The 61,034-nt window shown below is 41.8% G+C and overlaps 1 protein-coding gene across 9 annotated transcripts; it reads right to left on the bottom strand.

Annotated features, from left to right (window-relative positions):
- Window positions 1-364: 364 nt before the first annotated feature.
- Window positions 365-30,729, bottom strand: LOC148031747 (uncharacterized). 9 transcript variants are annotated; one of them, XM_087685384.1, is made up of 10 exons: window positions 30,488-30,728; window positions 30,176-30,411; window positions 9,860-9,965; window positions 9,574-9,654; window positions 3,303-3,455; window positions 2,915-3,019; window positions 2,556-2,666; window positions 2,173-2,361; window positions 1,858-1,971; window positions 366-1,617 (listed from the first exon to the last, which is right to left on the bottom strand). In XM_087685384.1, exons 2-10 carry the CDS (start codon window positions 30,283-30,285, stop codon window positions 1,033-1,035), a joined length of 1,554 nt encoding a protein of 517 aa, XP_087541510.1. In that variant the 5' UTR covers window positions 30,286-30,411; window positions 30,488-30,728; the 3' UTR covers window positions 366-1,032. The 9 variants fall into 9 exon arrangements, with proteins under 9 accessions (XP_087541511.1, XP_087541517.1, XP_087541510.1 ...); XM_087685385.1 differs by having other exon boundaries at window positions 365-1,617; window positions 1,858-1,965; window positions 30,176-30,729; XM_087685389.1 differs by having other exon boundaries at window positions 366-1,485; window positions 30,176-30,729.
- Window positions 30,730-61,034: the final 30,305 nt, after the last annotated feature.

The following is a 61,034-nucleotide window of genomic DNA, read 5'->3' as shown; positions in this document are numbered from 1 at the left end:
GGGCTTATTCATAAGCTGCAAGGACACAACACTAGACTACAATTTCATTTAGTACAAGTTGGATAGAGTATTATGACTATGATTGCTTAAAGTCACATTAGTTTTATAACTAATATAGACTATCCACCATTTCAACCATATACTAAACACTACGAAATGTAACGTCCAGGCAACGTAGAGTTCAAACCACAAAAATGGCCTCATTGTTTGTGTCACTCATTCCATGTTACATGCATATTAAGATTCATTAAGAGTATTGACAATTTTCCCATACATGTCAATCACTAATCGATCATTTCTGACTACTACCTTGAAGCATTCAAGAATCAACTCTAAAATTCCCATTGGTAACCTACAAACATTATTTACTTGTTATAGGGATTACGTGAACATCATAAATCTCCAAGTGCCACTTGCATCAAGTTGAAAAGTCTAAAGATACATCATTTTTAACTACCACGACTAGAGTGCAAAAGTCGCAATGTTGAAACAATTATCCACCCAAAGAGAAACAGCAATCTTCTCTAGAACTCTGACAAATGTCCTGGTCTTTGCAGATGCACACATTATGCTTTTTACTCCGGAAAAATATGTTTGCACTCGAAGGTGTACTCTTATCCCTTCCCTATTTCATGACTTGCTGTCTTGAGAACGTGCAATAGAATGGATTATAGGGATTGACACTTACAATCAATGGTGTAATTTCACACACCACCGAAATCCCAAATCCATGAAGAAACGACTGTCAAAACATCCTAGTTTGAGCATCTACAAAAGAGCGCCCATATAGATCTCGAAGACGTGTGCCAAGGAAACAGCCAATCGATTCCTTCAACTATAAGATCATAGCAGACCCTTTGTGGCGTCTACAACGTTGAAAGCCACGCTCCTACTCTGCTCCAAGGAATAGCATTGACAGTTTCGCGCCCTTCTTTAACCTTCTTTTGGGCTTATGTACATGTGCAAACGACCCATTGACAAAGAGCATTACAACATCACACTTCATCAACTAGTCCGAAGCAAAGCACAAAGCTAAGCCCTGCCATCGTCCCCATCAGACCCAAATAGCAATTCATAACCATGTTGATGAAAAGGTGCAGCATCAGATATCTGATGAGCAGTGTGGATCTTTTGGAACAAGTACCTAAGCACTTTCTCCCTCTCTTCCCAGGTTAGCTCAGAGATATCAACTTTTGGAGTCATTTTTACTGGTACATCCTCTAGACTTTGGAGTATGGGGAGATGCCTCTCGGCAGCAGCTAGCTCAAAACTCCGCCTTAGTCCTTGTGGTGCACATTTGAGAAGAGTTGGTATTGTCTTAGGCTTGACAGCTGAGCCAGAAGAGGAGGTCCAGACCGAAGGAAGGTGAGGGACTGAAGTATGTGATGTTCGTCCTCCTTCGGTAAGTGAAGACTTCAAATTCCGGGCATGAGTTGGATTGAGGTTGGCATATAACTTCTTTGGTGACTTTCTTGAGTTCCGCATCTGATCCATGACAAGGTGCAGGGATTCTATCAAAAAACCTTCCACCTCTCCGCGCTCTCGAAACATTTGTTGTGCAAGTTGCCGAACCCTCTTCAACTCATTTATCTTTGTCTGAGCCAGACGTTTCAGTGTCTACCACAAAGCAACTTGTTTTGAATTAACAGTCAAAACAATTAACATTATGCCAGGATATACAGTAAGGGGTATGCAAATTTGGAGTGAAGATTTCTTGTATGCTAGACATGCCTACTTGTACGACAATTTTAAATGATTCTACCTGCACATGGAAACACAGTTTACAAGATTACTCATTCACCTAGTAAGTCTACTAAATGTAAGGAAAAAGGTTCTCATCTTAGTCTAGAAGTAAACCTGTCTTTCAGCCTGCAACATTGCTACACTCTTTTTATGGTCCTCTTCAAGGCTTCTTCTTTCAGCACTGTATTGACGAATGACTTGTCCCAGGCTCTTCTCTAGTTGCTGCAGCTGTTCAACGTTTGAGGAAACACCTTAAAATAATATTGCTATGTTTGCAGTACATTAGATCTGAGAAACAAGTCAACAGAGAGCACAAGACAAATGCAGTACAAGTCGGCCAACTGCAATCTGTGAGACCAATCACAATTCAGCCAAGCATCCATGCCAAGAACCAAAAACAAGTGTCCTGTGTTACTGCAGAATGATTACCCTGCTGTTATTCTCTGCAATACAACGTGCTTGGCTAGAGCTCCGTTGCAAATGTAGGGCCTCAGCCTGTCGTAGCAAATCCAAATCACGCGCTAACTTTGCAGTTTCCAACTGCAGTGCACATTTCTCTTTTTGAAGTCCATTCGTGACTTCCACGTGCATCCTTAACTCCTCTTGAAGTCTTTCATTCTGTCACAGCACCAATTTCACTCATTTCATGGTGCTGGAAGCTTTACTGTATTGAAAAAAGCCCATCCAAGGGCCAAAACAACTTCTGAATTTGTTTTGATGCTCTAGAGCTAGTTTAAGGTTTGATAAAACTGATGTGAAAACTCGTTAAGCCCTGGGAAATTAGTGGATCCAGTTTCAAACACAAAACCAACATCATCAAGTATGTGCATAATCTTGGTTCCAACTCTCTCCTCGATCTCTTTTTCCAGCTGGATCCGTATTTCTTCTAAGCTCTTTTCATACTCCTGTTTCAGATGATTGCTCTGCGAAAGGACAAGCTTATATGTTTCTAGTGACAAAACAGCTTGCAATATGACTTGAATGACAGCAGCTAAAACACCACAACAAAGAGCTTTGTGCATAATTACAATTTACATGCACGACCAAATTCTGAAACTTTGCATCAGCCTATAAGAATCTCTCTGCAACATTTGTGTAACAGATGCCACACCAAACATGGAGAACATCTTTTAAGAGCCAATCAAGATTAAGAATGCCGAAATATCCTAACCTGCTCAATGTATTTTCTCTCCAATTCAACTAGATGATGCTGTTCTTTCCCTTGCTGCTCAATCAGCTGTTTCTTGGTCTTTTCCAGCTCTCCCTCAATTTCTATCTGAAACATGCAGCTAAGGGAAACATTCCAGTGACAAACTGTCCGAATTTCAAACAACTAAAATGTGCCTCCATGGTGTTCAAAAAATTTATTCTTTCAGGAAAATGAGAACAAAAGTAGGACTGGGAGTGCATCTTCAAGAAGCAAGATACAGGGGTGAAAGGAACAAGGAAAAATAAAGTGCATCACACCAACTCTGTTTAACAAGCTAGCCCATCAATTGCTTTTAAGGCCCTCTTTATAGCCACATACTACACAAACTGCAAGAACTACCAAATTGTACCTGATGATTACGAAAGTTATGCACTGATGAGAGCTCTTCTTGAGCAGTGTGCAGATGATTTATTATTTCTGCTTTTTCCTTCTCCATTGCTCGTGCCATTTCTTGTGATTTCTCTTGCCATTCTTTTTGTAGTGATAGTAGCTGCTCTTCTTTCTGCCTTGCAAAATACAGCCAAAGGAAGGAATGTTACATCTTTAATAGAAACCATGTGACCAAGATAAGTATACAACAGTATGCCATCAACAACAAGAATTAACTCAAGAAAATCTTGCAGCTAACTTGCCAAGTGAGTGTGCTGCGGGTTTGCCTGCAGCAGTCAATCCATGCAGAGCACTCAAATGGTTCTGATGATGATGATAGTGATGCCTCATCATAGATTCATCATTCATATGACATAGGTCTCTCTTTTTTTTTGTATCAGATATACTAGACTGTAGTTGTATCGCATGTTTTGCGTAGCCCATGTGACCGCGATGATCACCCTCATATATTCATCTTATTCTGTAATGGAATGGCTATTTCCACTTTAAACATATATTCTATGATCTATCATTTAATGATTTATGGTTTTTGTTATTTAAAAAATCATCTTAATTTTTTTTGTACTAATATCGTACCGTACCTTATAAAATCATAAGGTACCAATTAGTACCGTATTTTATTGTACCGTACCGTATTGTACCTTTCGTACCTGACAACTATGGCCCACACTATAAGAAGGGCACTCATCTTGAGGAAAAGTGTTCGCAGAAGTATCCCCATTCGAAGCCAAAGGATGGTTTGAAGGACTCGAAGGCTATCCCTACTATTACAGAGTCTGTTTTTGTGCATTTGTTTGAGGTGGAGGATACCGCTTTTGCTTCCTCCCCTAAGGAGAAGCCATGGCTCGTTGACAATAGGGCCACTTCCCATATGACTTACCATCAAGATTGGCTTCAAGTTCTTCATTCTAGAGAGGATTCAGTCCCCATTGGTGACAATTCTTCCATGCCAGTGTGTAGAGTAGGGACCATTCCCCTTTTGCCCGAGGCCAAAGTCTTTTATGTCCCAAATTTAGGCTTTAACCTTCCTTTTGTTCATGGTTTGATGCAGCTAGGTACTCATGTGGTCTTTACCCAAAATGATGGGATTGTTAAGGACTCTTCCATAGGATCTATTCTTTGGACAGGTATTCAAGAGGCTGGGCTTTGTAAGCTCATAGCCTTTGCTACATGGACTTCTAATGAGCTTGGGCTCCTTTGGCATTCCTGTTATGGGCACCTCAACTTCAATGCCATACAAAAGGCTTCTTGAAAGAAGATAGTGGAGGGACTCTCCGATTTCCTTCCCGTTCACACTCTTTGCCCTAGTTGCTTTGAGGGGTAAGCAACATAGGCAACCTCATTCACAGGTTGCCTCTTGGCACGCTTCCACACCACTTGAGTTGGTCCACACTAACCTATGCAGTCCTATGGGCATAACCTATTCAACTAAAAATTCATTCCATACTAATTAGCTCTTTAAAACACCCCTAAAACATGTAAATTACTAAAAGTGTCATTAGACAGGAAGCGATTCTAGAGAGTTTCTGTGTCCCGCATGCAAAATCCTAATTTGGGAGGATCCTTCTATATCTATAAATAGACAGGCTACCCACCATTCAGCCCAATCCTTGTCTTGCAAGTTTTGCCCATCAAGCCTCTTTTGCTAGCTGTCTAGTCCCTAGCAACTACTGCTACATGGTCTACACTGTCACCCAACCTCCCACTATTACCACTGATCAGATACCATCATCTCCAATAGGCTGTTTTTGTGTTTTCAGCACTCTCTTCATCAACTTCTGCTCCAATTGGTGGTTACTGCACTTGAGATCCGTCTCCAGTGGACGACACATTGGCACCTCCCTTAGCTTGCTCCCACAAGAACCACCAACTCTTGGACAGCTTTGCCCTTGAGCATCTTGTACATTCTTTCCATCATTTATAGTGTTGATTCATTCACTTTAGAGTTCTCTTTCTTCTCTGTTTGTGCTTGTGTTTTTGTGTTCTACGTTTTGCATTTTGCATTTGCATTTATTGCATTACTATCTAAGTTATTGTGTTTTAGTCATGTTCGTACATTCTATGTTTTTCCTGTGCAAACCCTATCCTACCATGTCTTATCATGCCTCTCCATAACTAAAGGCCCTGAGGAGGCATTATGGACTCCACAAGGAAGATGATGCTTCACCTTCACCTTCACTTTCTTCTCCTTTTCCTACCATCATGACAAATGAGGAGTTTGAAGAATTCATGCACAACAAGTATGGTACAACCTATATCCCTTCTACTAGCTTTCCTACGACATCCGGACCGGTTGGTGAGGCTGACCACCTCTCTAATCAAGGAGGGCATACGGCATTTGGGATGACTAGTGAACCATCTTCTTCACCTCAGCTAGGCCCACGTCAAGTTTATATAATCCCTTTGAATCATATGAATCAAAACCCTCCCATATTTCTCCTTTTGGTGTGCATGATCTGGATAATTATCAATATGTCAATTTTAATTGGGGCTCTGGACGCAAATATACATCCATAGCTATACCTAGAACTGTATCTTCTTTTTCTTCTAGCATATGGAGTTGGCTTTTTCCTTTTACACTTCCTCCCATTCCGCCCACATCTCCCAAATCTCTTTCTTTTGCATTCACTAATCTAGAATTGCACTCTACTTCTGCACCCAACATACTAGGAGTTGGGCCTTCCATCTCTGTTCCTAGTTCCTTCTCTTTCTCTACACCCCATGTCACTATCCTTAGGTGAATGTCACTTTGCACCCTCGTACATCTTTAAGGGGAATGCCACCCTTTAACATTGAGTCTTATCCATACCCACAAGTCAGTATATCTGTTTACTCTAGGACGACGGGTATCCCCCTCACTTTCCTCGGACACTCATCTCCCCATCTATCAACCTTTCAAACGCAGGGATTTCCATCCTTTGTTTATGATGCGTCGTCACACACTCCATGGGTCACTTCCATGCAGGGATTTCCATCCTTTTTCCCACGTGTCCCAATTCCTCCATGAGCTACTCATGTGGTCACCATGCCCATGCCTAGTCAGTCTGTTTCCACTTTTGGATCCATTGTGCACACTTCGTGCATACATGTAAACACTCTGGAACTAATTCCCAAGTGTACTCCACTGCCCCACCTACCTATCTTTCCCATTCTATAGCACTTCCACTCCTATTGTTCTAACCAAGAATACCTTTATGAATAAAACCACTTGGTCAAGCTTCGTGCAACAAGTTCTTGAATCTCAGGGTCTTTGGGACTTAATCATTGGGTCTAGAGCTTAGCTCACCCTAATCACATCCATCAATGGAGAAGCCACAATGCCAAAGTCAATGTTGAGTTATTGCAAGGGTTGCTTCCTAAGTTTCACTCTCAGTTACAACATTTTTCCCTCACATCCGAGTGTTGGAGTCATCTCATTGATCGTTATTACTTGACGTATCAATCTTGACTTTGAGCTTCAAGAGTTTTTCATTAAGGGGATGATTTGAAAGTCAAGGTGGTTGAATATCAATGGTTGTTCACTAAGTTTGCCATTACTGACTCATTGAAGTCAAATGACGATTAACTTTCATTCTTTTTTGACAAGCTTCTTGAAAAGTATTTCCACTTCATCCAGCACATCATCTTCTTGCCCCGATTGCCAACCTTCTATGACCTTGAATGTTGATTTTTGCATTATACCAGACTGCATAATCAGATCCACAAGAATTTCTCCCCACATTCTTATTAAAAGAGGGATCCGGTTGCCTCTTCTTTGCAAGGGAAAAGCAACGGTGGCAAGAATTCCCAAGATGCAAAGGCAACTCAAAACAAGGGTAACACACCTTCCTCAAACAGAACTGAAGATACTAAACCCATATGGTAGCAACTCCCTAAAAAGAATAGGATTTGCACACACTGCCAGAGATCGAACCATGTGGACGAGGAGTGTCATACCAAGGCCTAGGGGCTTCCACCTAAGAAACCACAGCAAACCACTACGACTGCCTCCACTCCTTTTGGACAGTCCAGTGGGGCTATGCCTGTCACTGCTACTCCATGTGCTCCTTCTAGTACAATTGTTGTTGGACATGTGGCACACGAATAGCCTCAATAGCCCATATCTATCACTACCCCTAAAGGATTAACAGATTGGTCTACCGGTTCCTCTCCCATTGTGCTATTTGCATCCATTCTAAAGTCTCCTCTTGCACCCCAACCTAGGCACACTTCCCCACCTCGTCATGTGTTTCATTGGCAAGACCTGTTGATGGAAGAACACGATGATGGCCACATCCTTAGTTTTTCCTTCTTTAGTGTTCCATACCATTCACTCATTCATTCATATACACACACATTGCACATCTTTCATTTGGCTTTCCTTTTCTGTTTTGTTTTGCTTTGAAGCATCTCACTACTAACCTCTATTTTGCAAATTCCAATGTCTCTTGCAAGGTTTTGTATTTCAATGTAGGGCTCACATGCAAGTTTGCCTCAAGCCTTCCTCGGCTGAAGACATGAGACGCGCACCACTCTTTTGTGGTTTCATCTTCCTAAGAGATTGCTTTCCTATCACCATGGAGGCTTCCCCTCCAAGGTGGATCATGCAGCATCTCTCTTGATACTATCATGGTGGTGAATTCTACCTTGCTCTTCCAATCATGGTACTTCATCCTCATCTTCATCTATCATCATGGTTTTCAACACCACACAAAGGCCAACATCAAGCTCCTCTTCCTCCTTCGGCCTCAAGATCTAGGGTTGAGAGAAGGTTCCTACCCTTTCTTGGTATTATACAAGATTCGGCATTTGACTTCTACATCAACCTCTCTTCCCTATTGTATATTCCCTTTGCATTGCATGATCCTCATCATCTTTGTACAAGGGCGCTTGGGCAATTGAACAATTTTCCTACAAGAGAACTATCGAAGTAGCACCTGCTGCATGCGTATTCTCACCATGTAGCATACTCCTTTGCATCTCATTGTGCAAAGCACCCCTAAGCAAATCTTGAGTTGTCTCCACGGGTGGTTCCTAACCACCACATCACTATACTTCTTCACCACTTTCTCTCGTCATCGACACCTTGGAGTGGTTGGATTAGCTTGTTTGTTTTGTGATGTGTTGAATCTAACCACCCCTCTTTATTCTCCCCATGGTGCACAATTACATGAAAGGCCGCAAACCATATCTATTCTGAAGCCCCCTCTCCCCCTGCCCCCTCCCCCAAAGAAAAGGGTTCAATGTGGTTCCATCCACCTTTGCAAGTCCTAGTAGGCTACTAGGCAACCAACCATCATCCTTTATCCGATACCTTGGCCTCTCTAGGGTGATCACTTGGACTCCCTTGGTAAGATAATGATTGCCTTTGTAGTCTTGGTAGGCCACCAAGTAGCCGATATGCACCCTTTGAGGAATCAATAGATGACAAAGAAATCCAAAATTGCCCGTGAGAATGTCAAGATTGGAAAAATTTGGGAAAATAAAGATTGCCCCCGGGGGGGGGGGGAGGGGAGGGGGAAGCACTCGACAATAAGCCACATGGCCACAAACCGTGTCTTCAATGGCTTCTTCACCTCCAAGCCACAATAGGAGCAAGAAATCGCAAGCACTCAGATCTTGGCACTAATGAAGCCAGCAATTGCACAAGCATCATCAGAAAATGATCTTTACCCACTCTAATTTGCCTATATCTTGCATGAGAAGATCTAGGCAATAAGTGGTGCATGGTATCAATACTATGAACGGAAACTTTGCCTTGAGTTTCCACCATATAGATGCGTAGTATATGAAGGCCCAAAGTGACCAGCCCAAAGAGTATCCTAAATATTAAAAGTGAACAAAGCTACCAATATCCACCATTGACTCAGTCATACAGCTCACTAACAGGAAATGATCACAGAGAATATGCATGCTAACACCCTCTCTCAAATCCATGATGTAGCACAAAATGCATAAATTTAGAGGAATTGTACATCATCTCCAAAAGAAGAAGTCCTATAGGCTTAAGAAGATTCAAATATAGGTAGTAGCATTGCTTTCTCCAGCAAGTAACACTGAGATAGGATCTAGAAATATGGAGGGTTGAAGTGGCATCATTGATTAAATGATTTCAAGGGTGTCTCATATACAAAGAGAGTCGTAATTGATGACCTCAATTTCCTGGCAGTTCCATGGCATCCAGAAGGACTTTCAGTGACATTCTACAGTACTCTTATTCTGAATCTGATTACCATTGACAGAACCTTTACCTGTTCAACTTTTATCTCAAGCTCAACGATGTAGTCTTTTCTCATCCGAAGCTCTTCCTCGTAAAATTCTGTGGAAGCAAACTGTTGGAAAGCAGACAGCTGATAGTTACACTGCTACAAATTTCAATAGGGTGAGTACTCTTTTTGAATTCTAAAACACTTTGAAAATAGACCAGTTTCAAGTGAACCCGATGCTCACCAAAACTTACTAGCAATCTGTCAAATTTTGCAAGAATACTTAACAAATGAGATGCCTCAAACCAAACAATAAAACAAAATAACTTACTGCCTCTTGTTGTACTATATCTCGATCAGCCTGAACTTGGTTGTACTCTGTCAAAAGCCGTTCTATGCAGCTTCTTGCATCCTCCAATGCTATCTTCTGCTCTTCACTGCAAGGAAAATCAGATGACCAACCTTGTTAGGAATCCTATCTCCATTTCACAGCCCTATATGAAATCCCCCTTCCCCATTCTCTCGTTCCTTTAAAAGTCTAACTGGAAGGAAAACCTAGATGAATAAGAGACTATCTGGCCAGTAAACAAAAGCCATTTGCACTGCTAAGAAAACAGCCTTAAATGCAACCGGAACACAATGGTACATGATCCTGAACCACAAGAGCACGCAAGTCTATAGAAACCATGTAGCCATGAGTGAAGTGGAATGGATGAGCTCACAGAAGAGCCACCTCTCAAATGACAGCACCTGCAGATGTCATAGAATCCACTTGCGACAACAATAATCCCCAAACCATTACGACCGTTACTTGAAGCCAAACCAAATATAAAAGCATTTCTTGTTGTCCAACCATGACAAAGTCTAGTCCATTTCATAAAATGAAACATGGTGCAGCTCTATCCCAAGAAGCAAGCATATCCATCCTCTGCTTATGATGTACCTATTTCCTCTCCTTGGGCTGCTCAAATGATGACCATGCCTATGTCTAGTCAGCATATTTACACCAGTGGATCCACTATGCATACTTCACACATGCATGGTAGAAACTTCAGGGCAAATCCCCGTACTCCACATGCTACCCGTCCCTCCCTATCCTACACTCAGCATTCACGCTCCAATTGCTACTGCCAAAAATGCATTTAGTGATAAAAGACTCATTTTAAGAGACAAACTTTATGACTTGGCCAAATTGCATACAACAAATGCTGGAATCCTAGGGTCCCTAGGAACCAATCATTGGTCTAAACTATGCCCAACCCTCGACTTGCCCATCTTGATCTTGTTTATCAATGGAAGGCTCATATTGCTATGGCTAAATACACTCTTAAGTACCGCATTTCCCTTAGCATCTAATCATTGGAGGCACCTCCTCAGCTGCTATTCGGCAAGAGACCATACCTAAAGCATCAATCACAATCAGCTCCAATTGTTCTCTATCAAGGAAGAGCATTATTTCAAAGTTACGTCAGTTATATATAGGCAAGTACTCACTGAATTCACTGTCGTTGGCTTACCCAAGCCAGACAACAATCGAATCAGCTAAGTTTTAACTTAATACTCTTTGGACACTTCAGTTGGGACACTAAAGTTGTACACATGTGAGATTGAGTTGAATATGTGTCACGGTAACAAACAATCCTAGCTTGGGCAATGGGGGACATTGGCAAAATTTATTGTGGGTAGGTGCTAGTGGGGTACATAGGTCAAATCTCAATCAAGGACATTGAATCTTTTTTTTGTCCTCAAGGTTAGAGATTTAATTGATTTAATACCCAAGACTAAGTTTGTGAAAAGTTTCAACACTTTCAAGTTCAAAGAGGAAATGAATTTAAAATTGAAGTTGGATAGAATTTGAAGTTATTTTAATGAGGGACAAAGAGCTATGCAACTCAAATTTGCATGTGGAAGCCCCAATGAAAATGGAAATTTGCCAAATGTCAAGTTTGGGTCAAGTTTGGGCTGCATACAAGTGTATCTTCCATATTGGGCACTCTCTCCCATCTAGGGTGGTTTCTGGGCCAAGGCTAGAGAAGGTTAAGATGACCAATTTGGGGGTGATCAATAGTAGCTAATACACAATCTAAAGCAAAAAGAAGCAATTGAACCCTAATCTAGATAGTTTAACAGTTGCAAAACCCTAATTTGCAGCACCCATTTGCTGTTAAAGCATTTTTTGCACGAGAAAATGCTTTCATTTGTTGGAACAGCAAAAAGGGAGACAACATTGTGGACTATGTAATAGGCTCGCCAATGTTAATTCCAAAAATTAAGCATTTTGAGATATTTGACAAGCCAACATTTCCGCACTATGAGTTTCTACAACAAACTTCACATATCTATAGTGATGCAATACAAGATGGCTTAAGCCAACTAGACCAACATGAACTGTTGGAGGATGTCACTAAATCTCTAGCGAAGGTTTTACATACAGTAGCTACAGATGCATTCCCATGTAAGATGGGCTCTACTACACCACGCAGATGCACTGCCCCTCAAAATGCTTGGTATGATGATGAGTGCAAATAGACTAGGACCTGCCTACAAAGGGATGTTATACTAGGGACATGCACACACAAGCATGCAAGGAATGTCTTCCGTCGTCTTGTGCGGATAAAGACAAGGGATTATCTAGCCAAACTAGAGTCTAAGATGTATCAACTCTTTTTGAGCAAGGACAACAAGAAGGCACGAAGGAAATTTCATGGTAGACAATCCTCAATTCAGTTGACATCACCTACTCTATGGAGCAGCCATTTGGGGCCCAAGCCTTTATCATACTAGACCGGTGCCTCTCATGGACTGTAACGAACCTGAAGCGCAACATTATGATGGCTGGGAACATATGGAGAGACCGCTGGTCATGATGATAGCACGTATGATAAGGGCGAAAGCCTCAGTACCACAAGAGATCATCCGAGCAGAGTTGGTGCTGCACCCATGGTAGTGGAGGCACTATTCCAATCAATTACCTTCCTCCAAAGGATATGGCAGCTCCCTAAAGACCGATACCTAGGCTAGCTTTGGAGTCTTCAAGATAGCTTGCAACAGAGGGAGATAGACAGTTGTTGGTATGCACATATGAGCACGTGGCTGAACTTGCATGGCATGAATATAGACAGATTGCCATTGTTTGATTACAACCTCGATTGTCCCACTTTGAGTCTCAGTTATTCAGAGTTGAATAGAGTGATTAGAGCAAACATCACTAAAGTGCAAACAAAGAGGACTTGGTCCAAGCCCCCTTTCCTATTAGGCACGAAGATGGCACAATACCAATGTCACTTTCTTGCAACTTTCCCATGATGGTTTCATAGTGAGGTGGCCGAGCTATATGGATGCTCAAATTTCTCATGGGCTTCGAGTTGCTATTGAATAGATCTGCACCTCATCACACATCAACTAATGATTGAGATAGGTCGATGGAGCCATGTTGCAGCAAAAGAGAGGATGTGCCAGCTTTGTGGATGGGCGCCAGAGACGGAAGAACACTACATTTATAGATGCACTGTATACTATGATATTCAAGGCCACTATAATTGCCTCCCAGCCACTACCACCTTCGACACTACATCTCCTACTGACAAGCGCCATGGAGAGGCATCATCAGGTGGCATCACAATAGATAGAGCTACAGCGCTATGTAGAGCACGACGCCCTGGAGTACCTACTCAGTAACGTAGGCATGCTCATATGCGACACATTCGCATCATGATTGTTCGTTAAAGACGGAGATTACCACGATGACTTTGTCGGAGGTAGCTTGCAAAGTCTTGGTGGATTCCATACACTAAGAGGGAGACACTCTATACTCTTTTCAAGTTTTCAATTTTCCATTTCAATTTATCATGTAGACCTAGACATAATTTTGTTTTCCTCTCTGATGAGAGATGATGATACCAATTGTATTACTTATGGTCTCATAGGCCATTCCGGCCTTCTAGAGACATTAATATCTCTCTCTCTCTCTCTCTCTCTCTCTCTCTCTATATATATATATATATATATATATATATATCTATATATATATATATATATATATATATATATATGCGCAATATATGCAACGAATTTGTTGGTAGTCTCGGGAGGTGTGCCTTCAAATCTCAGCCATGTAACTTAAGGATTAGCTGGAAATTTGAGAGAGAACATCAGATTTGAAGAAGGTTGTGTCAGAGTGCAGCGATGCGAAAGCGTAGGACAAAGACTGAGAGAGAGTGAACACAGCGAGAAGAGAGAGAGAAAAGGAGCCAGTGAAATGCAGGAAATCTGCAGTGTAGTATGTTGTATAGGAGTGCAGAAATATACACGGATGCAGAGAAAATATCTGCATGTGTCTCTGCCTTGAGGACCTCAATCTCCATTAGCCCGAGCACAATCAGTCTCAGCAGACCAACCCTGGCAAATCTCAAGATCAGAATGAGAACTGAGAGTGTGCCACCAACTGGCTATATATAGCCAAGAAATAAAAAATAGCCAGCACCAGGTCAGCTGCATTAAATGCAACCGACTGCAGAAAAAAAAAACTGTCCGACTGCAGACTGAAAACTATCCGACTGCTGACATGTCCTCTGCGCTGATGTGGCACTGCCTGCTGATGTGTCACCCTGCCATACTCTGCTGATGTGGCAATGTGGCCAAATGACTGTCCAGGAAATGACTATCTAACACCCCCTCTCAGATCTTGGACACGCCAAAAGACTGAGGGATCTGGAATGTTGCCAAAGAGGAGCCTAGGGAAGCGCCTTTGTGAACAAATTTGCAAGATTGTCCTCCGTCTTGCAATACTCCACATCAATGGTCCCATCTAGAAGCTTCTCCCGAATGAAGTGATATTGGATCTCAATATGCTTCGTCCGGGCATGGAATATAGGATTCCGTACCAAGGCAATGCAACTCTCATTGTTGCACCGCAGAAGAGTAGGACGAGTCTGGGGGTAGCCAAGCTCCTCCAACAATCTCCGAAGCCAAACAACCTCACGTGTGTTAGAAGACGCAGCCCGATACTCCGCCTCAGTAGAACAAAGGGCTACTGTGGGCTGCTTCTTGCTACTCCAAGAAATAACACCTATACCCAAGGTAAAGCAATAGCCTGTAGTAGACCGCCGATGGTTCACATCGCCAGCCCAATCTGAGTCGCTCCAACTTGCAAGAACAAGATCTAAAACATCTGTACATGCTAGATAAGAAATCCTTAAGTCAGAGGTCCCCCTCAAATACCAAAGAATCCTCAGGGCAACTTGCCAATGCACCTGTTTGGGTTCACTCATGAACCCTGCCAAAAGACCCACAGCAAAACAAAGATCAACACGAGTGTTGAGAAGCCAAATCAGCGCATCAGCAGGCCTTCTTCAACCTGTAAACCCTCCCATCCGAGGATCCAAAGCCAAGAGGCTGCTCAACATAGATTTCCTCCTGCAAGTCACCATTGAGAAAAGCCAACTTCACATCCAACTGATAGACAGGCTATCTCCTATGACCAGCAAGCTCGAATAGTCACCATACGAGCAGTGAGGGCAAAAGTATCATGGAAGTCAATGCCTGGGCGCTAAGCAAAACCTTTAGCAACAAGGTGAGCCTTGTGCTTGTCCAAAGAACCATCGCTGAGGTACTTGGTCTTGAAGAACCACTTGACACCAATCACCTTCTTGTGAGAGGAACGAGGCACAAGAAACCAAGTGTCATTCCTCTCAATAGCCTCCAACTTAGCTTCCATAGCCTTCTGCCAATGATCAGACTGCAAAGCCTTCTTCACTGAAGTGGGCTCTCGATCCTGCATAACACGGGTCATCAAACAATAGTTAGAGCAAACAAGCTCCGAAGAATGTGCATGATTCCTCCGTGACCTCCACGGTCCATCCTGCGGTTCCCACTCCTCAGGGACCCCCTCGATCCCTAAATCTTGAAGGGTGTCACGGGCCCAACGAGGAGAAAGACGGACCTCTCCCGGTCGCTCTCCATCTATTGAAGACTCGGGTACATCCACCGGCAGAAGCTCCACTGGGGTAGCCAATGGAAGAGAAAACTCTAAATCAAAAGAAGAATCTCCATCAGAAGGCTCTGGCTCCAAAGGAACTATCTTGGGAGCCCAACTTTCCCCTAGATCTCCAAGGATGGGGTGCTCCTCATCCCCCTCTGTGGCCAAAACTTCCATGAACCGCACATCTTGGCTCGTGTAGACATCCCGCTTAACGGGATCAAATAGACGGTAACTTTGGGACTGGGAGCTATAGCCAACAAAAACCTATCGTCGGTGTAGTGACGGGTTTGTCACAGAGATCGAGGCAGACAGTTGTTACGTGCAGTGAAAGCCAGAGAGAGTGAGAGAGAGTAGAGTAGAGAGTAAACACGTTTTTAGGTACAATGACGAGAGTGTACCTTTAGGTTTTTAGATAGATATATATGTGTAAGTACAAGTGCTAAGGGTGTGTTGACACTCCAACACATTTAAAAGGCACGAGGCCTTTATTCCCAACAACCTCCCACCTAAAGGCAATGTGCCTTAAGAGGAGAAAAGAATCAGCTAAGTCTAGGTATATACAAAGCTGAAATACATATATCTATCCAACTCCATCTATCGGCAATGAGCAAACCGCTCTGTTGAAAGACCCTTCGTAAGAAGGTCTGCAGGGTTATCATTTGTATGCACTTTGACAAGCTCAATGCTCTTGTTGTCAAGTACATCTCTAATGAAGTGGTACTTCACCTATATGTGCTTTGTCTTTGCATGAAAGACAGGATTCCGTGCTAGCATGATAGCACTTTGACTATCACAATGGAGAACAGGTAACTCTGAGATGCCAAGCTCTCCCACCAGACGTGAAAGCCATAAAGCCTCATTGCATGCCTCAATGGCAGCCACATACTCTACCTCTGTAGTAGACAATGCAACACACTTTTGTAGCCTGAAGATCCAAGAGACTGCTCCTCCTATTAAAGTAAACACATACCCAGAAGTGGACTTCCTACAGTCCACATAACCAACATAGTCTGCATCCGTAAAGCCAACAACAAATGCCTTCTGCTTTCCAAAGCAGATGCACAACTCCTTTGTGCCTTTGAGGTATCTCATAATACCTTTCACTGCATTCCAATGCTTCTTGCAAGGGGTTGCCATGTATCTACTAACCACTCCCACTGCAAAGGCAGTGTCAGGATGTGTAGCAACCATAGCATACATTAAATTGCCAACAACTAAAGCATACGGTATCTTGGCCATTTCAGCCTTCTCATTATCAGATGTAGGGCTGTCCTCTGCACTAAGTTTCACATATGGAGGTAATGGAACCCCAATTGTTTTCCCCCCCTCCATATTGAAACGCTGCAAAACTTTAAAGACATACTCCTGCTAAGATAGATAGAGTAAGCCTTTCGATCTATCTCTAAGTATTCGCATGTCAAGAATGTGATTTACATCACCAAGAGCCTTCATATCAAAGCTGCTATGACGACTTTGCTTCAATGAATCCAAGGCATGAGTATCCCTGCCAACAATCAGCATGTCATCAACATACCAAACCAAGATAATCAAGCTGCCATCTACTGCCTTGTTGGTGTACAAGCAGTGATCCACTTGACTTCTATGAAAGCCTTGGGACTGCATGAATGTATCAAACTTATGATACCATTCTCTTGGTGCTTGTTTCAGCCCATACAAACTCCTTTTGAGTTTACATACCATTTTTTCTTTCCCTTGTTCAACAAACCCTTCAAGTTGCTGCATATATATGTCCTCATGCAGATCACCATGTAAAAATGCAGTCTTTACATCCATCTGTATGAGCTCCATATCCTCAATTGCAACCAAGCCCAAAATGGTTCTCAATGTAGTCATCTTGACTACAGGAGAGAAAATCTCATCAAAGTCAATTCCATGCTCCTGCTTGTACCCCTTTGCAACCAATCTTGCTTTGTACTTTGGTGAGGAACCAGAAGTGACCATCTTGTAAACCCATTTGCATGGAAGAGTTTTCTGCCCTTTAGGCAACTGCACCAAGTCCCAAGTGTCATTTTTTTCAAGAGATTACATCTCTGATAGCATGGGTTTATACCATTTCTTGTTGTCATGTCTATCGTCTTGCTTCCTTGAAGCAAGACGGTTCACCACAGTCTGCCAACATGACATAATCAGCCACATTAATTGCACCAGGAACAAACCTGTTAGGTTGTCTAGTAGCCCTAGACGGTCTCCTAACCCAATGGTCATTGTTTGATGGCTGTTCCTGCAAATTTCCATTTTCAACATGTTGTCCTGGCATTTCAGCCTGCAAATCAACATTAACAGCTTGTTGTCTTGGCTGTTCCTGCACATGCAATGGCTCATTTTTCATGGGCAATAGCTGGCTGATCATTTCCAACATCATTTCCTACATTTGCAGGTTCATTTACAGCAAGTATTTGCTGCTGTACAGTGGGCACATTTTGCTGTCCAAAAGGTATTTATTCCCAAAATACAACCCTACGGACCTCCTCAGTCTTTTCGGGATGTTTGTGTATGCGATCTTCCCGGAAGATAACGTCATTGTTGTATACTACTTATCCTTTCCTCGGGATTTCACAATCTATACACCCCATTTCACCCTCGTCACCATATCCTAGGAAAATGCATTTACAGGACTTTGGCTCAAGTTTACTGTGTTTTTCTTTACGAATGTGCACAAAAGCCTCGTAGCCAAACACTTTCAGATGAGCATATGAAGGTGGCTTGCCCGACCACGCTTCTTGGGGAACTCCCCCCCCCCCCCCCCTAAAAGGCCTATTTGGTGACCGATTAATCAAGTGAACGGCTGTCATAACAGCCTCTGCCCAAAAACCATGGGGTAACGCAGCATGAGATAGCATCGTACCGACCTTATCCTGTATGGTCCAATTCATACGCTCTGCAACTCAATTTTGGAAAGGATTATGAGGGGCAGTGAGCTCCCTCTTTATCCCTTTGCTGTCACAAAATGCCTAAAAGGCCTTGGACACATATTCCCCACCATTGTCAGAGGGAAGACACTTAAGTGTCTTATCTGTGTGATTTTCAGCCAATGCCAAGAATTTTTTAAACTTATCAAGCACTTCATCTTTGCTACGAATGGGATAAACCCATACCTTCCGTGTAGCATCATCGACAAAGGCAACAAAATATTTGTTTCCCCCTAAAAATAATCCTGGCATTTGGCATACATCCGAATGTACTAGCTCTAGAGGAGAAGATTTCAAAGAAAGAAACTTTTCGTGAGACGTCTGTCCATGTTTGCCATAAATATAATGATCATAATGCTCAAAATCAGCATAACGAAAACAAGGCAAGTAACCGAAACGAGAAAGCACTTTCATTCATGTTTGACTCATGTGTCCCAACCAGCCATGCCACAAAGAAACGCTTGGCTGCTCGGTCACGGCAACAACATGGCCACGCACACTAGATACATGAAGTGGATACAAAGTATCACTCTTGCAACCTCTAGCAATAACCCTAGATCCCTTACAGATCTTCAATTTTCCATCACCAAAGGTGGTATGAAAACCATCATCATCTAGCTGCCCTGTGCTAATCAAGCTCTTCTTGAGCTTAGGTACATGCCATACATACTGAAGTGTAAAGATAGAGCCATGTTGAAACTGTAACTGTACACTGCTGCCAATACCTGCAATCTCACATACATAGTTGTCCCCAAGATGAACAACACCATGTCAACCCCTTGTATAGGCGAAAAACCACTCACGATGAGGGGTGACATGAAAGGAAGCACCTGAATCAAGAATCCAGGTATGCATGTCATCATGTATATTTGCAAGTAAAGCATGTGCACCAAAGTGTGAAGAGACAAAGAGTACATCACTCCCACAATCACTGTCATGAGTGACTACATTCACCTCTTCAATTTTTACACTACTCTTCTTAGGCTGACTGTCCTTCTTCTCTTCCTTGCTATCATCTGTCTTCTTACCTTTTCCTTTCTCTTTCTTCCATTTGTAGCAGTCACGTTTAAAGTGGCCGTTATTTCCACAATGATGGCATTCAACATCTTTGCCACGTGATTTACTACGTCCCTTGCCATCATATTTGCCCTTTTGCTGTAATCTGCCCCTAGTATGCAAAGCACTGGAAGACTTACTAGATGCATTGTTCTGCCGATTCATCTCTTCCATAAGTAGAGCACTCTCTACATCACCATACAAAAGGATCACATTAGAATTGCTCATAGCAGTCTTGAATGTATCCAAACTCTCTGGTAGAGTGCAAAGCAAAAAAATAGCCTTAAATTCCTCATCAATCATGAACTTCAAGGCAACCAACTGGCTGAAAATGGAGTTAAACTCACTCAAGTAAGTAGACATTGCTGTACCCTCTTTCATATGCAAATCCATAAGCTTTTTCAGCCAATACACTTTGCTTGCAGCACTCTTTTGTGCATACAGTTCTTCCACTCTAGTTCATATAGCATATGCAGAATCCAAACCTTCAATGTTGAAGAGCAAGGCATCAGAAATCGATAGCTCTATGATTCAGTGTGCAAGCTCATTTAACTCATCCCAATCATCCTAATCCATGTCCGCGGGCTTTGCCCCTTTGGTTTTGATCGGCTTTGCCTGCTTCTTTTGTAACAAGATATTGTAGCACTGCTTTTGCCAAACTGCAAAATTATGTGCGCCTTCAAGCTTCTTTATATGCATCAGATTACTGCTGTCATTGCTGCCAGCCATGATTTTCAGCCCAAATGTGACCAAAAAACCAGCAAATGCAGGCCCAAACTGTCACCCAAGTGACCAAGGTACAAACAAGTACCAATCAGTAATAAATGACCACGCAGAAAATTTTCAGAAGCACCAAACCATGTGCTACAGCATTATCCAACTGACTACAACTGTTCCAAGGGCATGTGCATCACATTACATGAGGAATCCCAAAATTTCAGCTGCAATTTCTGTTGTACATGTGCCCATGGGCATAAAATTTGACACGAACGGTCAAAAGCCCCAAAATTTTGTGCTCAAAGCATCAATCGCACATCTGCATTTTCTTTGCCATGCATAGACCAGTCCAATTTTGCCAAAGTAAAGCAATTTCAACAAAACCCCCAAATTTTACCAAGTGTTGATGTGCAAATTGCGTGGAATTCAACTTGCATGTACATAAAATGACCAAATGCTGCACAATATTTGCCCAAACTGCAAAAGCCCCAAATTGCACGGGGTCCAATGTGCCTCAATGTCGAGAAATTGGGTTAATTTCAGCCCAATTTGTGCATGTACATTAAAAGCCCCAAATGTCAGGGACAAAATGTCACAAATTCCTGCAATTTCTGAGACAGATATCACTGTTGCATCTTGCTCGCACCAAATCTGGACAAATCCCCAAATTTTCCAAGTCCTACGTGCACTAATTTCAGTGAAATTGAAAGAATTTCACTAAAATGTGAAAAGCCCCAAAATTCCCGAGCAAATGTGCACCGACTTTGCAATTTCTGAGTCAGATTGTCCAATTCTGTGTTGAGATCCCCAAATTCGGAAAAAGCCCCAAATTTCTAGGCAAATTTTGCACAAATCTGACATTTTGTGCTTGCATGCCAAAACCCCATCAAGAAAGAAGTAGAAGTTGAATTTTTTCCTTTTTTTCTTTTTTTTTTTTTAACGATTTTGAAAGAAAAAACGTGACCGTTGACCCCGTGCAGGTCGCCGACGGGACATCGCCTGCGCCTACCTGGCACGGACCACCGTCACACAACTGCTGCCCCATTACATTCTATCCTTGTCAAATTTCACTGGTCCTCGCCAACTGCTGCCCGTCACACCTGTGCTGCCCTCTGGTCCATGCTGGACTAGTCGCCCGGCCCTGCCCGTGTCGCTGGTCACCTGCAATTGTTTCCTCTCTCCTATCTCGCGACAGACGCACACTCAACTGTTGTACGTGAGCTGCCTCAGCTGTTGTACGTGAGCTGCCTTTGACCTCGAGGAGCGTGCACTCTACGCTCTGATACCAATTTGTAGTGACGGGTTTGTCATGGAGATCGAGGCAGACAGTCGTTACACGCAGTGAGAGCCAAAGAGAGTGAGAGAGAGCAGAGTAGAGAGTGAATACGTTTTTAGGTACTATGACGAGAGTGTACCTTTAGGTTTTTAGATAGATATATATGTGTAAGTACAAGTGCTAAGGGTGTGTTCACACCCGAGCACATTTAAAAGGCACAAGGCCTTTATTCCAAACAAAACCGCCTCAAACTTGTCACACAGCGTCAAAGATCCTAAAATACAAGACATCAGACTTAGTCCCAAAGTTAGCCTCAAAAGGAGTCATCCTGTCAACGGTTGAAGTGGGAGATCGATTGAGGATATGAACTGCGGTAGCCACTGCCTCGGCCCACAGAAACTGAGGTGTCTATTGGTGGTTCATCATGGTGCGCGCCATCTTGATCACACCAATTCTTCCGCTCCAAAATGCCATTCTCTTTAGGAGTGTTGGTATTAGCAAACTCCTGGTGAATGCCCCTATCTGCACAAAAACAAGCAAACTCATTAGACATAAATTCACCGCCATTGTCTGAACGCAAGGTCTTCAGTCGTTGGCCAGATCCGTTCTCCTCAAAGAGAAGCCAATCCTCGAAGTGAGAGAAAGCCTCTGACTTCAATGTTAAGAAATAGGCCCATGTCATGCGGCTATAGTCATCTGCGATTAACATGAAGTACAAGCTCCCCTTCAGAGATCCGTAGATACAAGCTCCATAGGTGAAGTAGACCGCCTCTCGAAACTTTGGTGGGAATCCCATCCCGAGGCAGTTTCCCACGAATGCAAGAGACACATGGCTGATGGCTCACCACTATGTCCGGCAACCCTCGGACGAACGACCCTCACGACACCTTTTGAAGGTACTCATAGTTCAGGTGGCCAAACCGAGCATGCCAGAGCTCGGACTGTGTCTAAGAAGTAAGAAGAAGAGAGGTAAGAGCTGTAGAAGACTTCAATTTGTAGATGCCATTCTCCTCATACCCTACAAAGAGAACCTTCCTCAATCCACGATCAAGGACTCGAACAATATCATTGTCAAACTCCACCAAGAGGCCAAGAGCACAAATCTTATGGATCGAAAGTAAGTGATACCCCAAGCCTGGCAGATGCAACACCTCGGAAGTGTGCGTACCACCATGTCCATCTAAAATCAGTTGCATCTCACCCCGCACAGCAATAGACACAGAAGAGCTGTCTCCAATGAGAATCTGCCCACTCGACGATTGCAAATGGGCAACACCAACGAGAGAAGGAGTCATCTGTCGTGAGGCACCACTATCCACGATCCACTCTTGAGTCTCGGGAGCTATCATCGCAACATCAGAAGTCTTTGGTGTAGAGTCCTCAATGACTACTGAGTGTAGAAAAGCAGCTGATGAGGGTGTAGCCAGCACTCCAGAATCCTTCGTGTCCTTCTTCTTGGTGTCCTTCTTGTCTTTGTAGGGGCGATCCTTCTTTCAATGACCGGTCTTACCACAAATATGGCAAGTCGATTCCTTCTCCTTGTCCTTCTTGGATTTGTTGTCCTCCTTCTTCTTTTGGTCCTTCCCCTTCTTCTGAGAGGCTTGACCAACCAAAGCCTCTGATTTGGAAGCATTTTGTCCTTTCAACTGTTTCTCTTAATCCAAGACCATAGGAACCAACTCTTCCCACCGAAGAGTGGACTCTCACCCTGATGCAATAAGAGCGGCATAAAAAGTACCGAATCGTGGGGCAACTGGGACAATAGAGTGATCGCCATGTCTTCGGAGGAAATAGGCTTCCCCGCATTTTGAACCTGCATCTGAAGCTGCCGAAGCTTGTTGATGTATTTCCGAAGCGAATAAGACTTATTCACGGACAAGGTCCACATCTACACCTCCAAAGAAACCCTCTTCATTAGGATCATCCCGTTGTACATCTGGTCGAGCTCCAACCATATCTCTTGAGCCACCGTCAAGTGCTCGATGTGAGCTATCACAGCTGTGGTACAAGACAGAAAAGAAAAGATCGAATCCTAGTATTCAGTTTGTCCCAATGAGACTAGACCTTGATCAACTCCACACGAGCATTGGAAGAGTTTGGACTCATCTCTTATTGAGGGCCTGTTAATCTCCTCCATCACAAGCTCCGCCAAATCATAAGACTCTAGAATGGCCAACATCATCACCGCCAGATGCGGTAATTGTCACCATCAAGCTTCTGATCCAATGGAAGAGCTGGTAGGACAGGCACCTTCTTGTCCATGATCGCCTGGAACTCCAAATCAGTCTTTGTAGACATGTTCACCTGCAATGCCTACACAAACACAAAATCAGTCCCCTCTGATTGTGTAAACGTAGCCTATTAGGCCTTGTTCCTCCGCTTCCCGAACCTTCTTCAACCGCCGGAGGTGATGAAAAGGTAAAATCTGCAGTCGAAGGCCTAAAATGCAGCCTTCCTCCCCTTCAAACAGCAACAACCTGCAGCAAGATCACCAACTGGACTCCTTTCCCGCACGCCCACACTCGCTTCAGTCTTGATCTGATGCGCAGCCCTCCCGCTCGCCCTCGGATGCTGGAAATGCAGCCTTGTGTTGCGCTGAAAACTCCTCTTCAGGTAGGTTCAGCACTCAGTCAGTCCGTCTTCACCGCTGTGATACCATGTCAGAGTGCAGCGATGCGGAAGCGTAGGACAAAGACTAAGAGAGAGTGAACACAGAGAGGAGAGGGAGAAAAGGAGATAGTGAAATGCAGGAAATCTGCAGTGTAGTATGCTGTATAGAAGTGCAGAAATATACACGGATGTAGAGAAAATATATGTGCCTATCTCTGCCTTGAGGACCTCAATCTCTGTCAGCCCGAGCACAGTTAGTCTCAGCAGACCAACCCTAACAGATCTCAAGATCAAAATGATAACTGAGAGTGCGCCACCAACTGGCTATATATAGCCAAGAAATAAAAAATACCCAGCACCAGGTCGGCTGCATTAAATGCAGCCGATTGCAAAAAAAGAAACTGTCCGACTGTAGACTGAAATTTGTCCGATGACATGTCCTCTGTGCTGACATGGCACTGCCTGCTAATGTGTCACCCTGCCGTACTCTACTGACGTGGCACTGTGGCCGTACGACTGTCCAGGAAATGACTGTCTAACAGATTGCTTATCTATTGTCAAAGCGGCTTGCATGCAAGAGGAGGAAACCCAGTTTGTGCCCAAATTTGCTTATAATTAAGTGGCAATTTGGGAATAATTGCTGCTGGTCATTATCGTAGGGGCCGGAAATCAGAATTTTCTCTTTGTTGTTCATTCTCCCTCATCTATGTCAAATGCATGCTAAACTTGCAAATGAAAATTGAAGATTCAAGCCTCAAATTCGAATTTGATGTGTTGTGGATTGTTGATTTGTTGTTCTTTGTGTGTTTATGGTTTGCATGGCAGCATTGGAATGCATGCATGCGTGCCTCTATGTCTTGGGGAAGGTTGTTGATGCAAATTTGATCACTAGATAGCAAAATGTGTGAGAATCTCGGTCTACAAGTGCTAGCTACAAAGGACAGCAACGTGTTCCAAACAACACCTGAACGCATGGGTGATTGGACTTGTGAACCTCCTCAATTGGACTTCAGTCCTCAAGGCCATTTGGTCACACTTATAAGGACTCATAATGCATCCACAATCCGTGTGGCTTCTCCTGCTTGGCCGATTTCCCTTGGTGGAGAGCTAATGAAGGAAGTGAGTGTTGATGGCTTAGAATAGCTCTCTCTAGGTCCTCTAAGGTAAAGTTAGATTAGTCCCAACTTGTCTGATATTGGAGCCCGATAGTGATAGCCTGTACCTATGGAGGATGTAGCTCCATAGATGAGAGAGAGAGAGAGAGAGAGAGAGAGAGAGAGAGAGTTTGAAGTATGAGGCAAAACTAAATAGAATAGATTGATCTGATAGATGACATGAAAGTACAAGACTAGAGCCTCAATATATAGGCCTAGGTATTCACCAAAACCTTTGACCCTTATAAAATGATGTGTGCAGAAAGTGTTCACACCTAAACACACACACAAACATACTAAAGTGTGTTCACAAATAGAGATCACACACACGTGTTAAATAACTAACAAATTTGTTGGGGTATTAGAGTTGGAGAGCGATAGCCAGAAGCTATGGAGGATGTAGCCATGAGAGAGTGAGAGAGAGAGATGGAAGTACAAGGCAATACTGTATAGAATAGATTGATGTGATTGATGATATGGAAGTACAAGCTTAGAGTCTCAATAATAGGCCTAGGTTTTCACTGAACTTTTGACCCTTATTAAATGTTGTGTGTAGAAGTTGTCCACCCTAGACACACATTAAAGTGTGTTCACACATGGAGGTCACATACAAAGGTGTTAAATAACTAACAAGCCCCCTCATGGGCAACTAAACTTATGACATGAAACATAAAAAGGGAACAGAAAGGTCTTACCCAAAAGAGGTAGTGTGTAATCTCATACAAAGATTCTAGACAGGTTATTTATAATTGAAGCATGAACATGGCATTGTCCACCAATAAACTCGGGGACATAAAGTTGGGTATGACTCAAAGTTACATGTGGCATGGCTCAATGATCAAAGGCCAGCATGGCTCAAAAGCACTATGCACATGAGCAAGGGCCCAAACACAGTTGCATGGAAATGCATTCCCAAGGTAGGAAACGTACCAAATGGGTAAGAAACGTTTCTTACCTTTCTAAGGCATTTCTTATACATTTTAAAAAAAGGTCAATGGCTGGAAAGTGACTTTTCAGCCCAAAAAAGTATGCTCTATCATGAAAGCACCTTTTCCCCTTCTGAAAGCGGCTGAAAGTGGCATTTTCCCCCTTGTAATCATGCCTTCTACCTGAAACCTTGGGATTCATGAATCACAATAGCCTACAGCCCTTCCAATCGCAGTCCATGACTATTTGCACTCTACGAACTTATGAGGAGCTTATGATGCCTCTTCGAGCTACAAGATACAACAATTCGTACTTGTAATGTAGCCAGCACAAGTACCATTGTGGCTACTAATGAGGATCTACTTGAGAGCTCCAACTCTAGCAATGAGGTGATGAGGAGGAGGAGATTGAGGACAATGAGGAGGACATTCAACATAAGTCCATAAGTCCATAATCCATTTAGTACTTGTTTGATGAAGAGAACTTAGGATTGACTTTTAGTAGTTTCCATAATCCATTTATGTATTAAAATTTTGACAAGGTTCATAAGGCTTGGGACTTGTTTGACACTTTGTTGCTTCTATGATTCTATTCATGTTTGCTATTTTTATCCTTGCTTTAAAATGGTTTAATGTCTACTTTTAAAATATAATGTTGAAAATCATTGATAAAGATATTAATAGTTATAAATTGAAATGTGATTTAGAAATGGTTAGAAACACATATTTTCTTGAAGATTTGACATTGTTTGCATGCTTTTAGTGTACAATTTGATCAATGGTCATGTAGATAATGGATAGATAAGATTATTTCTTTGAGTATTTCATGTATATGGATTCTATAACCCATAATTTTCACTAGATAGGTAAGAAACGTTCTTCAAACGTTTCCTAAAAATTAACACTATAGGAAACTAGTTTGAAACCTATTTCTTACCTTGCCGTTTTCGAAACTCTTGGCTACTATGGGCCAAAACCCAAGGAAGGCTCTGATATTGACCACCATCATACCCATGCAATAGGTTACAACTAAAGCCTTGTCAACACTTCGCCTTGATTGTCATATGAACACTTTGATATGGGTAGTCCCCAAGTTCATTACATTCTTGTTTACCTCTAGCAACCTCTAGTGTCCTCAACCTTAAAACCTCCAAACACTCAAAGTTACAAACCACAATCTCAACATCATCCAAACTAGTGGGTGGTATGAATGACCACTACGAAAGTCAATATTTATCTTGTTGATTGGGGGAGGGAGTGACCTATCTCAGCCTTGTCAATCCTCTAGGAGTGCCCAAGGTCGCACCCATGTGAGGTGGTAGATCTAATGTTTTGTGGATACTTTTCAAGAACTATGAAAGTGTCCATTGCCTCATGCCCTACCCCACCTAGAATTTCATTGGTGGGTCTCGCTACTTGGAGAACTTATTTCCCTTCTCATTCTCATTTTCATTTTTGCTGCTATTTCCTCCTTAGCTTCTCTATCTCTCAATTCTGCTCCTTGTGCATTATTACTGAATAAGATTCTTATTATGGTGTGCCATAATAAGTTTAATAAGATTTTTGAACATATCACTTGGTAAAAAGTATTTTCACAATTTACGTTGGTAGGTAAATTGGGTAGTCGACCTCTAACAATCCCCAAGACAACACCACAGGATAAAGACCGAGGATCTCCCCTCAACAAAACCCACGAGACAGCACCACTGAACACATGATCAAATATTCCTGATCACTCACTCCTCATCACTAAGACTTCAACTCAACACTTAAGCAATTTAGACCTTTAAGCTTAGAATTTACCATTTTCAAAGAGAATCTAATGCGGAAACAACCATGGCTGAGACTCTGACAACACAAGCTTTCAGATTCACACAACTATTTTTTAGGGATGGCAACCCCATGCGGAAACTGCCCCACAAAGCGTGGTTGCCTCAAGCAGTGCAAAATCAGTTGTAGATCCTTTTTGTTCTTTTTTTCTCAGAGCACACATAAATACAAACCAAAAACGCAAGTAACCAAAATTTTATACGACGAATTGTCGTACCAATTCAGCTGCTACAAGTATTTCACTGTTGTCGATATTCCATTACTACAACAAAACAGAGTTTACACTGATATAGCAATGGATAATCATGATGACTTTCATGGAAAACCAAGTTGTTGGTGTAGATGTTGCTGAATTCACCTATTGCCTCATAGAGCACTGCAGAAATACATTGCTGCTCTATACAGCAAACACATAACTTCTTTGCTCCAAGAAGCACAAACTTGCAAATGGGAGGACACTTTCTTTAATTTCAGATTACCATTTCAGCATAACAACAGATACATCTCAACATATCTTGCATTGATGAAGAGTCACGAAGCTTGGAACGTTATGAGCTCTAATTCGTCACTTTCCTGGCTGCAAATCCTTTTGAATTTCCACTAACTCGAGTCCGTGCATTCAACACCTACCCATAATACATATTCTCTACCACATATCCAGTTTTAGATGTGGACATCCTTTACTTCCATTCTTCTCTTCTGACAGAAAACCTCACGCAAACAACTAACATACATCACTCTCAACACGACGAAGAACAACCCTCTATTATCTCTCAATCATATCCATACATTAGAATAAATCTGCATGCTCTGTGCCCCACACAGCAATAGAAGAAAACAAGACAAAAGGAAGACTCTTATTACCATCATCTAAAAATTGAAAACTCACATCAGCCAATTAGCTTCAACAGCCCTACCATCATGCTCCATGACTCCCATAACTTCAGCTGCATGGCCTCTTTCTTCTAAAAACTTATTCTTCTTCTGAGCATCAAATTTCTCCCTTCTCTTCTCTCTCTCTCTCTCTCTCTCTCTCTCTCTCTCATACGCTAATTGTCTTGTGTAGCACTCTTCTCCCCCTCTCTTTTTTTTTTTTTTATAACTCCTCACGTTTTTACTTTTTCCCCTATTCTACCAAGCTGCCCCCTACTTTCCCTCGGTTACTAGATGGCAAACATGCCTCCTACTACGTAAAATTTAACTCGGGGACTCAAAATCGGAAACGAGAATACATTTTTTATATGAGGATCTCTCTTTCTGCATAAGATGCGTGTCTCAAAACTGAAATATCATAACCACATGTCGAACATGCATGGTACCACTTGGGATTTCCACCTATCAACCCTACTTCCGCTACGGGTAAGTGTTAGAAAGACAAAAAAAATGATATTTGTATGTGTTACCCCACTTGACCCCACACAACATCATGTCTCCGGTTGCTCATTTTCACCCTCCAATGTAAGACTTGATTTTCCAACAATACTTTGAACCCAGCTCAATTATACCCAAGTGCTTTGGCTACTGACTATTGATGTTACTACAAATGTATTCATCATGCTTGGCTCTCTCCGCCAATAAATGATCTACATAAAACCAACCTTATTGGATAGGATATCTTAGTTCTATCATGTCTATGAATGTGTTTTCGTAGCATGTGCAAAATAGCACTCTAGAACTTCAAAAATCAAGAGTCCTATAGAGAAAATGGCTTATAGAGAGCAAATACAATGAGAGAATTACTTTTTGTGAGTCTGTTGCACTGATGAGCACATACTTTGCAGATTACGATACAGCAGGCATAGAAAACAAGATAAATAAAGGCAATGGAAAGTATCAAACCACTTGTTCTAGAGCAGTTTCTACTATTTGAGCAACTATAACCATTTTTTGAGCCAGTATCCTGCATTGCTCGAGTCTATTTGATGAATGCAGCCCCCCCCCCCAAAAAAAAATTAAAATGAATCACATTAGTTGCGTACACATTACATCATGTAATAAGAAGTTCTAATAATTGCTTCCTGTTGTGACCATTTTCTCTCAAACTCGATATAATAAGCAAATCGTGTACCATTTTTGCATCTCTCTCTCTCTCTCTCTCTCTCTCTCTCTCTCTCTCTCTCTCTCTCTCTCGCGCGCGCAAAATCCATCAATGAAAGCAAAAAACATACGTGTAGATTGTGCTTCCTCGATTTTCCTCGGACTCCTCCGTCACGTCGGCTATCTTTTGTATGACGGAGGCGACATCTTGCGCAACGTTCGTCTTCTGAGGGGCGGCCATTGCCCGTCTTCAGCACTTGCAAATCCCGCTCCGTCTCTAATAGCTTGTGCTAGAGCATAAAAAGAGGCGACGGTACGGACAAGACGAAGCCATGTTTCGCGTCTGCTGCACGCCAAGACATTGTCTCTGCGACACACGATGACGATGGTGATGGTGATGGTGAGGATGACGACAATGATAATGATGCCGTCGTCGTCCACACCATTCAAGAATCAGCAGCCAGCCTTTTCGCCGCGATGTTTCGATGGGTAGATTCCTCTGGCACTTCGAGTTGTCCGACGCGCCTCCAGCACCCTTTCGGAGGCTCAACCTCAAATAGTGCCTGCCGAGTTCGTGAGAGTGGCCATCGCGAGGCCAATTGGAAACACGGGTGTGTGAGAATTCTAGCGCTAAGGGCCCGTGGCTTTCAGGTTGGCTTTGGGTGATGCGAGGTACGCCTACCGATTCTCTTTCAACAATGTGCTTCTTGACAAAGTGGTTACCCGTCCAATTTACCCAACCTAGAACGGGTCTAAAAATATTTGTCTAATCTATATCTTTATTTGTACTATATAATTATTATTTTTGTTATAGGTTTCTAAAAGGCTTCTCAGATCTAAAACATGTTCCAAACTTTCAAAACTTGAATTTTGAACATCTATACTATGTTATCTTACTATTATACTATGTTAGTTGTAGGTTTGAAAAGCCTCTAACTTTCAGATGGCTTCCCCAACCTACCTTTTTTTTCTAAACCTCTCATTTTTAAACTAAAACCCCCTTCTCTTTCCTTTTTTCCATGTGTAATTTCTCATTTTTTCTTCTCCCTCCCCTTTTTAATTAAAGCCTCTCTCTTCTCTCTCTCATTGTAACGCCTAGGCTCTCTCTCTCTCTCTCTCTCTCTCTCTCTCTCTCTCTCTCTCACATAAAACTTTCTTTTTAGTTAAACATTTTTAAAAGTTCTTTTAACACATTTTGAGAGGAAGATAGTAGAAGAAGGGGAGAGAGAGAGAGAGAAGAAGAAGAAGAAAGAGAAAAAGATGGAGAAAGAGGAAAGAGAATAATTTTTTTATTAAATATTTTTTGATATAGTTTTTGACTTAGAGAGAGAGATAGAGGGAAAATATATAATTTAAAAGAGAGAGAAAATATAGGGAGAGAAATGAGAAGAGAGGAAAGAGAAAAATAGAGAGAGATGAAAAAATATATAGAGAGAAAAAAGAGCGAGAAAAAAAACCTTGAAAGAGAGAGAGAGGAAATGTAACGTGCCCGCCCCTCAAATTGCGGGACACGTCTTAGCAGCCCATCGAGGGATCAATCTAGAAGACGCCGCCCGGCACTCCCAATGAATGACACAGGGTTTACCAACTGGGGTCTCTCGAGTCTGCCCCGAAACGGAACTTATACGACCGTTCCCACTAGGAACGACCTGAAGACCGAGTTCCTAGTCAACATTGTCTAAGGTCATAAACCAACTTTTTCCTAACATTTCTTGTTATCATTTCCTTTGAGGAAAGCTCTCGGCTAACTGAGACCACCCTTCCGTAGGATAGACCCCTCAGTCCACCCACCACGCTTCCCTCGGAGGTTGTTTTAGTTATCTAATTACCTACCACGTTATGTTTGACACATAAAAGCAGCTTTCTTAATTAACCCGTTAGTCACAAGTTCATTTACTTAATTTAGGGCACAGACACGAAGACAAGATAAAACACTTCCTTAACTTATCTTCAGATTAATGTTTGTCTCCCGCCCATACAGAAGAATTAAGTGTTCCTTTCTGCCTCCATAGAAAAATCCTTCCGTTTTTCGGCAACAAAACCCGAAGGTTTATCCTACCAAGATTCTGCCTTGTAACTAGTATCAAGGCCTCAAGATCCTATCTCGAGTAATGTAGAACACTTGTGTAGGGCCCGGAGGCATTGGGATTTACGGCCAGAGCCCCCACTGGCACCCAAGCGACCTCCTACGCCAAGTAATTTTCCACGAAGAGACCTCTCACGATGGGTTCGGTCCACATTCCCGGCGCGAATTCACAACCCCCTTGGTTAGGGTTTAGCGGTTTGCGGGGGGTAGCTAGCACCATCCTTCCTTAATTATTCCTTTAGGAATTCAACCACAGCTGAAGCACCCAACTTAAAACAATCATTAGGGGAAACATCCCTTTGTTTCCATGGCAATCAGTCATCTCAGACCTGGCCATGCAATCATCAAATGCACCCCACTTGGGTTAATATCCAAAACCGCATTAACAAACAGTTGAATGCACAACCTCTTACTTCAAGGCATCGCAATCCCATTGCATGCACAATCAGAATTAACTTGGATGTATCAAAACACTTTTACAACCTTTTGAAATAACCAAGCATAACTTGGGTCAACAATCCTTTTAGGGTTAGGTCACCAACTTCAATTAAGCTAGGAGCGTATCCATTTGCGATAGTCCACAGCAAGATCGATAAAAAAATTCGCAGGCAATTATACTTATTCCTAATGCATCGGATCTCATGAAGGTCCAGGTTTCTATTCATGCATATAAACTTATGCAAACTCCATACCCTATCATTTCGCGCATATAACCTAGCGCCTAAGACTCATCCATGTTCCATGCACGTAGCTAACCCCTTCGTTTCTTTCACGAGAAATAAAACGTAATTAATTACAAAGCTTAAAGAACCTGAGTTTGATTTATGAACGTAGGGGCATTCGTCACGTTGGTCGCTCTGCTTGCCTCTCCCGCATTACCGGTACCAACGGTAGCTTTGGCACCTACGCTTCCCATGACTTTCTTCTTGGGAGCCATTTGCCCGCGGAGATTAGACAGTCCAGACCTCGATGGATTTCAGGACGATAGGTTCGGTAGGAAAGATCATTGGATGGGGGTCCTTCACCAAGGGGGGGAGGTTTGAGTGTGGCTCCTTGAAGTTACTCACTAGCTCCCACTTCCTCTCTTTCATTCTCTCTCTTCTCTCCCTCTTCTCTCTCTTCCCTCTTCTCTCTTCTCTCTTCTCTCCTTCTACCCCTTCTTCTTCACTTCTTCTCTTCATTCTCCTTCTCCCCCTCTTCTTCTCTCTCTCTCCTCTTCTTCTTCTCCCTTCTCTCTCTCCTTCTCTCCCTCTTCTCTCTCTTCCCTCTTCTTCTCCTTCTTTTCCTTCTCTCTTCTCTCTCTCCTTACCCCTTCTTCTTCTCCTTCTCTTCTTCTCTCCCTCTTCCCTCTTCTTCTCACTCTCTCTCTCAGCCCGTAGTAGCATTCCCTTATGCCCCCATAGTCTCCTAGTGGGGAGGGGTATCATTGCCTTTTATAGGCTGGGGGGGTGTTATATAGGTGATTGGGGGGTATCATTCTCTCTCACCCCGCCTGCGACTTCGCCACGTGCTTTCCATGTTGGCGCATGGACTACTAGGTCTACCAGTCCGTGGGTTGGGGGGGGAGGGGGGGGGGAGGGGGATGAAGAAGCTTCGGCCGACGAGGATGATGACGATGAAGATTACGATGCTGATGACGCGGGAGGGAGTGATGGAGATAGCGGTGCTAATGAAGAAAAAGATTATGATGCTAATGACGCGGGAGAGAGTGATGGAGATGGCGGTGCTAATGACGACAATGATGATGATGCTGATCACTTGTGGCATGCTGACGAATGATGGTGAGGACGTGGAGAAGAGACGAATCCTTCGTGGACGAGACTGTAAGTTTTCTTTCGTTTATTTTGTTTTTATTAAAACTATTAAAGTTTAAACTTTACACTTTACTAACTTTTTATCCTTGTTTCTATGTAAGGGGGGTCCATATGCAAAGAAGGAGTTGGAGTTTTACTTACGGGACATTATATCCTCTTTCTCTTAGAGGAATCAAGATATCCTCATCGCGAGAAGAAACTGGAGAAGACAAGCACTAGTGGGGCTTATGACCTGTGGGTTAAGACCCACCGTGCGTCCATTGTACTACTCTTAATGTTTTAAGTAGTGCACTCATATTATTTGAATTGACCATAGGTACAAGAGCATGATTTATTCCAAGTACAAGACTTATTACTTTAAGAAGATCTTCCTAGGATATCTAGTCATCCTCAAAGGTTACAATAGGCTCCAAGCCCTCGTCATCATATGGTTCATAATATGAGCCAAAAGTAGAGTTTAGATAGCTTCGTTTGACTGCACGTTCCTGATTCTTAGGGTCCAACTCAGGACAATCTGTTTGGATGTGTCCTAGTTCATTGCAGTGGAAACATCAGCGGTTGGGGCATCTCTTACGAATATGCCCTATCTCTCCACACTTGTGGCACCTCTTGTCTTGATCCTGTGAGTCACCTTCATAATAGTTGCCTGATTTAAGTTCTTGGACGATTGGATTCACTCGGACTAATGCGTCTTGCAAGTCTGTTGGGTGCATTGATTCCAATCGAGTGTTTATGGGTGGATTCAACCCAGCACAGAACTTTGACACATATTGTGTCATATCCATTGGGGGTGCATAATTTAGAAGTGAAACGAACTTCGAATAATATGCTTCAAGGGATAATCCTAGCTACTTTAAACCATAGAATTCATTCATCTTTTGTGTGTGATAGGCAGGTGGCAGATACCTCCCTCGCACGGCTTCCTTAAGCTTATCCCAAGTAATTGTCCCCTCCGAGATCGCTTGGTCTCTGCACCACTGTTTCCACCAAAGTCTTACTTCACCTGTAAGCTTAAGTTTGGGGAGCATGGCTTGGTTAGTAGGTGCAATTCCTGCTGCCTCAAATAGTCCTCCATGGACTTAATCCAGATCTCGGCGTCAGCTTGAACAGTCCTTTCCTTGCCATCAAACTCGGGTGGCTTAATTTACTTGAGGAGAAATTTCTTCCCTTTCATGTCAGCATTTGTGGGTGCAGAAGGTGCGTGACAATCAAGCCATACCACTTAGGTTATTTCTGTTTAGGATATGTCTATGAACCAAACATTAATCAATCATGTATCATTATGAAGTTTTGCTCTGATACCAATTGTAACGTGTCCGCCCCTCAAATCGCAGGACACGTCTTAGCAACCCATCGAGGGATCAATCTAGAAGACGCCGCCCGGCACTCCCAAGGAATGACACGGGGTTTACCAACTAGGGTCTCTCGAGTCTGCCTCGTAATGAAACTTATCCGGCCGTTCCCACTAGGATTGACCTGAAGACTGGGCTCCTAGTCAACATTGTCTAAGATCATAGACCGACTTTTTCTTAACATTTCTCGTTATCATTTCCTTTTAGGAAAGCTCTCGGCTAATCGAGACCACCCTTCCATAGGATAGACCCATCGGTCCACCCACCACTCTTCCCTCGAGGGTTGTTTTAGTTATCTAATTACCTATCATGTTATGTTTGACACATAAAAGTAGCTTCCTTAATTAACCCGTTAGTCACAAGCTCCTTTATGTAATTTAGGGCACAGACACAAAGACAAAATAAAACACTTCCTTCACTTATCTTCAGGTTAATGTTTGTCTCTTGCCCATATAGGAGAATTAAGTGTTCCTTTCTGCCTCTGCAAAAAAATCCTTCCGTTTCCCGGCAACAAAACCCGAAGGTTTATCCTACCAAGATTCCACGTTGTAACTAGTATCAAGGCCTCGAGATCCCATCTCGAGTCACGTAGAACACTTGTGTAGGGCTCGGAGGCATTTGGATTTACGGCCAAACCCCCACTGGCACCCAAGCGACCTCCTACGCCAAGTAATTTTCCACGGAGAGACCTCTCACGGCGGGTTTGGTCCACATTCTTGGCGCGGATTCACAACCCCCTTGGTTAGGGTTTAGCGGTTCGCGGGGGATAGCTAACGCCATCCTTACTTAATTATTCCTTTAGGAAATCAACCATAGCTGAAGCACCCAGCTTAAAACAATCACTAGGGGAAACATCCCTTTGTTTCCATGGCAATCAGTCATCTCAGACCCGACCATGCAATCATCAAACACACCCCACTTGGGTTAACATCCAAAACCACATTAACAAACAGTTGAATGCACAACCTCTTACTTCAAGGCATCGCAATCCCATTGCATGCACAATCAGAATTAACTTGGATGTATCAAAACACTTTTACAACCTTTTGAAACAACCAAGCATAACTTGGGTCAACAATCCTTTTAGGGTTAGGTCACCAGCTTCAATTAAGCTAAGAGCGTATCCATTTGCAATAGTCCACAGCAAGATCGATAAAACAATTCGCATGCAATTATACTTATTCCTAATGCACCGGATCTCATGAAGGTCTAGGTTTCTATCCTTCAGAGTCTATCATTTCATGTATTTCTTTTAGTCATGATCGCGAAGCATGATTTCAAAATGACTATTCATGTGCTGAACTGGTTTAAAAGCTATTATTTTATGTGAAATAATGCAAAAACCTTATCATTTTATGTGTGTAAAAGCTATCATTTCATGCATATAAACTTATGCAAACTCCATACCCTATCATTTCACACATACAACCTAGCGCCTAAGACTCGTCTGTGTTCCATGCACGTAGCTAACCCCTTCGTTTCTTTCACGAGAAATAAAACGTAATTAATTACAAAGCTTAAAGAACCTGGGTTTGATTTATGAAGGTAGGGGCATTCGTCACGTTGGTTGCTCCGCTTGCCTCTCCCACATTACCGGTACCAACAGTAGCTTTGGCACCTACGCTTCCCATGACTTTCTTCTTGGGAGCCATTTTCCCGCAGAGATTGGACAATCTAGACCTTGACAGATTTCAGGACGATAGGTTCGATAGGAAAGATCACTGGATGGGGGTCCTTCACCGAGGGGTGGGGGAGGTTTGAGTGTGGCTCCTTGAAGTTACTCAATAGCTCCCACTCCCTCTCTTTCATTCTCTCTCTTCTCTCCCTCTTCTCTCTCTTCCCTCTTCTCTCTTCTCTCCTTCTACCCCTTCTTCTTCACTTCTCTCTCCTTCTCTCCCTCTTCTCTCTCTTCCCTCTTCTTCTCCTTTTCCTTCTCTCTTCTCTCTCTCTCCTTACCCCTTCTTCTTCTCCTTCTCTTCTTCTCTCCCTCTTTCCTCTTCTTCTCACTCTCTCTCTCAGCCCATAGCAGCATTCCCTTATGCCCCCATAGTCTCCTAGTGGGGAGGGGTATCATTGCCTTTTATAGGCTGGGGGGTATTATATAGGTGATTGGGGAGGTATCATTCTCTCTCACCCTGCCTGCGACTTCGCCACGTGCTCTCCATGTTGGCGCATGGACTGCCAGGTCTACCAGTCCGTGCGTGTGGGGGGGGGGGGGGGGGATGAAGAAGCTTTGGCCGACGAGGATGATGATGATGAAGATTACGATGCTGATGACACAGGAGGGAGTGATGGAGATGGCGGTGCTGATGATGATGATGTTGATCACTCGTGGCATGCTGACGAATGATGGTGAGGACGTGGAGAGGAGACGAATCGTTCGCGACGGGACTGTAAGTTTTCTTTCGTTTATTTTGTTTTTATTAAAACTATTAAAGTTTAAACTTTACACTTTACACTTTACTAACTTTTTATCCTTATTTCTATGTAGGGGAGGTCCATATGTAGAGAAGGAGTTGGAGTTTACTTACGGGACATTACAGGAAAAGAAAAATAAGGAGAGAGAGAGAGAGAGAGAGAGAGAGAGAGAGAGAGAGAGAGAGAGAGAGAGAGAGAGAGAGAGAGAGAGAGAGAGAGAGAGAGAGAGAGAGAGACCAAGAGAAACCAAGAGAAAGATACAAAGAGAGCAAAAAAAGAAAGAAGAGAGAGGAACAGAGATCAGGGGGGACAAAGAGAGAAAAAAAAAAGGAAAAGAGAGAGGGGGAGAGCAACAGAGAGAAGAAAAGAAGAAGAAGAAAAAGAGAAAATTTGAACTGAGAGAGAGAGAGAGAGAGAGAGAGAGAGAGAGAGAGAGAGAGAGAGAGAGAATTATAGAGAGAGGACATATGAAACTTAAGAGAATTTGAATAGAGAGAGAAAGAGAGAATTATAGAGAGAGGACATATGAAATTTAAAAGAAATAGAAAATAAAAAATTTAAAGATAGAATGAAGAGAGAAGAAGAAAAAAGAAAAAAAGAGGAGAGGTAGAGAGAAGGAAAAGACAGGAGAGAGGGGAGAGAGAGAGAGAAGAAGAAAGAGGAAGAGAGATGGGGGAAAAGAGCAAAGAGAAAAACGTTTTATTAATTTAAACATTTTTTGAGAGAGGGGAAGGGAGAAAGAAAAAGGAGAGAGAGAGAGAGAGAGAGAGAGAGAGAGAGAGAGAGAGAGAGAGAGAGAGAGAGAGAGAAGATAAAATTTAAAAGAGGGAGAGGGAGAGAAGAAAAAAAAGAAAATTAGAAGAATGGGGAAGAGAAGAAAAGGGGCCAGAGAGAGAGAGAATTATATATGGGAAAATATAAAATTTAAAGAGAGAGAGAGAAGAAAAAATAGAGAGAAGGAAAAGTGAGGAGAGAGAGAGAGAAGAAGAAGAGAGAATATAAATAGAGAGAGAAAAAAATCTAAAAGAGAGAGAGAGAGAGAAAAGAAAACTTTTAAAAAGAGAATGAAGAGAGAGAAGAAGAAGAAAAAAGAAAAAAATAGGAGAGGGAGAGAGAGAGAGAAGAAAAAAGGAAAGAGAGAGAACCAGGGAGAGGAGAAAAAATAGACTAAAATAGAAGGCAAAGAGATAGAGAGAGAAAAAGTAGACAGGGAACTGGGGAGGGAGAGAGAGAGGGGGAGAAAAAAATTAGAAACAGAGAGGGAAAAGAGGAGAGAGAAAGAGGAGAAATGGATTGTTGAGCGAAGTTCGCTTGCCGCTTCGGGGGCAGTGAAGCTATCGCAAAGCAGCTAGCATTTTGCGCGTGGAACGCTAGTTTTTGTTATAGGTTCTAGAAGTCTTGAACCTTTATAGGGCTTCTTAAACCTAAAACATGCTATAGTCTTCTCTCTCTTCTATTTTTCACAGTATATCTACTCTCCCTCTCTCTCTTCCATTTTTTACCAAAGTCAAACTCTCTCTCTCTCTCTCTCTCTCTCTCTCATAGTATTCTCCCTCACATAGTGTTTTCATAGGCAAGTAAGCAATGCTCTCTCAAAGACCAAACCTCTCTCTCTCTCCCTACACACACACACACAACCATTGGACAGTAGCACGACACGCTGAAGGTGCAACACCTGTGATGAAGTAATGCAGTTGGCCCAAAAAACATTGTCTCCTCTCCCCTCCTACACATTGCCCCCCCCTCTCTCTCTCTCTCTCACTATGTGGGTGCAAGGAGTCGGCAAAAAGCCATGTTGAAATGGGGGCACCACCAAGCAAGTCGTGCTTTATTTGCATACACTAGGCCACAGAGAGAGAGAGAGAGAGAGAGAGAGAGAGAGAGAGAGAGAGGCAATGGTGGGAGATCAACTATGGTGGCATAGTGGTAGTTCAATTGTGCCAAAGAGAGTGTCGAAACCTGGGTTGAGCCAAGGGGAGGGAAAGAGAGAGAGATCGAGCTAGGAGTTCAATGGTGAGATTTGTGCACAATTGGTGGTCCATTGGAGGGGGTTACCTACAAAGGAGGTGGCCATATCCCTCTCTCTCTCTCTCTCTCTCTCTCTCTCTCTCTCTCTCTCTCTCTCATGCTAGGATTGTGTGCAAACAATAGATGTCACTTTTAAGCTCTGAGAGGTAGTGGGGGTGGCACCTTCAATGTCATGATGGAGAGAGCATAGGGTGGGAGCGAGGGCAAACAAGAGTGTTGGTAGGAGAGTGCAATCTCCCTCCCTCCCTCCTTCCCTCTCTCCCTCTCCCTCTCCCTCTCCCTCTCCCTCTCCCTCTCCCTCTCCCTCTCCCTCTCCCTCTCCCTCTCCCTCTCCCTCTCCCTCTCCCCTCTCTCTCTCTCATGTGTGGCATGGGAGCTCAGACAATGGCGTAGCAGGGATGGTAGCAAAAGTTAGCGGCAGGAGCTCACAAGCCCACACAAATAGAAATAGAGAGAATCTCTCTCTCTCTCTCTCTCTCTCTCTCTCTCTCTCTCTCTCTCTCTCTCTCTCTCTCTCTCTCTCTCAAATGGGAGAGATGTCCAAGTGATTGCAAAGGCAAGGAGACAAAGTAGTGACGTGGGTGAAATCAGATGAAACGGGCGAGCGGCCACAAAAGAGGAGAGATAGAGTGGCGAGTGACAGAAGCATAGCTAGGATGAAACAAGTGAGCCACCCATGGCAAGAGGTCCATATATATATATATATATATATATAGAGAGAGAGAGAGAGAGAGAGAGAAGACAACTCAAAGAGAGAAGAAAATGAGAGACAGAGGGGGGAGAAATGTTAGAGAAGAAAAAAATGAGAGAGAATAAAAATTTGAAGAGAGTAGAGAGGAAAAAAATCGGAGAGAGAGAGAGAGCGAGCGAGAGAAAATTGAGGGGAAAATTTTACATAGAAGAAAATGTAGAGAGATAGGGGAGAGGGAAAATGGAGAGAGAGATAGAGAGAGCAAGAGAGAGAGGGGGTAAAAAAAAAGGTGAGAGAGGGAGAGAGAGATTTAAAAAACAAGGGAGAGAGAGGTAAGAAAAGAGGAGGGAGAAGAGGTAAAAAATGAGGAGAGAGAGAGAGATAGGTTAAAAATTTAGGGGGGGAGGTAAAAAATATTTGGGGACAGAAAGAGAGTGAGGTAAGAAAAATTAGGGGGAGAGGTATAAAAAAATATGGGTAGGGGGAGGAGAGAGAGAGAGAGGTTTAAGAAAGAGGGGAGAGGGGGAGGTAAAAAAAGAGAAGAGAGAGAGAGACAAAATAAAAAAGGAAGAGAGAGGATGGATAGAGACAAAATAAAAAAGTGAAGAGAGAGGATGGATAGACCACTTTGCTAAGTTTTTTTTTCCAATAAGATATTGATGCTCATACCTTGTTTTTATGCGAACTTCGAGATTTGTTGATCCGGTCCAATTTATGTTTGATTATTCATGCTTGTATTGTCTGAAGAGGCCATCAACACCATTTACTAGGCACATCTAATATACTGACATTTCATGCACATGTTCCTGATGCACTTTGCTCATGTGGCGTAACAATGCATGTAGAAGACCTTCTGATACACTTTGCTCTGATCATACTCGGCCTTCGATGGTTATGATCACATTTTATAGATCACAATTGGTTGTCAATAGTTTTTAGCATACTATTTCCAATTAAAGATATTTATTCAACAATAAGTAATTATAAGTTCTTTCATTGTGTTGCTATGATATCTAATTTTTCAACTTACAAATTCATAAGCATAACATACTTTTAGCAAGTTATGCATATCATGGTTGAGCAAGAAGTAGCCTAATGTGGCCACTTCTAGCTGCGAAGCTAAGTAAAAGGTGTCTTTCATCGCTACAATTAAGTACATTTGATTCAAACATCTTTTTGCTAACTTTGGTGTTGACAACCATTTGCCATCACCATCTTCACTAGCAATTAGAGCATATTGGCAATTGCACAAAAACCTAGAATTCCATACTCACACTAATATCAAGTTGTAGTATCATTTTCTTTATAGAAGATATTAACCCACAACAAGTCAACAAAGTTAAAGTCAAGAATGTATGGCCGTGTTGCTTTTATATCCTCTCAAAATTATGCAACTTGGTGCAATACATGTAGTATATTTAAAATTGGCCGAACTTGAGTGACTTGAGTTTGCTATGGCCACATGATCACCATGTGGCAATCAAGTGGCCAAAAAGTGGTAGTCGATCAATTCCATTCTAAAGATGTTGCTTCACCTCCATTCTAGCATCTATGCCTCCTTTCACATGTACACATATGCACGCACGCACGCGCGCGCGTGCACACACACACACACACACACAATCAGGTCTCTTATTCTCATGGATTGTCTTTTTGTGTAGTTGTTCACGTCAAGCCTAGTGTTAGGAGCAATATCTTTCATTCCTAACATGATCATTGGTCTACATGTACTAAAGTCATTCCTACCACCAACCATGTCAAGAGTCACCAACAAGCTGTGGGCATATGTCAAATGATTGCCTTGGAAAACAAGAACCTTTATCAAAAAATTAGGTGGACCAAAGATGCAACAATTCCAATGTTACTCATGTGTATGGAGATTACCCTAAATGCAAGGCATCTAATAATACACAAAATGGATACATGATGGGACACAACATCTCAATTCGAAAGGTCAAGACCATCAACCCCAAAGATGAGGAAGTGATACCTCTTGTCCATCAATTCATTGCAAAACATTAATGAAGGAGTGGATTATAATATCCTATATTATGATTCATGGACTCAAATTAGATAGCCTGAGATTGTACCAAGAGAGGAGGAGAGCAATTGCACATATTCCATTTGCTTACAACTCTAACCATGCATATTCATACTCCCTCAACATGGTTTAGGGTCCTCTTGGTCTCAAATGAATTTGTGTTTTTTTTGTGTGCAAAGAATCCTCTCTCTCTCTCTCTCTCTCTCTCTCTCTCTCTCTCTCTCTCTCTCTCTCTCTCTCTCTCTCTCTCTCTCTCTCTCTCTCTCTCTCTCTCTCTCTCTCTCTCTCTTTGTGGGGGGTAAAGGCACATGTGCCCAGCCACCTGTGTATTACTACAATGATAGTACCCACACATATGTACACTGTAGGTTGTGGGTACTCATCACTGCCACTTCTTTCTTTATTCTTTTAGTGACATTTGAATAAGGGAAGGCTAGTCACACATTTGACTGTTGAAGTTCCCACATCTTGTGTGTGTGTGTCTCTCTCTTGCTCTTGCTCCTTCCACCATAGCTCTTGCTTCTGCTCACATGCTTCCACTTTGGGCTCACTCCCTTTTATTGGTATCAGAGCCATCTTCCCTGAGAGCTCAAGCCTGCTGACCCAACATTGCTTCAACTCCCATTCAAATACCTACAATAGTTCACATTCAATGGTAGCCGTGGCTTCTTTCATTCGAGGTGAGCATTGAGCTCTATTGCTTTGAGGCTTGTTTGCATATTCTCCAAGACCTTCCTTGGGTTGTCTAAACCTTATCTGAGCCATCATTAAGGTTAGTAATAGTAGCAAGACTAGTAGGAATAGCTAGCATGATTTGCACCTAGGTGTCTTCCCTCTTTGCTGCCCTCATTCCAACTCCCGTATGGTTTTTGGCACTTAGGCAATCATCTTTGACACTGCCCCACATTGACCACTTGCTCATTGGAGCTCCCAACCTCCATTACTTGTTATTGAAAAATATAGTAGACATGTTGTTATAGGTCTTAATAGAGTTTCTCAATCATTGGAGCTTTTACATGCTTTCCAAGATGCCTATATGCACATGTATGGATGTCAGATCACTTAGGGATGCTATGTCAATGCTATGAGAGGCTATTGAGCACACTTTTGGCTCAGTTTTCTTAGAGATTTCCTTGCTATAATAATAGGGCTGGATGTCATTTATCTGGGCAAAGCTTATGCCTATTGCTACTTGATGCTATCCGGGATACTATTGGATACACTAATGTATGCCATTGATGCCACATACTTATTTATACTCTTGACATGCTCTTAAGTTGAGATTGGAGCTTGGATGCTTTGACATTGGTATTAAATCATTCCATTGGATGCTACATTGACAAGCTTGAAGATCTTTACTGGGTTTGATGCTTCTGACTTATGCTACATGTATCTTGGATGTCTAGATCATATTTAGTTGATATATTGAGCTTATTGCTTAGTTGGCATTCAACTTTTGCTTCAATAGGAGCTACTTGGCTTTATGTATTGAACTGCTTACTTGATATTGGACATTGGATTGCAGCTGAGCTTGAGCTCATTTCATTAAACTGTGGGATACTTACTTCATGCTTATGCTCTCTAGATGCTATATGTATGCAATGGATGCCTAGTGGGCTGATTTGACATTTGTCTTTGGGCTAGCATCTACCTATATCACATCTTGTTAGTGATGCATACACCAAACATGGCTATGTATCGAGCTTCTATTACTATTGCTCAATTAGTTGTGCCTTTGGCAAGTCTCTTTTATTTCTCGTAAGACCTACTGCATGCACGATTATTATGCCATTGGATGTATTCCCCCTTGGACACTCTAAGGTTGATAGCTTTGGTACTACTTAGATGTTTGCTGACTGCCAATTATTCATACATACCTGCATTGTACAGAATATCTGTAGTAGTTACAATTTGCAATTTATCAGTGGTAGCTCATACTTGGCTTTGATTTCTTATAGTTGTACTCTATTTTCAACATACTGTAATTATAGTTTTTTGCATTGCCTATGAGAGAAATTACATTGTCTTGACTACACTTTGGACAACTCATTATTTTGTTAGTACGTCTTGTTTCTAGCATGATTTAGCAATGTTTTTGGGGCTAATTTGTAGGAAATTATAGCAGTTAGTTTTATCCTTCAGTGCACTCGCTTGGTCTCATTATGGCTGGTGGTTCTCAAGATGGTGTTATCTTCAATAAAAACTAGATGGGACTAACTATAGCTCTTGGAAGACCACCCAGATATGCCAGGTTCTAGTGTAGAAATTGCAAGTTAGACCACTCAAAAGTAGGAGTGCCAAACCTAAAAACATTGCGACTGAGAATTGGGATAAATTGGATGACTAATGCAAGTCCACAACCATTTTATTGCTCTCTAAGAAAGTTCACTACAATGTTGTAACTAAAAATCAAATTGCGTATGAGCTTTGGACATATATTAAGAATCTTTATAACAAGCAAAGTCCTACATCTCATATGTATTGGTTGAAACAATTGATGGACCTTCGCATGAAGGAAGGGACTTCTATGTCTGCACACGTGAATGAGTTTCACTCCATCATTAGCCATTCAACTTCATAAGAGATTGAGTTCAAGGATATTTTGGATACTTTATTTCTGCTTGGTACTCTTTCTAAGTTGTGGGACACTTTTTGTACGGCTCAATGTATTAAGGATGGGCTAAATTTACAAGATGTCGAGAGTGCCCTCATACATTATTGAATAGAAAGAATGTAGATGCTTCTCATACATCACATGCATTAATTGTGACAGGCTTGAAGGATGTAAATGTCTATGGTAGAGACTCTCAAAGGTCTTAGTCTAGGACGTGTGGATAGTCTTGTAGTAAGTTATGTGGCTATAAGTCCGGTCTTACTTGTCATTATTGTGGAAAAATAGGTCATATTCAGCCACAATGCCATAAAATGCATGAGGACAAGCACAAGGAAAAGGGAAAGGGTAAAGTGCAGGAAAAGAATAATGATCACAGCATTGTGCCTAGCAAGTCTAATGTCAAGATTGAGGAGATTAATGTGATGTAGTTAGATGTATTTGATGATGTTATATTGATAGCCTCTTCCTTGGATGCTTCACAACTGACTAATGCTTTGTCAAGATATACTTAGTATTGGTTGATAGATTCAGGGGCTCCTTATCACTTGACCCCTCACAGAGAGTGGTTTCACTCCTACATAGTATGACTAGATCTGTCCATTTGAGTAATGACTTGGCATTGGAGATAGTAGGTATTAGTGATGTCCAACCATGTTTTGGTTTAGGTAGCATGTTCACTCTTCATGATGTACATGGTCTCTTTTGGTGATTCCTCATGGAAGATTACTTGTGGGAATCTTGTTATTGCACATGGTATTAAGTCTAGTACACTCTATCTCTTGCTTGTATATGGGTCAGTTGATTATGTTTTGGTTGTGGATGTAGTTCCACATGTATCTCTTTGTCATTGTTGCATTGGTTACATGTCTTTGAAGGAAATGAATATGTTTATTAGTTTACAATACCTTCTGCCCCTAGACTATAAGTGTTTTGAGTCTTGTGACCATTGTTTATATGGCAAGCAGACATGTGATACACATTAAAAGTTTGGTATGAAGCACATGGGTGAGTCTTTGGCTCTTATTGATTCGAACGCATGTGGTCCCATGCCTTGTCAATCGGTAGATGGTGCGAAGTACTTTGTCACCTTCATCAATGATTACTCACATAAGGTTTGGGATTATCTTATGAAGTAGAAATCGGATGTCTTGCCTATCTTTTAGCATTGGCATGCTCTTATTGAAAACTAGTCTGGGTACAAGCTAAAATGCCTAAGGTTTGATAATGGGAGTAACTATGTCTTGAAAGCTTTTAAGCAATTTTGTGATGAGTGAGGTATTATGCATTAGCTGACTACCCCTTACACCCCTCCCCAATAATGGTTTTTCCAAACACATGAATAGGAGGATGCAAGAGAGAGTCTGCAAAGTAGTATGCTTAGCCAATCAGGCTTATCACACCACTTTTGGGCTAAGGTAGTTACTACAAGTGTACACTTGATTAATAGGTCCCCTTGCATAACTCTCGATTGCCACATTGCAGAGGAGGTATGGACTGGAAAACCTCCATCATATGCTCGCTTGCATGTCTTTAGTTGTGAGGCATTCTTCCATGGTCCTAAGCATAAGCACAATAAGATGAATCCTAAGTTTGTGAAATGCATCTTTCTTGGTTATGGGGATGCAAGTGAGATGGGCTATTGCCTATGGGATCTGTTTTCTTGCTAGGCTATCTCTAGAGCCATGATGTAGTTTTTCATAAGGAAAATGTACATAAGTAGCTTGAGCAAGTAATTGAGGTACGCAGGGTGATCTTTCAAGAGGAGTTGATGCTCTAGTGGCCCATGATCTACCTATTGTGTAGGATCATCCTGTTTTGAGACGCTCTACTTGTGAGGTGCCCGCCCATCGGCTTTCCAAGCACTCTTTTAGCGGTCTATTGAGAAACGAATCTAAGCGTCGCTGCTCGGCACTCCCAGGGAATGTTCCGAGTTTTGTCGCCTAGGGTTTCCCAAATCCGCCTTGCAACGGAACGTTCACGACTGAACCCACTAGGATTGACCTGAAATTTGGGTTCCTAGTTGTCAAGGTCTCCTATTAGTATTCTAGCGTCGGGTTTTGGATATCCTACTTTATGCAGAGATACCCAATCCGAAGCAGACCCATGCCGCACTTGGTTCAAAGAGAATGGGAAACGAGAGGGATGCGTTGCTCAACCTCTCTGCCCATAGGGCATAGTCCCATTCCGGTCCCCTAAAACGGCATGAATCGGGTTCTAACCTATCAATACCTAAAGGTCGAATGACGATAAAAACTTGTGAGAAGCCTCCCAGTTCTCTGGGACCACCCTACCGTAGGACGAACCCGTCGGGGGTTTCGCCCACCCACTTCCCTTAATAGCTTTAGTTTTCTAATTAGGTCCTACCACATTTATGTGTGACACTTAAAGTCAGCTTCATTAATTAAGCCTTTTAGGGAACAGGGTTCGTTCGCATAACTTATAGCACAGACACGAAAACAGAGCAAAGCAATCTATTGACAAACAAGTTCCTTAACTTATCTTCAAGTTAATCTTTGTCTCCCGCCCATACAGGAGAAATTATGTATTGCTTCTGTCCAACAGAAGTATCCCTTTTGCCTTGTAGAAGTAACTGATCCAATTCACATGGCACCACAAACTCAATCCTTTATCTAGAATAGGATCTCCCAACATGCCCAGATGTTGGGGGCCACGGAGGTCTTCAACTCCATTCTTGACCTAGCAAGGGGTGTCCAAAGACTGACCCGCAAGCTATCTAGAAGCGAAACATCATTCCCGTGGTTGGACTTTTCACCACTCGACCTTCGGCCCATGAATCGAGCAATGCCCTCTCGGGTTACTACGCGGTGCAACCATGGAGGTGATCCACCCGTACAATATATCATTCCTTAATTAAATCCTTTAAGAATCAAGCACAAACAAGGTATTCATCCTAATATCATTTTCCAAGAAAACATTCCTTTATTCCCATGGCGACTTGTCATCACAGACCCTTGCCATGCATTTACCATAAATCACAAGCACTTGGAATAATCATCCAAACAACAACTAACAACCAGTTGAATGTAAAAGCATCTAGGATATTGTTCGATCAACCAGCAAAACCAATTGCATTCTTTCTAGAACAATGCAAGAGTAGATGATATAATATTTTCCATTGCATATTTTCTCTCCCCCTTGGGATCTAAGAGCAATATTATACAAAAATGTTCTTAACACTTTCTTCCTTCGGCTAGGGCATATGTTAAGGGTTCAAATACTATTCATGATGTAAGTTCTATAGGTCACTTACCTTGATTGATAACCCAACCCTGAATTTGGATTGGCAAAAGTCATCGTTATCCGACGGAACTCAAGACATCCTAGTTTTAACCCTTATGATTGATTTCTTGTACTAGCTCTTAGTCAAGTCATGAGGCAACTAGAAAATTATCCTCATATATCAAACATATCATAGGCATAACGTATAAATACTTGATAAGATAAGTGCGAGATGATCTCAAGTAATTAGACTCCAATAGGCCTTGCATTGACCTAGAATCTAGTTTTTCTTAATATTTGGCCTCTTAGGCTAAGTACTTTTGAAGTATCTAAACTTTAAACTAGTACTTTCTATTCATGATTCTCAAAGTCATATTCTTTTAGTAATTATGCTATTTGTAACCCTTGACTATACTTTAATCTAGCACTTGTATGCATAATCTTTTAATGTCGTTCTTTTGATGACTATGTCATTCATAACGCTTGACTAATTCTTCATTGTAATTGCTCTACTAGCAAATAAGTCATATGTAACTAGGTGCAATTATCTTCCCTTGATATATGCACTTCACAAACTCCATCTTCCGAGTATGTAAGATGGAATTTATCCTTTCCAATGGCCTATACCCGTCCATCATAGTATGGGGCCTAACGTATCTCATATGAGAGTCAAAAAAAGCATCTATCAATTTGAAAATACATTACTTACGACTGAAACTACAGTTGGATTGATAGTGATGCCTTTGCCCGAAGCCTTGTTGCTGGTTGCGGGATTGTCATCCGCACGTGACATTCTTCACTTGGAGGCCATCGTCCGCAAATAGACTCAAGAGATTAAGAAGGTAGAATAGATTCAAGATGGGAGAGTGTAAGAGAAGATGGTTAAGTCGAGGATCGAGATAGAGGGAATTGAGCTAATTCTCTTCCTTGCAGCCTCTTAGGGTGACTCTTCTCTCTCTCTCTCTCTCTCAAGCTCTCTTTCAAGCTCTTCCTCACAATCTCTTGGAGGGGTATCCTTCTCTCTAGCTCTCTCTTGCAGCCTCTCGGGTTCTCCTTATGCCTTTTTATGCCTCTCCCATGCCTCATATTTATAGTGAATTAGAGAAGAGGGCTTGTGGTTGAGAAGTGGAGCTCTTTGTGGAGGGGGATCTTGGAAAGATCAGTGATCTGATGCTCAGATCATAAATCTGATGGTTCCATTGGCTCCGAAAGGGGGGTAAAACTTCAAGACACTTGGTTAGAAAGCTCTTAGTTCACTCCTTCTTCTTTTCTGTGTTCAAAGTGTTGTCCACTGCCTGTGTATTGCGATCGCGGCGCGTGCGATTTCGCAAATCCTCTCTTTATTTTTTTCTTTTTATAAAATCTCCAAACTAACTAAAATATCTCTTGTCTTTTCTTTTAAATGACATCCAGTTTCTAAAAATCTCCATATCTTTTTTTAGGATAATATTTAAAATATCTAAAATATACTAGCTTTGCCCAAAATCTAATATTTTTGGACCATCCAAACTATACACATTATCCTAGTGATTAATATAACTCATAAGTCTCGTTCACGTTGTAATTTACGTGAAGGGTGGCTACGGTCCTTGCCAATCCGAGAAAAATATCGAATTTATGACTCTTGATTTTTCTAAATAAAATATTTTAAATTAAATAAAAATTATTAATAATTAATGTTAGTTAGTTTTTACCTTAGTTAGTCTTTAGTTAGTAATCTTACTAACTTATTAATTGACTAACTAACTTTTAAACTAACCAACTAACTTTTATTGTGCGGAGATATTACACTACTAGAGCTAGATGTTAGCCTACTATTGAGTGCTTTATGCTCTCCATGGATTACATTATGGTGACAAATGCAGATGAGTCTCTCTCTTATGATGAGACTGTGCACAAAGATGATACTCACTCATGGGATAGGGCTATGTAGTCGGAGTTTGACTCCTTATAGACTAATCATATGTTGGATTTTTTTCCTTTGCCTAGTGGCGAGAAGGCATTGTCATGCAACTGGGTACAAGTTGAAAAGTATTCTTGGACACCCTAAGCCCACTTATAAGGACTGATTGGTAGCTAAGGGTTTCAAGTAGGAACATGGTGTTGACTTCAATAAAGTATTTTCTTATGTGGTCAAAATGATGATCCTATACTTGATACTAGCATTGGTTCCTTAGCTAGATCTAGACCTTTATTAGATGGATTTAAAGATGACTTTTCTCCATGGGGAGTTGCATTATGAGATTTATATGTAGTAGCCTAAGGGCTTTGAGGAAAAAGGTAGGGAACACCTAATGTGCAAGTTGAGAAAGAGCCTTTATAGCCTTAAGTAGACACTTAGGGAATGGTATTACAAGTTTGATGCTTTTATATATTCACAAGGATATAATCGTAGTGCTATGGATTTGTGTTTATACACTAAGAAGGCTCATGATGGAAACCTTATGATTTTGGTACTCTATATAGATGACACTATAAGGATATAGGGAATAGCGACGGTCAGTTTGCAACACATATCAGTAACAACCCATGTAGGTGCTCGTCCTACCGTTTTATCCCTCATCATAGGTGGTGGACCACATAAGACCACTTGGAAAAGAGTGGATGAAGAATGGAAGACTAGTGGTACCAAATAGGGCAGTTTATGACATCCTTGAACATATATATGGGTCTTTCCAACAAGTACCTATCAGTTGCAGGTGTCCCCTAGATACCTACAGGTGCCTTACAGCCCATCACATGTCTATTAATTGCTTTGGGAATCTACAAGTAATACATGACTCATTTCAGGGTGAAATAGGGCTTCTATAGGGTGTTAATAGGTTGCAGGAATTCACTGGACAGGTACACAATTTCTATTATAGAAAATTGTGTCATGATCTGATTTGGAATCTTGATAGCTTGATTTTAAGAGATGTTAAGCTTTTGTTTGAATAAAAGAATTTAGTAATTAGACATCGGGAGCAAAAGTTATGGCTAATTTTCTGACAGGGGTTCTATTGGACTATGCTTAGACAAGCTGATAGGAGTGCAATGTTTCAGTTCATTTTGCCCATATACCCTATTGCAAGCTGAGATCTTGCTAAATCTAGAGTATCCCTGATATATAAGCTTTGTTTGGATCAATAAACCATTGGCATTGGTGCAATACTAAGCAAGTTATTAACAATTATCTTCCCCACAGTCATTTTGATAGCACCTATCCTTAATGGCCAAACACAAGAGAACAAATCAAGTTACGGAGACCATTCAAGAAGATATCAGAGAATACATCAACGATCAAGACAAAACTAATGAAGTCCTCAATCATGACCAATAACATGATAAGCATTGGTAATGCTCATAGTGCTCGATTGGGTAATGATGGAAATCCCTTGTCTCACGAACCTTTTGAAGATCACATGCTTTCAAGAGAGATGCGTATGCTGAACATTGGGTTGCATGATCAATATGAGCAACTTTCCAAATCGTTGGGGAAGATTGAGAACACATCCAACAAAGTGGATGAGGGACTTCAACAAAGATGGTCAAGTTCATGAAGAGTGGATTTGAGGATGTAGTAGCAGCTATCAAGGATTTGAAGACTCAAACCACATCTTTTACACCAAATGAATCCACTATTCATATTGAAAATACTTTAGCCCAGCCCTCCAATATAAAAGGAAAGGGGATTGATCATCCTATTATGTCAATCTTTGAGAAAGGAGAGCCATCCACATGGAGGATTATTTATTACCAACCACCAATATCATCAAAGCACCATGCCCGTCCGTAATTCAATCCAAGACATGAGGCTACTTATGAAGAAGAGGAGGACATAATAGAAGAAGAGAATGAAGAGTTTCATGGATGTGACCCCTTATACAAATCTTTTCCCTCTCAATTGACCATCAAGCAAAAAGAATCAGACTTTCATGATAAGAGTGGAAGATTTGATGAAAGAAGGTCATTTCATGATATCACCAACAAAGATAAGTCATTTTATGGTTAGCCCACTAACGGACAGTATCATTCCTTTGGACTAGGACAACTGAATCATGGTGGCAATAATCCTAGACCAAATTCTTTTGGAATAGATTCGATGAATAGAGATTTTTTGAGACAATCATCTTTTGGGCAGCACTCCAACAATTTTCAGCCAACTTATAATGAAAGGGACTATAAAGAAAAGATTAACATTTCTAACTTCAAGGGGGATAATGCATCTCCAACGGAGTGGGAAGAATGGGTAAACAAATTAGAGATGTACTTCACACTTTTTCCTTGCCATGATGAAGCCAATATCTATTTTGCAGCACTCCATCTTGGAGGCTACGTGCATACATGGTGGAGATATATGCAAAGAGTTGGTCACAAATTTGCTTCTTGGGAGGAGGATTTAAAGAAGGCAATGTTGGAAGTGTTTGTCTCGCCAATGGAAAAAGAAAGATTGCAAAGAAGATGGTATGTTCTTCAACAATGAGGCATGTCCATTCATGATTACTCTAACATGTTCCTTAATCTTTCTATGTACATTGAAGGGATTGATGATTTGACCGAGTTAAACAAATATATCTTTGGTCTAGATTTAGCCCTCTCTTCGGAAGTAGGTGCAATGTAGCCCAAGGCAATTCATGAAGCCATTTTATATGCTGAAAAGTATGGGCATAAATGTAGAAGAGAATCAATGGGGGTTAAGCCAAAAAGTACAAGGTATTCATTACCTAATTAGCCTTCAAAGGTTGGAGCACATTTCAGCCAGCGATGTTTATAGGCAAGAAGGCAAATGAACTAGTCCCTACAACAGTAATTACAGCAAGTTGCTTACATATCCAACTGTCTATGGATCAAAACCAAGTGGAGGAAATGGTTATAGACCAATGGCTGAAGCAAAACAAAGCTTTGCAAGGGCTGAAAATGCACAAAAGGGATCTCAAAACAACACTTACACCAAAGTTATTTCAAATGAATAAATTAAATACATGAGGGCCAAAGGATCATGTTTCAAGTGTGGACAAAAGTGGACGCAAGAGTAGAGGTTGAAATGCAAATCCAAAAACAGTAAACTTAACTTTGTCATAATCGATGAGCGAGAGAAATGCATGACGAAGATGAAGGAAATAATGATGAATTTTATGATATTATGGACAGTTTTCCTTTTGATCTGGGTGGTTCTTTATGTGCAATTTCTCATGATGCATGGATCGGTTGTAAAGGAGAAAATACCCTTAGACTTGAGGGGCTGATCAATGGTAGAACAATTCACCTTTTGATCAATACGGGCAACACCCATAGCTTCATTAAAACCAAATCTTTGCATGGGTTGAGATTACTTTCTCAACAATGAGAGTGCCGCTAAAGATTTAAGTTGCTAATGGAGCTTATGAATCAAGTAATGAAGTATGCCTACAAACTCATATTACTCTATCTCCTTCATGTATTATGGAAGTGGATTTGATCACTTTGGAAATGGGTCCCATAGATATTGTCATTGGCTGCGATTGGTTGAAAACCATTGGAAAATTTTCTTCAGACTTGCAAAATATGTTGATGGAATTCCAATGGAATGGACAAACTATAATATTGAAGGGCATTGGTCAAAAGCAAATGGAACTCATCTCTATGAAGAAGATGCATAAAGAAATCAATGCACGGTCATGCATATTCACTCTTTTGCTTGCGCAAGTGGATGAAGAGTAGTCACCAAATAAGCCATCGTCTTCTTCAAAGCAAAATGATCCAAGAATGGAAGAGCTATTGGATGAATACAAAGATTTATTTTAGCAACCATCATCTTTGCCTCGAGAGAGGTAGACCAGCCTATTGACTTGCTGCCCAACACAAAACCCATCAACAAGCCTCCCTATTGCTTGTCAAAGTTTGAAAGGGAAGAGGTGGAAAGACAAGTTAAAGAATTGATACAAATGGGTTTAATTCAGCCAAGTCAATCTCTGTTTTCCTTTCTTATGCTCTTGGTTAAGAAGAAAGATGGATCTTTTTGCATGTGCATTGATTATAGGGAGCTTAACAAGTCCACGATGAAGAATAGATACCCGATTCCTCGCATTGATGACCTCTTGGATGAGCTCAAAGATGCAAAGGTCTTCACCAAGATTGATCTTTGTTCGGGCTATCATCAAATTCAAATGAAGGAAGGGGATGAGTATAAAATAGCCTTTAGAAAGAGGGTTATATCACTTCTTGGTCATGCCATTTGGGCTTTCAAATGCGCCCACTACTTTTCAAGCACTCATGAATAAGATATTGTAGCATTTCTTGTTCAAAATAGTCATTGTATTCTTTGATGATATCCTCATTTATAGCAAATCAAAGGATGAGCATTTGATGCATGTGCGATGAAAGGGAAGTGGAACCTAGGAGGAAGAAGCTTGGCAGTGAGAGCTATGGCGGATGGAGAGCAAGAGCAAGAGAGAGAGTGAAAACTCAAAGTGGGAACTCCAACCACCACAATGTGTGGCCAAGCCTTCCTTTATTCAAACTGTCCCTAAAAGAATAAAGAATGAGTGACTATGACGGGCGTTTGTCACTTGCAGTGTGCAGTGGCGGGTACTGTCACTGTAGTAATACACGGGCGGCTAGGCGGAGGTGCCTTTACCCCCAACAACCTCCCACTTAAGGGTGAATCTTCCCCAATGAGAGAGAAAAAAGAAAAGACAGTACAACATGTACACATGTACAATAGGATGAGGAAACTCTGATTCTCATCTTCAACAACATTATGATGGACCTCTTCTGAGAGTGACAAGATAATGGCAGACTTGCATAGCTCATCAACTTCCATCCAAACATTATCATCCATATCCTTGGGTTTAACACCCTTGAAACGCAAGGGTTTAATCTACAACTTCTGCACCAAAACCTTCCATATCTGGGACTTCCAATACCCATAGTTGGTACCATCCAAATTGGCAATGTTAAAGAGAGATGTGTCTTTCAGATAACCAAGCATACTATCCCAAATCAAAGCAAAAAAGCAAAATTGCAGGTTGCTGTAATTAGCAGAAAATGCACTAAAACCACTGTGGAAACTGGCTGAAAAAGTGGATATCTCCAAGAGAAGCACTTGTCTGCCAAATATGACCAAGATAACATCAAATAGTAAGCATTACCCTCATAGAAGTGCTCAAATTCTACAGATTTCAGCTTGTTGTAATAAATGACAGCAATATGTAAAACTGTCCTAAAATGGCAGTTGCAGTGACATATGTCAGGAAAGAGACATCACATAGGTCTAGAAGTCATTTATGTAATGGGTCTCAGGGTAAGAGAAGATGTCAAGAATCGCGTGGTGGGGGGAGTTGCTCAAGATGCTGCGCCGAACACACACAGAATGCACAACGAGAAGCTCACTCAAGAGACAAGAAGAGAGATGGAGGCCAAAACGTTTTCTTGCTAGTTTCTTCTTCTTCTTCCACACACTTTACAATGTACACAAAGTATAGATAAGATACAACATAAAAGGAAAGTGGCCTCCTAAGTCAAACAATGCATAATCGACTACACTAGTCGACTGGCGCTATAACTATGCCAGCTGTAAATAGGTGTAACAACCTGAATATAATAAGTAATGAGTCAGTGGCCATGTGAGAGTCATAATGACCACCGACGTGCTAAGTGTAGACGTGTGGACCCATCTAACCAGGCGGTCCATCATCAATGTCCGCATGTGTTGAGCTTGTCATCTCAACAGAAGAGACCAATCACAAGCACAACTAATAGAGCAAGAAGCTCAATACATAGCTATCCAAGATGCATACAAAACTGACAAACATGTGACAAAGATAGGTGCATGCCCCAATAGGCGTATCAAATCAGACCACTACAGACTAACTGCAAACATAAAGCTCTCAAGAGAGCAAATGCATGTAACTATCTCACAAGCTCAAGCGTAAGTGTAATTAAGACTCTGTGTACATCCGAATATACCAAGAGGTTCCCACTGGGAGTAAAGTAAGATGCAAAGAGAGCAAGCAACACTCTAATACATGGAGTACATAGCATCAGACATGCCAAATCCCAGTAGGGTACATCCGGAGCATAAATCCCAAGCTACCTTAGACCCATAAAGCATAAGCCTGAAAGCATTCAAAGAGAATGTACAAATGTAATGCCCAGTAGGTCCAAAATGCTCAAATACATGTGAAGACGAAGCTCTAAGTAACTATCAAGCATGGGCAAACCAAGTGGCATCCATATTTGACCAAAGCATAGATGCAAGAAGCCTAAATGTCAAGCAGCGACAATAGGCATAAACCGGTCCAAAGCATGCCAACTGAAGCCAAAATCCAATGAATGACAACCAAGGCAGAGCCTAATCCAAGCTCAAAAGCATTTCGGATCCAAGAAGAAGCATTTGACAATCTCCAAATACATCGATATGATCATTCAAACCTCTAGTAAGCACTCTGTATCCAAGAACTAATGCATACACCAAGTAAATGAGTTTCAACCCAATGTATTACAGTAGTATATTTTCTATTAAATGAAGCTCAAATGGTACCAAAATCTGCTTCAAGTCAGTCCCAAAGCATAGACATAGCATCCCATAACATCTGGGCATCATCGAGCATCAATAGGCATGAAACAGGCAATGCCAAGAAGCATCAAACAGTAAATGCCAAGTGCTGCCCTATTTTGACAGTATTGGGATTGTGTATACAGCAAGGGATGAAGGGGGGAACACTCAAATCGATCACTGGGAGCCAAGCACTAGTGCTGGGGAGTCCAACAATGATCGGAAAGGGTGCCAAGAGTACCGACAAGCCGAGGAAGAGCAGGGAAATGCCAAGAGCAGGTCAGCCCAACCCCTTAAAAATGTGCTGCAATTCGCAATTTGCACTGGTTGTTCTTGGGGGGGGGGGGTCTTCAACAGTGCTCGGGGGGGCACTTGGCAATGTTGAGGGGGCTCTGATGTAGCCCTAGAAGATGCCAATGAAGGTTCAGAAGCTCGGGGAAGAGGCGGGAGATCAAAACATACCTGCAAATGAAGGTGCCATGGCTGCCATTGAAACTCAGGTTCAAGCTCTTTAAATCCAAGCTGAAGAGAATGCCGGGCAAGCTCCAATGCCTTTGCTCTAATACCGGTTGTAAGAGAAGTGGAACCCAGGAGGAAGAAGCTTGGCGGTGAGAGCTATGGTGGATGGAGAGCAAGAGCAAGAGAGAGAGTGAAAACTCAAAGTGGAAACTCTAACCACCACAATGTGTGACTGGGCCTTCCTTTATTCAAACTGTCACTAAAAGAATAAAGAATGAGTGACTATGACAGGCGCCCGCCACCTACAATGTGTAGTGGCAGGTACTGTCAATGTAGTAATACATGGGTGGCTAGGCGGATGCGCCTTTACCCCCAACATGCGAGAGGTCTTTGACACATTATGAAGACACACACTCTTTGCCAAAATGTCAAAGTGTTCTTTCATGGAAGATGAATGTGGAATACTTGGGTCACATTCTGGGAGAGCAAGACATTCGTGTGGATCTTAACAAGGTGAAATGTGTCAAAGAGTGGCCTACTCCTACGAATTCTACTTCCTTGAGAGGTTTCCTTGGATTGTCTTCATTCTATAGGAGGTTTAAAAAAAATTATGCTCATGTGGCAGCTCCTTTGACCGATAGGTTGAAGAAAGAAGCTTTCTTTTGGGACTTCAAGCCAATAAGAGCTTCAACGAGCTGAAATCTCTATTAGTTTTAGCACCTGTTCTTGTATGCCCGGATTTCTCTAAGGAATTCATTATATGTGCGGATGCTAGTGGAAGAGGAGCTGGGGCTGTTTTGTATCAAGACCATGGCGTTATAGCCTATGAAAGTCGCAAGCTTGATGACAAGGAGCGTCAACTACATGTCTATGAAACAAGAGATGTTGGCAATTTTGCATACTATCAAAAAGTGGCATCACTATATATATGGCATCCATTTCAAGGTGAAGAGCGATCATCGTGTGCTGAAATACTTCCTTTCTCAACCAAATTTGTCCCTTAAATAAAGGAGGTGGCTAGCTACTTTTCAAAGCTATGATTTTGAAATATCCTACATAGCTGGAAAAGATAACGTTGTGGCGGATGCTTTATCACATATGTGGATGTTCTTTATCTTCAATTTCAATTATACATAAGGATTGGATTCATGACATTCAAGAAGAATATTTTCTTGATGAGCACGCATCAAAGATGATAAAGGAATTTCAGTGAGAAAAAGGAGAAGAGTATCCCAATTTCAATTGGCACAATGGTCTTTTATGGTATCATGGTAGAGTCTACTTGACATCACAATCCTCTTTCAAGGACCGTATTTTGCATGAGATGCATTCTTCACCTTTAGTGGGCCATCATGGGCTATTCAAAACATTTGACAACATCCATAAGAGCTTCTATTGGAAGGGCATTTGGCGGGATGTCAAGGACTATGTGATGCAATGACTTCCGTGTCAACAAAATAAAGACTCATCTCTTCTACCTGGCAAGTGGACTGATATCTCTATGGATTTTATTGTAGGATTTCCTACAACTAAGCATGGGTGGAATAACATTTATGTGGTAGTTGATCTGTTGACTAAATCTGCCCATTTCATCCCTATTAAGGCCCAATTTACAGCAAAGCAAGTGGCTCATGGAATATATTTTCAAGCTTCATGGTTTGCCAATGAAGATTGTGTCCAATCGCGACACTAAGTTTATGGATAGCTTTTGGAGGAGTTTGTTCTCTTCAATGGGGACTCTTTTGACTCCTAGTATCGCATATCACCCACAAATGGATGGGCAAACCGAAAGAGTTAACAAATGGCTAGAAGTTTATTTGAGGCACTTTTGCCATGAGACACAAAATGCATGGGACCAATGGCTCCATCTTGCGGAGTTTTGTTACAACAATACTTACCATATGAGCATTGGAATGTCTCCTTTTGAAGCTTTATATGGCTACAAAGTACAAGTACCCTCCACATTGTTTCATGAAGATGTAAATCCACAAGCACGTGAGGAGTTGGAAAAGATGGAGGCCCTTATGAAGCAATGCAAGGACGACATTCATAAAGCTTAAGAGACAATGAAGGTCTATGCGGATGAAAAAATAAGACATGTGGAATTTGAGGAAGATGAATGGGTATTTTTGAAGGTTCCCAAGTCACGGTATGCTTCTCTTAGAGGAGGACACAACAAACTTGTTCATAGGTTTTATGGTCCTTATCGTATTGTCAAGTGAGTTGGGGATCTTGCTTATCAACTAGACTTACCTTCAAACACAAGAATCCATAATGTCTTTTATGTGTCTCAACTTAAAAAGTATGTGGAACCTCAAATTCAAGTTCTTGAAGAACTGCCTCCCTTGGATGATGATGGTTTGATCATCTATGAGCCCGAGAAGATTATTGGCAAGCAGGAGAAGGTTCTAAGAAACCGTATTCTTGTGGAATACCTTATCAAATGGAAGGGTTTGCCTATTGAAGAGTCTTCATGGTAGCAAGCATCATATTTGGAACAATTTCCATGGCTTAAGCAAGAGGACATTTCATAAATAGGGCAGTAAACATCTTGTTGTATTAAATTTCCGTGAGAAAGTAAATTGTCTTATCGGCATCAAAATTCAATTCTGAAGGCATGGCTGGATAGTACATGTTGTCCTCTACATTTCTATATCTTGCATATGGAAATCGGCCACTTCTAGCTCAAGATATGGCCAATTTTGTACTACAGCCTATTTTGGAAAATTTATAGCCGTAAGCTCCATTTATGCGGTCCATCTTCATCAAATTCTTTGATCTTCATCAACATGGAGCTTTATTTCAACATGATTTCCAAATGCTTCAAGCTATCTTTGTAATCATCCTTGTAATTTGTTCCCAATTCATCTTTGAGGACAAAGCTCTTTTGGGCTGAGATGGCTTGTAATAAAGCATAAGTCACCTTAGTCTAGAGTAGGCTAGGGTTAAGTATAAAAGGTGGAGATGTAACTTGTGGGGGATCTTTTTGTCATTTCAAGCAATAAATGCTTTGAGGTTCCTTCCTCCCACCAACTAAGGGGGTGCATGCTCTTAGCCACCAAGATATGGGGTGCATACCATGTCCCACCTTGACACGAGGTGAGTATTCATGTTGCAGCTTACATCTATGATTCTTAGCCTTCCATGGCAAATACTATTTCATGCCTTGCTACCTTGGCTATGGCTTCCTTGCAAACATGGTGTATTTTTTGTATTACTTTGCAAGTATGGTGTAATTCATAAATTTCTAGTTATTTGACTTGCTATGAGAACTAGTATATTACATTCAACGATGTGCTTTGCTAACCAAATCTCTTAGAGATAGAGCAACTAAAGTGGCAATCACAGGGTCGAAGTCAATTCGAAAAACATTGGTCTGAAAACCACATTACAATGGCCGAATTGGGAGCCCATATTATGACGGTCTCAAAGGAGCGATTAGCCAAATGGTGGTCTCAAAGAGACCCAACCTATGTGGCGTGTTACAATGGCCAAACTGGGAGCCCAAATTATGATGGTCTTAGAGAAGTGATTGGCCAAATGGCGGTCTCAAAGAGACCCAACCTATGTGGCTCCAACTTCCTTTCGAGTCTTGACTGCCATTAGGGGAATGGACCTATCCAGAACTAGCCAAGAGAACTCTCTGGCTGATAAGGTTCTCACTAAGGAGGAGCTACATGTTGCGAGTAGACTTGGACAAGGTACCATGCTACTTGATGTTGCAAAATATAT

This window comes from Lygodium microphyllum, chromosome 9, assembly GCF_053477565.2.
Source record: "Lygodium microphyllum isolate KBCC chromosome 9, Lygodium_microphyllum_v1.1.10, whole genome shotgun sequence".
Taxonomy (NCBI): Eukaryota; Viridiplantae; Streptophyta; class Polypodiopsida; order Schizaeales; family Lygodiaceae; genus Lygodium; species Lygodium microphyllum.
Note: the sequence above shows the minus strand (reverse complement) of the source record. Positions and strands in the feature narration are given on the sequence as shown.

What these genes read in the sequence shown, in the direction of transcription:
- LOC148031747 (XM_087685384.1), bottom strand. Translation starts at nt 30,285, where the DNA reads ATGGCCGCCCCTCAGAAGACGAACGTTGCGCAAGATGTCGCCTCCGTC. An exon ending in AGAGAAAATACATTGAGCAG is followed by an intron (nt 2,667 to 2,914) that starts GTTAGGATATTT and finishes GTCCTTTCGCAG; the next exon opens with AGCAATCATCTGAAACAGGA. An exon ending in TGTTGCAGGCTGAAAGACAG is followed by an intron (nt 1,618 to 1,857) that starts GTTTACTTCTAG and finishes GCTTTGTGGTAG; the next exon opens with ACACTGAAACGTCTGGCTCA.